The following is a 72,089-nucleotide window of genomic DNA, read 5'->3' as shown; positions in this document are numbered from 1 at the left end:
TCTTTTAATTAGATTCCTAATAAGTTCTAAGATGGAATATAAGTTCTTTAGTGTTCGCTCAATGGACGAATGCATACCATAGTTTGTTCGATGTAAAGGCATATAAAACGAATCGACATGTCTGAGACTTCTGGAAAATTGTACTTGCTCGGAAAAAAGGGGAAATAAAACACACTACTACACACATTATTTGTAAAAATATGCGTACTACTACACACAAGACTTGATTTAACCAACAGAGGTCAGAGCTAAATAGAAACTGACTGATGACTGATCAACTAGCGATATAAACTATTCGATTGGAGAAGTTCAGCACAACAAATTAAACCATTTATTAGTTTAAACAGAAATACTAAATCATAGTTATTTCGTCGAGTTTTTAACCCTTTCAGTATATTTGTCCCTTCCAAGGGACAAACAATTTGTGTGTCACGAAGTACCACTCGATAATTACTGCAAAAAAAATTAAACCAGGTTTTAATTTACATCATTTACCTTATTTGTGTCATATTTAGTGACCAACAGTTCCATATTGTCAATATTTTGGATGTTGGACAATGTCCTTTTCTAAGGACAAAATTACTTAGAAACATAAAGTTAAGAAAAACAAACTGAAATTATTTATTAGAAAAACGTAATATTTAGTGAAATACAAATAAATACTTACTAAGATTTGGAATGGAATTTAACAAAACAATTTCTACCGTTAATTATGCATAAATGTACATTACATTTTGAACAATAAATATTAGTCTTATATTTGCACATTTCAAGCTTGCATCTCGTATTCTTCTTTTTCTCATAGACAAGTGGCATGTGGTCATGACCATCATACCTCATCTCGTTATATGGAATAGATTCATAACGTGCCCTTTTCGATGGCACATCATCATTTTGATCGAGCTGCTTTGTTTAGAGCTGCTCTTTTGGGAGCAGCTCTAAACAAGATGAGATGTTCCGCGATACTCTCGGAACCCAAGCAAATCCAAAATCTTCTTTGTTGGCATACCCAAGGCTTCGGCTTGCTCTTTATATTCTAACCAAGAATTGACTTAAGCCATATCAATAGCATGGCATATCATTCGTACTGTCCACTTTTTGGAACGAATGTATGAGCGATATATGCTAAGCAAAAAATCTATTTTATCGACTCCGCCCATGTTTTTATTATACAATCTTACAGTGGCGGATATAGGAAAATATTTTGGGGGGGCCAATAACCGGGGAATCCGGGGGGGGGGGTATGGAATAAGCAGAGGGGGGTTCGGGTATACTCCCACGAAAAAAAATTTAAAGAATTGGTATATTTTTATTTTAATTTAATATTTTAAGTTTACAACTTTATTACAACTTTTATATTTTAAGTTTACAACACAAAATCAAGGTTTCTTGGTACACTCGCAAACTTGTCAAGAACTTCTTCATTGCTTATTGCAAAGTCTCTGTGGATTGAAAGCAACGCTATCCCATTAAGCCTATTTTCCGAAGTGCTATTTCTCAAGTATGTTTTTAGCCTTCTTAAACTTGAGAACGATCTTTCCACGGTTGCCACAGAAACAGGCAGAACTGCTAGCAGTTTTAATAGAACATAAATGTTTGGGAAGAAATCTTGGTCACATTTTTCAAGAGAGCTTACGGCTGACTTGGGAAGATTTTCATACTTCTCTTGGCTCCACCTTTCTTTCCACAGCATGAACTCGCTTTCCACAACCTCTTTATGGGACAAATCCTCTTCATAGGAATTGAAAGCAGGTTCCAATGCACAGAAATCAGTTTTGATACAAAATTCTGGAAGGATGTTTTGTAAGGATGCAACTGTTTCCTTGTGAGACTCAAAGCGTTCTTTCAGCGAATTGCAAAAATCGTCTAGGTAAGGTAAATAAACAGCTCGGCGATAGTACTCTTCTTGGGTACTGTATGGAACGTTGTTGCGGGCTGTTTGAAGGCGGCAAATTCTAGGAACCTCCTCTTTAATCTTAAGTTTGTCAGCCCGCTCCTGTATTTGACTATACAGGACTTTAAAGTTGTTATCGGCATTTTCCCTTTCTTTTGAAAGCAGATCTAAGACATTCGAAACATTTTTCACAGCCTGTGTGAGATCTAAGTTCTTTTTTTGAAGATTCTCAGATAAGTTATGTGTTTTAGACAGCATATGGCTCAAAACAAAAGTATTTACAAGAAATTGAAATTGAGTGATAGAACTACCTAGAGCGTGTGCCTTAGGCACTGAGTCACTTGATTCTTCTTCAATTTTCAAAAGGGAAAGACTGACGGGTTCCAATAGTTCCTTAAATAAAAGCACCGAGTCATGCCTCTCCACCCATCTTGTTTCACATAAAAAAATAAGTTTCTTTTTCTTTTGTTCAGGACAACATTCAGTAATGGTTAATTTTAATACTTCAGTTCTTTTGGCTGACTTATGGAAGAATGCGCAGACTTCTTTAATAACGCCCATGCAATTTTTTATAGAAGGTATGTTACTTGCATCTGATAAACATAAGTTTAGGGTATGTGAAGAACAGTGTGTGTACAACGCTAGAGGCAGTTTCTGTTTGATGCACGCTTGCACCCCTCTGAAGGGCCCTCTCATCGTGGAAGCACCATCGTACCCTTGGCCTCTCAATTTGTTCAGGTCAAGCCCTAAGCTTGACAAGGTATCCAAAACTGTGTTAGCTAATGCTGCCCCAGTAACGTCATACACTGGAACAAAAGTCAGGAAATCTTCTCTGATTTTATATGATGAGTCGTCGACATACCGTACACAAAGAGAAAACTGTTCAACTTGACTAATGTCAGTTGTTTCGTCTGCCAAAACAGAGTAAAAAATAGATTTTCTGACATTTGTGACAATCTGACTTTGAATCAAATGACCAAACGTGCTAATCAGTTCATTTTGAATAAAAGAACTTGTGTACATACTCTTACCACCACTGCTCAATAATTGAAGTTTTAGATCATTGTCTCCACTGTTAGCCCTGTATCTGAGCAAAGATCGGAAATTTCCATCATTTTTTTCTGGCTCTTCTAAGCCTATTCGTCCACTGTCACGATGGCCTCTTAGTGCTATTTGTTGCCTCCCGCAAAATCTTATACTTTCTATTATAGGAATAAGCTTTTTCCTGTTTTCTTTAATATCTATTATTCTTTGAGCATTTAGTTGATTGATAACACTCTCCGATTTTTTAGTTACAACAGATTTTGTATTTTGAGGTACCAAAATTGATCGTTTGTGATATGTACATTTTTCGTGTTTACCAAATACTTCTTTTGCCTTTTTCAAATTAGTGAAAGCCTTATTTACCAATGCCCCTGACATTTGGTGGTCTCCTTTTCCTACAGTTTCGGAGTGAGAAAATATTACGCAGTATTTACAAAATGACCCAGATTTTTCCTCGGAATATGCTAACCACTTAAATTCTTCTAGCCATTTCATTTGAAAAGATCTAGCATGGTTTGAACTAGAAATAGTAGGAAATTTATATCCAATCGGAGGTTTCCAAACATTTTCTAACAGTGAATTTTTTTCTTCATGTGTTAAGCTTTGAGTAGAGTTGATTTGACAATAGTGTCCAATATCATATTTGTTTGCTCTTACTTGTAATAAGCCTAACTGGTTACGGTCCTCTGCTACTGGAAATGGATCGGTGCTCGTAGTAGCAACAACAGAAGACGCAGCATCATTGCTAACGGCACAGATAACTTCACTAGGTTCACTTACGTTTAGCCTTTTCGTAAAAAGGTTTCAATTGAAGCTTGTCTCTTCATAACGAAATGAGCTGAACTATATAACAACGGATAACAACAAACGAATAACAAATAAAGCAAACTCAACACCACTTAATTGCAGTTTGTAACTGACGCTTCTCTGAAAACAATCAACACAGCATGCGCCGAGAACGTTCCGCACAGCGTTGCCATATCGCTAAAATTAAAGCGGTAGTAAGTAAAATGTACTGGCTCCGTTAAGAACGACTCTGAGCAAAGTTGCCGTTTAGGGAGATCCCAAAAAAGGAAGGGGAGAATAATGCACGGACGTAAGTGAGGGGTTACCATAATTAGCACCTACTTCCGAGTCCGAGCTTTTTCCCCTTTTTCTTGTTTAATGTCTTAACAATTTTTCTATTACATATTTTTCAAAAATTTTGGAATTCATTTGACAATGATAATCTCCACTATAAAATAGTAGTGTAGGCTCTATAAACCAGTTATGCTCCTTGGATAAATCCTTCCGAACAGCCAGCATGCACAACAAACAGTATATATCAATCTCCATAAAATCAATCAATCTCCATCCACTTCAATATTTTGTGTTAACTTGTATTTTTTAACTTCATCAACCATTTTTCATTTATTTATTTTTATTTCGGGAGGGGCCCGGGCCCCCTCGCCCCCCCCCCCCCTTATATTCGCCCTTGCAATCTTATGGATTCGGGTCTTGAGACTTGTATATGAGTTTTCGTAGCTCTGTTCCATCTGGTACATTGATCCTCTTGTCCAATTCCGACGAAATTTGAGCCCGTAATAGCAGCCTTATTGTCATGCCATTTGGTAAGTATAATACCATCCTTACTAAGGGAGATAGCAGAAGATCCTCGACCTATCTTTTTTAGATCCTTATCACTTGGCAACGCTGGATGGAAAAAACGGTTTACTCTAATTGTTCCGATTCAAATATTGATTTCGATGACAAAAATTGGAAAAGATTGTAGGAACTGAAATAGTTGTCAAAAAAAAGCCCATGATTTGCTTCACTAATTCTTTCGGATAGCTGCATAATTATCCCATAATTTTTGCTGTCCCAATACGATGAAATTACTCCAGTGTTTCCTAGACTATGTTCAATGTAAACATAATAAGGTCCATTATCAGTTGCAGTATACAAGTTTTTGTTTGAGTTCTTAATTACCTGACTGTTATTTACGGTCGGAGTGGTATTTACCACACCTAACTGACTGTTAAAATTGTAATTGTAAAATTAAATCTTTTTGATATTACTGTATTTTAATTAAAAGTATTATTTTGACTTACCGAAGCCTCTGAATATTTATTATTATCATGGTTTTCCGTTACCTGCGTATTATTCTGAATACTACCTAATCCGGGTATTTCCAATTCTGTCTCCATCTCTCCTCGTTGTTGAATTTTAAATTTTTTCCTGGATCTGGTGGTTCAGGAGGTATATCATTATATCCATATTATTATTGTCCATTAATGACTATAAAAACCTGTGTAATTTCACTTTCACTCGATACACGACCGACTCGTTTGAAATTTTAACACGAACTCAATATATTTTTTAAAGGAGTTTTTATTTATTTGTTGCAATTTTGGTTTTAACCTCCTTAAAATGTTGCGCGGTTCATTAGTAATAACAACATGTTCTAGCGTCTGTAGTTCTCGTGTTTGATTATTTTTTCTAAGAGCGGTTTTTGATGGCAAATATGGTTGATTGACTTGTTGAGTTGTAGTCCAGAGAAATAAGATTTTTCTCGTGACACATCCCCCTCCCGGCCAAAACCAAATTTTTTGAGTAGTGTGGACATCTATAATAATAACCTATATGTTTCCTGCAGCCGATTTTGATGATATACATAGTTATAAACAAATGAAGATCAAAAAACGCTAAATTTTCGCTTTTTTCGGCTATTACTAAGAAGCGAAGTATTTTAAACAAATTTGAGAGCAAGAATATTATAAACCATATAAAAAACTTTAATATGGCGTTCGCCGAATATGTCTGTCCTTATTTGTTGCTTAGAAAATTGCAAAAAGTCATAAATTTTGAGTTTTTATAAATGTTCATAACTTATGTAAAAATTAAGTTACAATCTTCGTATTACACGGAACGCTGAGACTTCTAGTGCTTAAATTACATTCTAAATATCAAAGTAATTGGCCAAATAGTTTAAAAGTTATTTAATTTGTTTATACCAAATTAACTTTTTTTGCCACCCTATAAGTCAGGAAATGATGAGGTTACAGTGATACTTCGGACAGTTTATGAAAGAAGAAGATTTATACTATTAACTTAATTAAAAAAAAAACAAAAAATAATTTTAAATAGTGTAAAATTATTTTGCAATAACATGTCGATTTTTTGCTTATAAACAATTAGAATAACTTTTTAACCGTTACCCGTAGAATAATTATTTTTTCATATTCAGAAATAATGAATTTTTATACAAATTTAGAAAGAAAAATGGTTGTCCTAGGACAATTAGGGACGAAGTTGCCCCTCCCCCCTTTTTTTTGTTCACAGAAGGTTTGTTTATAACAATTAAGAAATAAAATTAGCCGCATTTAAAGGAACATGCTTTAAAGTTTTAATGTACTTAATATAAAAAAGATTTCCTTTCAAGGAAATTGTCCACAAAGCTTAAAAATGAGGCTCATAAAATCGGCAGGCCTTGAAATGTGGAATAACGATGAGAAGGGGGAAGGAGCTGTTAACTCTCTGCTTCTCGTTTATTTATTTCCACTTTTCTTTTTTTAATTTGTATGTACTTTTTGCGTACATTACGAATATGCCTTATTTAAATATAGTAATTGTTATATACACCATTAAATTTGTTTAAACAAGTATTTTTTAATTTTTTAAATAATATTTTATGTCACTTTTATCGTAAAACGTACAAATTATTTATGATTAATATATACTTATCCTATTCAATTATTCCTAAAGCTAACATTGGTTTATAATATTGAATTGAAAATATAAAATCTCAAATAAACTAGGTTTTATTTCTTGATAAACATTCTACTAGATAAATGAAAAATGAAATGTACCAAAATTAGAGAGAGGACAAAAAGAACGGTTATTTGCAGAACATTTTTCGACATATTGTTCTTTTCTATTGTATAAATTTTTGTAAATTTATTAGAAAATAACATACTATCAGGAAATATAATGTGTTTACAATTATTTTTAATAAATTTTGCTCACATAATTTACAAAAATTTTACATTATATGTATATATTATATCGTCGGTATACTGCGAAAACCAGGTAAATGCTGAAATACCGAAACCGAGAAAAAACGTTTTTAAAGTTTAGTGTTTTATTTTGAATTAAGAGGACAACTTGTGTTTGGTATTCGGTATTCCAGTGAAAGATGCATATATCAGAAATGATATTCTATCATTAGTTTGAAAAAGTTAAGACACCTAGCTGATTAAACCTAAATTTAAGATGGAGATGCGGTCACTTACCTGGTTTTACCTGTAAATCTAAATTAATCAGTTACTCTTAAAATAACACATTTATAACAAATATAATAAACCAAATGTAATATTTTGTAGTTTTGTGATCGGAATATGAGGCTTTAACAGTTAATAGCAATGGTTTTAAGGGATTAGTCGATAATTATAACATTTAACTGGTTTTCCCTGAACATTTTATTCAGAGCTGTTTGTAGTTACAGTAGAACCCCGGTCAACCGAAATCGGGTTAACCGGAACCCGGGTCAACCGGAACGTAAATATTTAAAAGTGTTTGTAATACTCCTACTGACGTCCTTCTAATTAAAAGATGGCGGAACATTGCCGCTCGAAAACGATGTGAAGGACTTACGAAAAAACAAACAAAAATTACTGACTTCTGTATTAAGTAATGTACAGTACAATGCTGTAGTAACTTAAGTTGTTCAGTTTATACAGTACATACTCTAGTAGCCTACTATATGCATTCACCAATCCATTATTGTATTTTAAATATTTTGTATAGCTGTAATAAAATACTGTATTACTGTACTGTACATACTACAGTATATATAGACATTGTTTGTAAATTCATTTTCCCTATACGCCATGTTATTAGTCTATTTTTAGCATATGACGGCTAAACCGAAAAATTGGTTACAGTAGAACCCCGGTCAACCGAAATCGGGTTAACCGGAACCCGGGTCAACCGGAACGTAAATATTTAAAAGTGTTTGTAATACTCCTACTGACGTCCTTCTAATAAAAAGATGGCGGAACATTGCCGCACGAAAACGATGTGAAGGACTTGCGAAAAAACAAACAAAAATTACTGACTTCTGTATTAAGTAATGTACAGTACAATGCTGTAGTAACTTAAGTTGTTCAGTTTATACAGTACATACTCTACTAGCCTACTATATATGTATTCACCAATCCATTATTGTATTTTAAATATTTTGTATAGCTGTAATAAAATACTGTATTACTGTACTGTACATACTACAGTATATATAGACATTGTTTGTAAATTCATTTTCTATATACGCCATGTTATTAGTCTATTTTTAGCATATGACGGCTAAACCGAAAAATTGGTTACAGTAGAACCCCGGTCAACCGAAATCGGGTTAACCGGAACCCGGGTCAACCGGAACGTAAATATTTAAAAGTGTTTGTAATACTCCTACTGACGTCCTTCTAATTAAAAGATGGCGGAACATTGCCGCACGAAAACGATGTGAAGGACTTACGAAAAAACAAACAAAAATTACTGACTTCTGTATTAAGTAATGTACAGTACAATGCTGTAGTAACTTAAGTTGTTCAGTTTATACAGTACATACTCTACTAGCCTACTATATATGTATTCACCAATCCATTATTGTATTTTAAATATTTTGTATAGCTGTAATAAAATACTGTATTACTGTACTGTACATACTACAGTATATATAGACATTGTTTGTAAATTCATTTTCCCTATACGCCATGTTATTAGTCTATTTTTAGCATATGACGGCTAAACCGAAAAATTGGTTACAGTAGAACCCCGGTCAACCGAAATCGGGTTAACCGGAACCCGGGTCAACCGGAACGTAAATATTTAAAAGTGTTTGTAATACTCCTACTGACGTCCTTCTAATTAAAAGATGGCGGAACATTGCCGCTCGAAAACGATGTGAAGGACTTACGAAAAAACAAACAAAAATTACTGACTTCTGTATTAAGTAATGTACAGTACAATGCTGTAGTAACTTAAGTTGTTCAGTTTATACAGTACATACTCTAGTAGCCTACTATATGCATTCACCAATCCATTATTGTATTTTAAATATTTTGTATAGCTGTAATAAAATACTGTATTACTGTACTGTACATACTACAGTATATATAGACATTGTTTGTAAATTCATTTTCCCTATATGCCGTGTTATTAGGCTATTTTTAGCATATGACGGCTAAACCGAAAAATTGGTTATCCGAAACGGCTCTCCCCCCTTTATTTCGGTTAACCGGGGTTCTACTGTATATGGATATTATTTACATAAATGATAGGCAGTTTTATAGAAAAAACAAATTTATTTTGAACGTGTTATAGATACAAGAAAATAATATTACTATGCGTATTACTCGTCAGATTAGTCACGGAAAGCAGGATCTGACAAGATGCCATTGGCATCGTAAAATACGATACCACCTGTTATATTCCTCCGGTATCACTTCCTTATCAAATAGCTGTAACAAATCTCTGTTTTTTGCTATGCTAGTTGGCGAAGTTCTATCATAAAGTTGCTTAAGTATTTATCGACTAACATAAGCATGCTTATGTTAGTTGATAATCCAGCTTGCTTTTTTCTTGTTGACTGACGTGCAGTATCAATAAGGAAATGTTTGTACCTTCTTTCACGAATCTCATCTTTTTATCTTTAACCACATTATTTTTTCGCCGTTTTGGTCTTTTGTTCGGTTTTTAATTAGAGTGTGTGACAATTTTTTGTCGTAGTACCTATTTAAAATCTTTACTCTTTTATGGTTCTATACATACTTTTTTATCACTGACCTTGACATTTTTAGTTTCCCTTGCATTTTGAGAAAACAGACAAGTAATCTGGCATACCATAGAGAGACCTGATTTCTAGCGGTTTAGATGCTGCTATGTATAGAGTCAACTTCCATACAAGAATGTCCCGACTCTAAAAATTTATAAAAATTTATTTTACGATACTGTCCTCCGCAGTTGTAAGAAAATACACTTATTTCACTTGCTTACATATTCTGGGACACATTTTGATAAGTAGTCGAGTATAATGCTTTCTATTTCAGAACTTCCTCGTCTACCGTTAATTCCTGACCAGGCAAAACGGTAAGCTACATTAATTTGGTAATGCGGCTTCATTTTCACACAAATTGTAGACCCATCATTTTCGGGGAGAATATAGGAATTGTCCAGTTAATCTGGAATCTGTAGTATAGCCTGTAGATCGAAGATGATTGAAACAAAATTCCGTTGTTGTTTAAAGCTTTTCTTATCATTTCGTTTTTCGAGATTCCATACTTCTTTTTTTCTGATGTTGTCTGTAACTGTTTTCTAAATCCGGTTTCTTAGTTGGATTAGCCATAACATAATATGATAGGGCTAATAAATATTATTTATTACAAACTAAACATTGATCTTATTAGGACAAAAAAGCTTAAATTATAGTCGTTAGAAAATATTCTTCGGTATGTAATTTCGCCAATACCTTCCGGTTTCTTCAGCTGACAATCATTTATATAAAGAAAGTTGATACATTTTCCTTATAGTCAAATGTTTGTCCAAATATTTACGCTTCGAACTTTGGCGAATATAATGTGGGACCATGGTTGGAAAAGACTCAATATGAGCCTTCACAATTTTTCGGTTTTCATTGCTTGTTTTATTTTACAGTATATGCTTGCCTCTTTTGCCCGTATCTGAATAACAACATAGAATATCAATTTTTCTTACAACATCTTGCATTAACGACGCTGATATACAAAGTGTCTTACAAGAAAACTTCTCACATACCTGTACCTCTTGAACATTCAAAGAAACATAGTCGATACTATCGATTTTACCAGTCGATATGAATGAAAAATTTTAATAAAATATACATGTAAAATGTATTAAAGACATTTATCACCTTTTTACTGAATATGGTATACAGCCGTAGAAATATATTGTTGTCCGGCAAAATAATATATGTGCGCTTACTTGGTTTTACATGCAACAGACCTTTAATTTTGTGGAAGTAAGTAGCGATATATTGTTTTACTTGAAAATGAAAAGTTGGTTATGTGTAACTTATTTGTTTATCACACAAATTATCTGCTGAATGGTAAGTCGTATCATTTACTGGGTTTTACTTGTATGTAGAGTGTAAAAAGCTGAGAATTTTGGTATACTTAACTCAATATTTTAAAATTTGTCATTTACCTGGTTTTCGCAGTATACCGACGATATATTCATGTATTTTTATAATGATTTGTGTTGGCAAACATAGTAATGGATTATTTACACTGTTTTACAATAACTAATAAATAATTAACAACTGTCATGTTTTATGTTAAAATATATGCTATCCTATATATTGTAGTTATTAATAAAAGCATTATTGTCACATATATTTTTATTTATTTATTCAGAAAAAGTACAAATAACACAATTTTTTTATATTAAATGTGCCAAATGTGATAAATATTTATATTTGTAAGTAAAAAATATAGACAATAATAAAATAATCATAACATGTTAAGCCCAATCTACGAAAATACAATTTTATTATTATTATGAGCCAATCAAAATTTAAAAATTAATTAAGGCGCACTTTTTTGTAGGAACTTCATCATCAATATTATTTTCTACACATTCATCCTGTATCGGTTCAACTTCTAAATCATCAATTTCATCCCAATTCTCACACGTCTCTTGAGTGCATTCTATACATAAAGTGCTACAATGCAAGCCAAGTTTCTTGCACCCACACGTTAACTTTTTGCAGCCTGTTTTGCAAGAACATGTTATTTGCTTTAATAAAAAGTCTGGGACAAGAGGGTCCGTTGAACGTATTGGTACTAATTGGGCCCTTACTTAATTTCCAACCCCAATCAACTGGATTTAACGCAGTGTCAGTTTGGGATTTGAATGTTATATTAAAATGATGTAGCCACAATTGAATTTGTAAATAGGTTCTATATGCATGCTGTCTCAATGCTCCTTCTGTTGGAGGTAAATTTTCTAATTTACATTTCGATTTCATTGACAGTCTGGTAAACTGAACATAACGTAAGTCATGAAGTTGTAACTGTGTACTCATTTTTTTGATTTGTTTTTTGTCATTTGCGGTGCTATACATATTTGCCACTATTTGAAAAGAATTTTTAGCTAAAATATCTTTATCTACTTTTGATTGATAAAAAGGATGGATACACGTTTTAAGTTCCACAGCAGGCAAAGCCTTGAAAATTTTACTTTTACCTTGAAAATGAAACGCTGAATTGGTATCACAACCGGTAAATATATGGCAAAATTTAACTAAATCATTCAAATTTTTGTATTTAAAACTATCTGAGTTAAATATTTCGGAATTATGTCGTCCTGCAACATCGACTGTTTCTTTTTAAAAAAAAAATCACCTATTTTATGGTTCGGTTTATATTGTTTATATAAAGCAACGTACTGAGTGAGAATTATTAGTAAATCAATGTCCTGGCCAACGATATACGTATCGACTGTTGAGTTCATGACGGCATGTTGAAGAGCGGTACTTACAATTAAAGTATCTGCATCTTCTTCGGCTATTTTAACCAAAAATTGAGAATTTTCTAAAGCTGTTTTTAATAAAGTGATCAATTGTTTTTTATTTGTATCACTTTGCATAAAATCTTTTTTTGAAATACTTATTTTTGTACTTTTGCTAGAAATGTCAATAGTAATCCCTGTACTTATTGATTTTCTGCGAGAACGCTCTATTGATTTTGTTGATGTCGACATATCATCCAGATAACCGTCAAATACAAAGATACTATTTTTAACATAGTATTTTTTAGCACTAAATACGTATTTTGCAATTATGTCTTCTACAGTTTCTAACTTGTTCCATACAACGCGATGTAAGAAATACCCTCCATCAACAACGTGAATTTTTTTTGCTGAAATAGGCTCTTGACCAATAGCTTCAAATTCATTATATAAAGCGGCTTTGTTTGTTTTTCTTAAACCACCTTCGGTAAAAAGAGAAAGAGGGAAAGGTGCGAGCTCAAATTGTAGGAATTTTTTTAAATCATTGGCTTCAAAAATATTTAACGATATCCGTTGAAAAATCAATAGCGGATCGATTGGCACCTCTTCATTTTTACTGTTTTTTACAGAAGAAGACATCACGCGGATTTATTTGACTTTGTTAACTTTTTTAAATGTATAAGTTCCCACCATTTGATTACTTAGTGTTAATTGCAAAGCAATTCCGATCTCATGTGCTTTGTAACAATTTATGGTAGAATCTCCTACTACACCTGAATAAATAGATCTTAGACCTTCAGTGATAGGAAAGGGAGAAAATTGCTTAAAAAATTCACAAATTTTTTGAAAATCGCTGGTATCTCTCGAGATTCGGGAGACTCGAGAATCAACATGTTGTTCTGATGTAAAAAAAACAAGCATCACAAAAAGCTTCTATATTGTTGCAAACTTCCATCATTGCTACTGAGCATGCTATCCACTTTGCAATGACGGATTCTGTTAAACCCCTACCATGAGTTAAACCCCCTACACACTTCATTGAACGCATTAATACTTGTTCAATTGTCATATCCGACCATACACCTACCCAAAATTTTTCTGATCTTCTTATTGTAAAATATCCCTTCGATGTTAGTTTGTGAAATTCACTTGGATCCATAGTATTCTTCAATTTTTGCATATAAATTATGTCCTGACGCATGAAAAAATGGCAACATTAATTCCAAACAATCAAGAGTAGATTCCCAGTTACCACAACGTTGGGCATTGATATAATGCAGCATAATCGTGACCATTCTAAAATACTGAACCCACAGCTTGCTTGTTGGGCCACGTGCTTCTATATTTGCTAGAGCCAATTCAAATTTATTAGTAATATTATTCCAAGTATTATTATTTAAATTATCCAATGGAATCACACCTAGATTTTTTCGGGTTTCTTCTAAAGTTTTATTCTCAGTTTCATTAAATTCAACTTCTTCAAAAATTATGTTTGCTAAAGCAAGATATAGAAGAATGTGAGCTCGTACTGCTCTTGCATATGCATGACCACCTAATAGTTTTTCAGCTGAACTTTCAGTATATATTGTCGAAATAACTTCTTTTATCCCACTGCCTTCCATAATAAAACCGATATTCCTAAATAGGACATCAAAGCATGAAAACCACCTAGAATAAGAATAATTGATTTTAAATTATACGGATCATTGTTTGTAATAGAAGCAAGAATATCACGAGCTTTCCGGTACAATGGTTGGTCAAAAGTTACACAAACATGTTTTTGATTATATGCTTTTGCTCTCGTTGCTGCTTCAACTAAAACTGTAAAAATTGTACTGTAATCGCTCGGAGCAGCATTTACAAAAGGCAGGGGAATTACTTTAGAAGTCGTATAAGTATCTTTAAACATATGGTATTTTTCCATGAACCCAAACCAACCAGCAGTATCTGTATCAGTTCTTTTACTGTAACACCATAGCATATCAATAGATTCAATTTGTAATTTTATAAGAGCTTTTTTTCGAAATTCGTCTATTCTTTTTGACATTTTTTCGTCCAATTCTTTTTTTGTCTTAATCTCAGAAACAATCTCAATGTCAAGTCTTGTATTTACTTCAATATCTATGTTTCATTGTTTATTTCCTTTTCTTTGTCCTCAGAATCATCTTCAGTATCTTTTTCAGTAATAGAAAAATCGTCTTCATTTATATCTTCATTAACTGTGAGATCGCTATATATTATTTTATCTACCCCATTACTTTTATTTATATACCACTCTTTTACAGGAATAAAACCAAATTTACCACCTGCAACATTAAATGCATTCTTTTTTATTTTTGTTATTTTATTTTCTGATGTTACTGCCTCTGCTGGAGTAATACACATAATGTCACCCATTGCATGGAATGTGTCCCGACCATCAATAGTTGCAGTGTTGTGATCAGCGTTATCGAAAACAAATTGCAAATATGCGTCGCATGCTATACTAAAATTTTCAGGGTCATTAAGTACTGAATTTTCGAATACTTCTATTTCTTTATAGGATGAATATAAACCAATATTATTTAGAATATCAATGAGTTCTTTAACGCCATATTTACGATGAATTAGTGCTGACAAACCCAATTTTGTACTTGATTTAAAACAATTTGGTCTCGCAGCAGAAGCAAGTAAATGTGCAAAAGTTAACACTTGATTATCTAACTTGAGCTGTTCTTTTGCCTTTTTATGGGTTTTTACAATTATATCAAGCATTATCTTCAAAGTTTTTGGAATATCTTTAATATCTTTTAAAAAACTGCTAGGTGGATTATATTTATCAATATCAAGTTGCCGATGCGTTCTAATATCTTGTAATATTATATTCCCAGCCATATCTACAACTCTTTCACGATCTTTTTATATATCTTTTTCACGCGCTGCATACCATGAATCTTCCAAAACTTTACCCAAAGTGTCTCTATAACAAATAAAGTAGTCTTGCGATTTTTCAGCTTTATGTACAAGAATTTCGTCCCCAAAATGAATTTCCAATTGACTAACAATTCGATCTAACCTAGGTTGTTTAAAATTAGCCATATCTGTCTCAGCCATAAACTTATTAACAATGTCTTTTAGCGAAAATTCCGAAATAGATTCATTTTCAATAATATAATTAATAGCGAATTTGAGAATTGCAGTCATGCCATCGCTCAAATTACTATCAACCATATTAACAGGCTTGAAATAGTAAAATTTATTTTGGCAAGATTTATGATAAACTACATTATTTTATGTGAAGTAGTTATTGTTTCTGCTACACAAATGACGAAGACGCGCCTTTATTATATGACTACCCTCATTTACACGTTTTTGGTTTTTAATTTTATCAAAAATAGTGTCAATTGTACTTTTACTTTTAACTATTCTATATGTAGGAAAGTTACTTCTTCTAACCATCTCACCACAGTAGAAACAGCACTCCGAAAAGTTAAATTTTCTTCCCGAAGCAATTTCTTTTCTTCGCTTGATATAACTATATGAATAATTTTTAGCAACTACTTTAATGTTGCTTGCTCGTACATACGAACTTTGACAAGTTTTATGAACCCGAACTTCTTCCAGATTTTCAAATATAACATGTTTCTTGTCCTTCCTCGCTCGACTTGCTTTTATGAATGATTCGATGGCTCTTTTTTTGCGACTACCGTAGTTGCATATGTAGTAGGCTTATCACAAATCGAACATAAGGATTCTTCTTGATCCGATTCGTATAAACTATAAAATAAATATTTCACAATTATGTCTCACATAATTTTTTTAATTTTATATTGAATTTTTTTTCAAATAATTACTTTTTGCATCTTACAATATAATCTTTTTTTCAATTTCAAGTTTCTTTTAAATTTTATTTAATAAAATAGTTTTATTAAAATTTTTCATAACTATAATTTAATATCGAATGCACCTAAAAAGGTTTTTATCTTTCAAAATTAAGTTAAAGATATACCTAGTAATATTTAAAAAAAAATTCAAATTATTATGAATGTACCTTTGTTCCCCTTCTCTTTCCGGTTCTCTTTCTCCTTTTCTTTCTGATTCCATCTGGTATTTATATTGTCGTAATACATACTGCAAATAATAATAATAATAATTTCTATTATTCTCCCTATTTATTGACACCAGAACTCAATCCTTTTGATACCGTAGGTATTATCTGTGATGAATGAATTTTCTATTTAGAGGGAAAGAAATCCGCATAGCTAAATTTGGGGAATAATAATAACTAAATCAAACATAATACAGCTTATTGAATAGAAACAGCATAACGAAGATACCAACATATATCAACAATTGAACCCACACAACAAATAGAACAAGAACAAATACACATAAAAAGAAGACGAAGATTCCAAGGAAAGTCGCTCAGTGCATTATAGTTCTGCGTGTTTCACTTTCACAAACAATAAACAACACAAAACAAGTAAGTATAAGCAATAAGACTTAGTAGAATAGCACTGCATACCGATCACCACATCAAACTCATATTACGTACATAATATAGTAGATATCCACATGGAAAATTTGGAGTAGACAAAAAATGTCAAATTATTAAAAGGAAAAAAAGCAAATAGAACCATAAAAAATATATATTTTAGAATAATTTAGATATTTCTATAATACATTTAATAGCTCAGCTCTTAGGTAAATACATAAAACACATAAAATATTTAAATACAAGAATATAAGAACTTTGTGCAAAACTTACCAAAATATTCAATACAAACGTCAACAATTATTTTAAATTATCTGTTAAGTGACAGCAAAATCAAAGCATGCGCAGATTTGATGTACCTTGATACAGTCGGAAAAATGACAGATAGGGCTTTTCATCGATCACATGTCACTTGTTTCGAGCTTCTGTCATGTGTCACATAATATTAATATATCTACGCCATACGTCTTTGGTTTGTATCATTTGTATATACCAATAACGTATGACGTAGATATATTAATATTATGTGACACATGACAGAAGCTCGAAACAAATGACTGTGAATGAAAAGCCCTATTACCCATGAACGATCACATCAATCACTTATTTTGTATTTGCTCTCTTTTTCTATACGCTATGAGCTCGTAGGTAGAGGGGATAACTAAAAATTCGTGACGCCAGTAGCACCCAGTAGTGACAAGTCTGTAAGCTTTTACTGGAAATTTGACATAAATGTCAAAGTGATTAATTTAAAACATTGAAATTAAAAACGTTAATAGGAACTAATATTAGTTGGTCAAAGCTGTGGTGTATATTTTTACCTTAAACGTTACCTTACGTTTTACATATTGAATTTAAGTTTTTTTAATAACTCCTAATATATAATTATAAATTAATCTAAGCGCCATCTACACGATAATTGTGAAAGTATCCGAAGTAAGAAATTCATATTTCATTAATAGAACGTTAAAATGATTAGCAAAAGCTTTAAAAAAGCGATTACAATTTAATTACTTTTTTGCTTTGTAAATATTAAGCGATAGCAATTAAATATTAAATTTAAAAATTACCTGTGAAAGTTGCATTAGTAATGCGCTAGGAGCGACACCAGCGAAGCTCAGAGCGTATAACAAACGTTTAACAAACAATTTTGATTGGTGTGATCGTTCATGGATAATCTTTCATTTTTCCGACTGTACTTGATCTATGTTTATTTTACTACTCCTTAATACCTGTTTTGTATTGTATGTATGTATTATGTATGTACAATTATTATTATAGTGTTGCAGAATGCAGAAAATAAATTCCAAAAATCATAATTTTTAAATATTTTGAAATAAGGCCACATTTTGAAGCTTTGTGGACGATTTATTTGAAAGTATATATTTTTTATAATTGGTACATTAAAACTTTGAAGTATGTTCTTTCAAATGTGACCGATTTAATTTCGTAATTGTTATAAAGAAATCTGCTGTGAGTTAAAAAAAGAGGGGGGCCAACTTCGTTTCTAATTGTCATATGAGAATTTTTTTCTTCTTTTTTAATTTGTATAAAAATTCAGGCTTTCTAAATATAAAAAAATAATTTTTCTACGGGTTATGGTTACAAAGTTATTCTAATTGTTTATAAGCAAAAAATCGACATGCTTTTGCAAAATAATTTTGCAACATTTAAAAGTACTTCTTGTCATTTTTTTTAAATAAATTAATAGTATGAATCTTCTTCTTTCATAATATATCAAAAATGTTACTGTAACTTTATCATTTTCTGACTTATAGTGTTGCAAAAAAAATAGTTTGGGATAAACTGTCCTCAAGCGCTAGTCAGTCGCGGACCAATCAGCGCGCGGAGAGCATCTCTGACCAAAATCGCGCAACGCGATTGGTTCAACCGCTTGGGAAAATCCATCTCCTACGTCATAATCCCTAAAACAAAGGGAATATTGGATATAAAAGGAGGTGGATTTTCTATATTTCTTCAGTCAGAGATTGCTCTCGTAGTATCAAAGACTCTTGGGCTCGGGGTAGTATTATACCTTGAATCTGCCTTTTATTTCTTTCCTTGCTATAATTAATGTGAGAAAACTGAATATTGTTGATATTTTATTATTTGCTTATTTGTTGTGTCATTCCAGCGGTATCTCTGCTTGCAGACCAAGCGCTGAGAAGGCACATATTTTATGCCATTTTATTGTTACATCTTATTTTCAGATTTACTGTTTGAAAATATCTTAGAGTGAAATTCCTTTCGTGGGTCACACACTTGAAATATTTTCCCAATTCATATTGTTTGATATATGTTTATATTTTGTTTACTAAGTTAATTCCTTCCGTAAGTCAAGGAAAAACTTAGAATTCTTGCCATTTTATAGTGCATTTTATTTCTGATTTATTATTTGAAAATATCTTCGAGTGGAATTCCTTTCGTGGGTCACGCACTTGAAATATTTTCCCATTTCATATTATTTGATATATGTTTTATATTTTTTTACTAAGTTAATTCCTTCCGTAAGTCAAGGAAAACACTTAGAATTATTTGCCATTTTATTGTCGCATTTTTCCTAAGTCGTCTACATCCGTAAACACTTAGATATTTCTATGACATATTATTTCTTTATCTTACTAAGGTTCCTTCCGTAAGTTAAGGAAACACTTAGACATTTTTCTGTGTCTTTTATTTATTTTGAAGACACTAACACTGTGGAACTCCTCTTCGAAGGTTAAGCACTTGTAGTGTCTTATTCATGCCATTTTATAGTGCAAATATATAAATATTATTTTATTTCTGTTTCTCTGAGGTCAGAGTGATATTTCTACACACGTAGACTAAACACTTAGACCTCACACATATACGGGAACCAGTGATATTTTCTTCTTGCCTTTACTAGAGCAAGAAATCACACACTGACCCCTTTCTCTTCTTGTGTAAGATTACCAATACTCTTCACACACGAGAAATAAATTTTGATAAAATGGTTGACACACGTAACACTTCTCGATCATCTTCACAGGAGAGAAAAGAGTCCCAGGAGCCCAGTACAGCCTCTTCAGGACCTATGGGACCTCCTAGGGAACAAAACAAATTAAATAACTTTTAAACTAGTTGACCAATTGCTTTAAAATTTAGGATATAATTTACGCACCACAAGTGTCAGCACTCCGTGTAATAAGAAGTTTCTAATCTAATTTTTACATAAGTTATGAATATTTATATAAACTCAAAATTTATGACTTATTTTGCAATTTTCTAAGCCAACCAAATTTGCCGTGATGGTTGCAGGGGCGGATCCAGAGATTTCTTGAGGGGGGGGGGGGCGTAACCTTGTCAACATGGGCCCAATACCGGGGGGTTTGGGGGGTATGGAATACCCTTTTTTGAGTTTTGAAAATTGACGTTTTAAAACACATTTTTTTACTCTGTTCACACTGCGTTTACAAAAAAATAACCTTGAAATTGACAAATAAACTCAGCTATTTTCAACTCTCTACTCTAGCAGATAGAAATGATTTAGGATGATACGTGTAGTGACTGGTAGTAGACACTGTAGTCCTGTGGTACATTTAGACTGGAAACTCATCCTACTTAAATACTTTAAGAGTGGCTTATAGTCATTCCATTTGAACTATTAAAAAATGTAACAAGCAAAAAACACTTTTTTTATGTTTCATTATTTAAAAATATTTTTCAAATATCAAGATTACGTTTTTATAAGACACAAGGTATTAATATACTGTATAAAAGAAGGTTGCAAAATGATTAACTAACATTATGTTTAGTATGATTTAATTACTGACATTAGAAGTAAATTATAAAACAAAACAAAAATACTTTGGCTTAACAAAAACTACGTTGTTTTCCCTTAAATTACAAAATCCAGTTTTCTATTCTTCTTGCTGGAATACCGATCGATAATTTTATTGATGTCCACTTCTATATCCCTGTGAACATTCATGAGAGCCAGTCCGGTCAGGCGGTCTTCGGTCATTCTGGTCCTCATCCAGCTTTTCAATCGCCTCAGCGTAGAAAATGATCTCTCTGCTGTTGCTAAAATAGAAACCCTTTTTAAGAAACATTGTAGTTATGATATTGCAATGCAGTTAAAAGTACAGTATAACCATTCCAAGTAATATGGTAAACTTACCTTTCCATCAAATCCAAAAATTGTTGCTTTTTGTTACATGTTTCGGTGGATGCCCATCATCGTCAGACACAGTATATAACACTCATTAAAGTTAAAATTAAAAACACAAACATTGAAAACATTTAAAAAACGGACGATTAAAATATTTATAATGTAGGCCTACAATAATGATTAACGAACCGTACCGCGGCAAGACTGGCAGACGACTCCCAGTCTTGCCGCTTGAGTCGTCTGCCAGTCTTGCCGCGGTACGGTACGTTAATCATTGTAGGCCTACATTTACATTATAAATATTTTAATCGTCCGTTTTTTAAATGTTTTCAATGTTTTGTGTTTTTAATTTTAACTTTAATGAGTGTTATATACTGTGTCCTGACGATGATCGGCATCCATCGAAACATGTAACAACAAAAAGCAACAATTTTTGGATGTTGACGGAAAGGTAAGTTTACCATATTACTTGTCATATAAATCCAAAGGGGCAAACAGGATGAATATTGATAACCATTCCAATGTTATTTTGTCTAAAATTTAAATATTTTATGGTAATTGTTTAAATATTATTTGTGACACAATTGGTCAGCTAGTTTTATAATTTTTATAGGTTGCGCCTCTGCTGGTTTGGGGATAAGTCATCATCGATTAATTTTAGTAAACAAAAATTGTTAACCTTGTGATTTTAACTCTAGAAATTTTACTAAACATATGACGTAATAAAAGCCAAAAGCCTGTGATGATGAAGTAATAATTAATACTTCGAAATGTATACATAGCACAAATGTAAACTGAAGAACTGTATCGACGATTAAGGTAAATATAACCTATATATCTCTAATTTATTTATCATGCCAATGTTTTACTCACCTATTGATATTGGTAAAGTAAGCAGGATCTGCACCAAAGACTTCAAAATAGGGTAGTTGTGCTCATCAAGATTTTGAAAACACGTCATAGGGGTACTGATTTCTTTGAAGACGTTGTAGTTAACCATGTTCTTTAGGGAGCAAATCTCATTCAAAATCTTCATTAGCATTGTTTCCTTTTTAATTGACAATACAGAAGAGTATTTATCACAAATACTTTCAAAGCTGGATTTCACATTTGACACGGAATCTAACGTTGATGGAACTAAAATGTTTAGCTTGTAGCAATCCAAAGACTCGTCTGAAAATCTGCTTGTCAAATCAGTTATGAGATTGTCTAGAATCGGTATGTAAACAGCAGTTTCCCAATACTTTGAAACTTGTGATCGTTGGTTGTCACCTGTTAATAGTGTGTAGTTGGGCCTATTAACTTGCTTCCGTACAATTCTGGGGACACGCATTTGTACATCCATCGCGTCCATGGTTTTTTCAGCACTACTGAAAATTAAAAGGAAGAATTCGTTGGTCTTGTCTCTTTTATTCTGAATGGTTTTCATCATATTGTCAATTTTACTTTTGGCTGAGCATACATCTATAGCTTCTGTTTGTAGATATTTACTAAGACCACATGTAACATCTGCTGTGTCACTCAGGCAATGCATTGTGATGATAAAATCACAAGTTGAAATTGAGCACAACAGAGCGCGGGCTTTACTTGACGTTGTGCTGTCCCTCCACTGTGATATGCATTTGAGAGCTTCCGCAATTTTAGGCATGTCTTCTGTGAATTCTAAAACAGCCTCGTGACGCTCTACCCAACGCGTCTCACAATAGCCTCTCATCTGATGTCCCAACACCTTTTTCAAAACTGAATTTCTTTTTCCTGATGAGTTGAAAAAGCTTGTTACTTCTTTGATGGTTCCTAGAGCATTTCTTACGTGTTGGACCTTATTACATTTGGATATGCTTAAGTTCAATGCATGGTTTTTACACCCACACATAATGCTATTGGTCGCCACCTTTTGTATCTCTGTAACCGCACCCCGCATTTCAGACATGTTGACGGAACAGCCATCACAACTTATTCCAACACAATTATTCGTGTTTATCCCCAAAAATATCATAAAATTCACCACCGTCTGACCTAGGATTTCCCCTGTTATAACAGGTTCCACTTCGGGATCAACATCAACATGAGAGTAGTTGGCTTTATGAAGATCAATAAAGCCAACAAAATCTTCTCTTATGACATCTTTATATACATAACGCAGAGAGAGGCTTAGCTGGGAAGTATGAGATGCATCAGTCGTTTCGTCAAACAAAATTGAATAAAACTTTACCTTTGAAACTCGTTGTTTTATTTCATCTAAAATTTCCTCGCCACAAAGTTAATCAAATCATTGGCCGTAGTTTTGCTTATGTACGTAGCATTGGCACCACTGGATTTCAAGTGTTCTGCAAGTTGAGTGTCACCACTGTCAATTCTGAACCGTAAAGGCTGATTCACATTATAGCTCAAGTCACGCTCCGCTCACGGTCAGCTCAAGCCACGATCAAAATATTCTCTCGGAGAAACCACGCGGTCCAAAAAAAGGGACGGAACTTGACCGTCGTGTTTAGTGCGGATAGCATGATTAAAATGCGTGTAAGAATAGTTGACCGAACCTTGAGCTGAGCGTGAGCGTACCGTGACCTGAGCTATAATGTGAATCAGCCTTAACAGTGTTCTAAAATTACCATCATTCTCCACGGGATTGTCTGCACTTTCCATCAAATTTCCATCATCACGATGTCCCCTCAGTGGAATGTTTTGCTTGCCATGTAACAATATAGTTTTGATTATCGGCACCAGTCTTAAACGGTTTTGTGCCACCTGTTCTTTTCTGTTTTGATCCAACCTATTTACTATTTTAAGGTCAGGATTTTCGAAGATTTTTATATAGTTTTTCGAATCAAGTTCAGCTTTCTTGTGATACTCATTAGAGTTATGAGACTCAATGTCGCCATCTTTTCCAGAAAGTTTTGCGTATTTATTCAATGGTTCGGATACTAACTTTCTCAAAGGCACTGTATTTTGACCGCCAGCTTTCTTTCCGTGGCAAAAAACGGCACAATATTTACAAAATAGCCCTTGTTTGAATTCGGAAAATACCAACCAGGGGTATTTTTCGAAGTGCCCATGATTCACTCGCCTTAGCTCCTCACGTCCTCTTTTGATGTGAGAAGACGTAGGGAATTGGTAGTTTTTTTCGGGTGTCCAGTGTTGAGTTAAAATAATATACTTTGAGTGATCATTTGAACTTGAAATGTTTTTGTAAATAATAACCAATGTCGTGAGAAGAACTATTTACATTATCAACCGATGTCGAGGTCGATTGTTGATCCTCTGCAGGTTCATCAACTGGCATTAGGTTATGAGACGGAGACAAACCAGACTGTTCCTCAACATCTTGTTCCTCTTGATAACTTATTCTTCTCTTTTTAACTAAGAAACGATCCATTTTCCAACACCAACGGTATACCAAATATCACAAACAACTCACACTTAACAAAAATATCGCAACTATGCAATTAGCTGAAACACTTTGGTATGATACAAGCTGCGATCACGCATTAGCTACTGTGCTCATGACGGACCGGGACACAAACACTAGGAACACTAGGAACTACTAATAAACTAGGCAGACAGCTTCTAGGCTACTCTCTGCTTCCAGCTTAGTACTCAAGCGCCCCGCAGGCACCAGCACCGCAGCCGCGCTGCGATCGTCCCGCCAGTAGAGATGGGCGTTATATATCGTATTAGGATAAGTCACCCTATTACCACCAGGTATTCGTGACAAAGGTAATACGTTACGGCAATATCCCTAATATTTCTGTAACCGTCTCCGTCTGCCGTCGTCGAATATCGCGGTGAGGTATTAGGACGCTGTCTCGCTGTCACCCTTTTCTGTCACCGTATTCATGGGTATTTGTCATAGTAGTTGTAATATTGATCTATACTATTATTAAGATGAAGTGGTTTCTTCCTGTCTGTCTTTACGGCCAATCACGCTAAACTACCTAACTATTTTTAAGAGTATAGAGACTATAAAAGGATACTTTTTACTGAAAAATAAAACTATATTGATTAAAAAATATCAATTTTACCGGCCACAATTTATGGTTAGAATAAGGTATTAAATTAGTTTACCTATTAAAAGCTGATTGAAAGCAGATTGAAAATTACATTTTTATTAATGATAAAATATCAAATGTATTTATTATTATTTTAGTATTTGTATAAATAATGCTGAAATACTCAGACAGGACCCATAATACCGAAGGGCTGGGGAGGGGATAGCAGTCTCCTGCTGTCAGGTAATAGGTGACAAAAATAATATAATACCGTCACCTATTACAGCTGAGTCACGGAACGCCGTCACCTAATACCAGAAAAGTAGCGGTATTTTCCATCTCTACCCGCCAGTCGTCACCGTCAGCGTCCAGACGGCTGGTTAACTCCCGTTTACACCGCTGCATCGCTCATCACATGACTATCCGTTACCTCTTACCGCGAGAAATATACATCATTGGTGGTTTTTAAAATCATCATACTATCAAAACATTATTAAACTTGTGTTGTTAACGACTTTTCTAAATCAAATTTTTCGTTTAAACTTAAAAATATGGTATAGGCTATAACATTCTTTAACTGAGGGGGGGGGGGGGGCGCGCGCCCCCCGCGCCCCCCTCTGGATCCGCCACTGGGATGGTTGCCAACCTTCTTAGAGGAGATGGTACATGAAGAAGAAGAAGCAACCAATAAGGACAGACCTATTCAGCTAACGCCATATTGAAGTTTTTAATATGATTTATAAGTTTATTACTGTCAAATTTGTTTAAAATGCTTTACTTTGTGGTAATAGACGAAAATAGCGAAAATTTAGCGTTTTTTTATCTTCATTTGTTTATAACTATATATATATATATATATATATATATATATATATATATATATATATATATATATATATATATATATATATATATATATATATATATATATATATATATATAATATATATATATATCATCAAAATCGGCTGCAGGAAACATATAGGTTATTATATAGATGGCCATACTACTCAAAAAATTTGGTTGGGCCTGGAGGGGATGTGTCACCAACATGATATTTTTTTGCCTTATTTCTCTGAACTATTGTTGTTATGGTCTTTTGTATAATTTGTTTTTTTTTTGGCATTTTCTTTTAAATTATTTACAGCAGTTGTTACAGCTATTGCACTTGACTGCGGCGCGTGGTTATGTTCCCCGACTTTTTTAAGATGATGATTTTGATTTATTAATTTGGTGGTTGCTCTTCGTGTACAATTTTCAGATTTATTTTTATCACAACACCAATAAAACATGTCTTCACCGTTCGCGTCTTTCACCACTAATTAACGTCGAATAGTAATTGTAACACCACTTTTCTGGGGTAAAGTATAATTTCAAAAATCTATTTCATACTAGGTACTAAAGGGTGCTTCATTTAGGGGTAATGAATTTTATTTGAAAATTTTATTATCATACACCCTTCTTTATAATTACTTTTTGAAGACAATTTCTTTCAAATGTTGATCGTGACTCCGGTTAAGATGGTCCATTCTGAAGTTCCAATTCTCGATGACGCGTTCGAGCATTTCGATTGGTTTTTGAGCAATGACTCAAGTAATATTGGCATCCAATGCCTCAATCGTAGCCGGTTTATTCATGCGGTTATCCAACGAGTATTTATTTTGAAATTTGTATGCTATAAATCCTGCTATATATTTCAGTGATTTCTGAGAATCACTTTTTCTTTCACCTTTAAACCAGTGGTTTTAGCTGCTCTATTTCGTTATCGATAAATTTTTCTTGCGAATAATCTGGTTCTACAAAAGAAATTGTCATAATTTCTCTTGCCGCATATTCTTTTGTTTCGAGCGGCTCGTCAATTTTTGCAAGGTTGTACAACAAATTCTGCTTCACTCAAACTTCTTTTGATTCTAGATCAGATGCTACGCCCTAGGAGTCCTTGAGAATATCCAACAATCACTCCTCATTAGAATCTGTTGTATTTCAATTTTTTGTGAAACTGTTGACGAATTTTTGCCTAGAATGTACCATCGAAGTCTGTACCGAAAGTCGAGAGGACAGGGGTGATCATTACTGGCACGTAATGTGGTACATTTGAGACAGTGATCTACTTGTAAGTAAAATTCCTTTTTGAAAGGGAATCATTTTCTTGTGCTTGCCTACTCTCATACTCTCAACAGTTTTACGATATCAGAGGCTTCTTACCAAAAGCATTTTTCGGCATAAGGCCACTCTCTCCACAATATTTTATGGCTTTTGCCAATGAATTGGATAGAACTTGCACTGCTGGACGTACCCGTTGTCGCATGGATGCCCTTGCATTCAAATGTTGGGTCAATTTATGGGCATAGGTTAATTCTGAGTTAGATATGTTAAGGAGCGTTTCAAAATAATCAATGTTTTTATTTTATCATGAATTATGAATCCATTGTCCTTGAACACTTTGACCGCCGCGCCGTGTGTATAAAAAAGTATACACACGCGAGGGTCAAAATAGCTGCGTGTATACTTTTAGATACACATGTAAAGTTTTGGTTTGAGCCATGTGTGTATTCAAAGAGCGCAATACCGTTGTATTTCATATGGGTAGGTAATTGACGTAGCCGGAGGCTGCATAAAAATATACTTAGCAGTAGGAAATTAAAAAATTTTATTAGCTATACCGTTTTTCTACTATTTATCACATATAGTAACACGGCAACCTTGATTATTCAAATTTCAAATAATCAGTAACAATAATCTTTGTATGACAAAACTGATCCAAATAATGGCATACCCAGACATCCAAAGTGAAAGTTATCCTCCAACACCAAATTGTTCTATATGGTCCACATAATGTTCAGAAAAAAGTCACACCATTTTGAGCGTCGGGTTTGGGGGGGAGAGGGGGGAAAAATCGGTTAATTCGTAGTTTTTTAAGTTTTTCGTCAATATTTCTAAAACTATGCGGTTTAGCATGAACAACCTTCTATACAAAAATATTCTACATTAAATTTGAAATAAAAAAGGGCCTATGCATAATCCATCTAAAATAAACGGTTCCAATGTTACGGAGGTAGTATAGTGTAATTGGTCCAAAAAAACGCCTAACCCAGACATCCAAAGTAAAATTGTTCTATATGGTCTACATATTGTTCAGTAAAAGGTTACATCATTTTGAGCGTCTGGTTTGGGGGAGGGGAGATTTGGAGAGAAGTCGGTAAATTAGTTAGTAGTTTTTTTACGTTTTTCGTCAATAGTTCTAAAACTATGCTTTAGCGTAAACAATGTTCTATAGAAAAATGTTCTACATAAAATTTAAAACAAAAAAGGTCCTATACATAATTGTTATAAAATCAACGGTTCCAGAGTTACGGAGGGTGAAAAGTGGGGGTTTTCGATACTTTTTATATTATTTGGACAATTGATGATGATTTTGGGTGGTGAGGTTGACGTTTCTTCAAGGGCTTATCACTAACATAACATTGGCCACTGAAATAGCAAATTTTATTTACAAAAAAATTTCTTTCATCAGTAATAATATTATAAATTGCCCAAAAAATATAAAAAGTATCGAAAACCTCCTATTTTCATCCTCCGCAACTCTGGAACCGTTGATTTAATAACAATTATGTATTGAACCTTTTTTGTTTTAAATTTTATGTAGAAAATTTGAGTATAGAACATAATTTACGCTAAAGCATAGTTTTAGAAATATTGACGAAAAACGTAAAACAACTACTAATTTACCGACTTCTCCCCCATCTCCCCCCCCCCCACCGGACGCTCGAATTGATGTAACTTTTTAATTTGGATATCTGGGTTAGGCCTTTTTTGGACCAATTATAATATACTATCTCCGTAACTTTGGAACCGTTCATTTTAGGATTATGCATAGGACCTTTTTTATTTCAAATTTTATATATAATATTTTTGTATAGAAGGTTGTTCATGCTAAACTGCATAGTTTTAGAAATATTGACGGAAAACGTAAAAAACTACGAATTTACCGATTTATCTCCCCTCTCCCCCCCCCCCAAACCCGACGCTCAAAATGGTGTGACTTTTTTCTGAACATTATGTGGACCATATAGAAGAATTTGGTGTTGGAGGATAACTTTCACTTTGGATGTCTGGGTTTGGGTCTAGTTATACCATACTATCTATTTTTTAAAAAACCTTTATAAATAAGTAAAAAAATTTTAACAAAAAATTGTATGTAATAAAAGAAAGAAAAAAAATTCTATTACAAATAGGATTGTCAAAAAAGCATTCCAGCACAAAAATGTTCCTCTCACAAGTTTCACATTTGCTTTTAACGTGCACTAGCACCCTTATATTTTTTTATAGCGTATAGCACAACGTACTTTTTTTCATTTCTGTGTTTTAGTCGACGTTGCAGTTGAAAGTCTAAAGGATTTTCCTTTGTTTTCAAAAGCAACCATTTTAAAACATAAAGCTACTCGGAATTCTGTTCTTTGTTTTTGATCTATTTGTTATTGTTTTTATTGGATAAATAACGAGCATTTACGACAGAAGTTCCAGTAAGCAATTCTACTACAACTTTACGGTATCATTTTAAGACTTCGTCTTACTGTAACATTCCGTTAACTTCTAATCATATTTATAGTTATTTTATTTAAATTTTAATAACGGTTTGTCATTAAGTTATACTTAAAAACAATAAGATCTAAGTAATATGATTCTTTGACTGACGTCATAGTAACTATTAGTTGGTACAAGTTCTTCAGTTGGTAGTAGAGACCATACGCTGTCATGTAAGTCTCGTTCCGTGAGGCTCCTCGTTGACGTTGAATGACGAGAGATTTTTGGCACTTGGCTGGGTCAACTTGAACGGTACGGCAGATGGTTGATCGAGAATAACGGGAATTTTAATACGGAGTTTCAAGCTCCTGTTTAAGGTTACTGTTCATATAAATGGTTAATTTGACTTTTATAATACTAAAAAAATAAAGTTCGTAATTAAGTTATGTTTTTTATTGTTTTGAGTTCTTACATACTCTAAGTTTTATGATTTTATGAAAGCAGAGCTTAATTAGTAATAGATATTTTTTAATCGTTCTTTTTGGTGTGAAACAGCAAAAAAATAGTCATTTCGGTAACACACTATAAATAGGACTAAATACATTTTTAAATTTTATATTTTTTAAAAACTAACCTAAAATGATAGTATTTTACTACAAGTCATCTTAGGTGGTAGCTAAAGTTTAAAACTGTTTTTCTTATGTTGCAATAATTTTTTTTTAAATGCACAATATATTTGACTTTATTTTATTCTAAATTGCTCTAATGAAATTAATGGTAGTGTTTTTTCAACTTGTTAGCTTATACTTTATTTATAATTAACAACTATAATGTTTTTTCTGGTTTTAGTTAAAAAATGTATGTTAAAAAAATTATTTTGCAGGCGTTAACGAAATGACTCAACGTTTCCGAAATGATAACCCTTATACTATTTTAAAGAAAACGCACATTTATAACTATGTATTTATTGCGATAAAAACGAACAACAAAACAAGGAACGCAAACGTAAATGGGGAATTAGATAACTATTGTGTTTAATTTTATTTTCTAAAACATGTAGGGCAAAGAAATATTTCACTATTTTTGTTAAAGTGATGTTTAACAATGCATTTAAGATGATAAGTTCTGCTACAGTCTAAACATTTGCGTCCTTCATTTTGGATGTTTAAACTAAAAGTACAATCGTAGCAAAGACCTTTTGTCTCTTTAACATTCCTTTCAAAAGTCTGTAATAAAATATTTGAAATTATCTTAATTTTAGGTATTGTATTTTTTTCATCTTCATCTAAAGAAAACGACGACACATCTGTTTCAACACAATGTTAAGGAAAGTGTATTCATATTAGTTATGCAAAAATGTATTATTAAATAAACTTTCATTACATAAATAATTAAAGACAAATTATTAAGGATATAATTTTGCACACTGCTACGCAGTAAAAATATAACTTATTAAAAAAGGATACTGGAGACATTAGAGAGTTCCATGTCAGAACAATTTTTTGAAGCCAAAGTCAGATTGGGACTAATATATTGTTCTTGTTTGGAGGTTCCACCAACAGATTGTAATTTCTGTTTCTTAAAATCTGGTAAATAGTGATTAAGAAAAAGAAGAACTACTTTTGCAAATAACATTTCAATATTTTATAAAAAGGATATTTTTGGTTTTTGCAGCAATTAGTACCACTGATGGCTTCAAACTGTAATGAATGCAGGGCTCATCAAATTTGCATGCAAAACAGCTAAGTTTTCTTAAAAATAGTTTGTCTGCAAATTTTTTGCTCCATGTCACTTGGTGCATAGACATAATATTTGGAACTTGACTAATATTATTTGGGATTTCAAGTTTTGCGTCTTTTATCTCTTCTTCCAAAACTTCCCAAATTTTAACCGAACTTTCTTTAAGCTTATGTACAAAGTCACCTGCACATATTATGTCTTGTCCTTGCAACACCAATCTATCAGCTTTTCGTTTGAGTGATCCTCCTACACCATCCATGGGTCCCTTGCCATGGCCACTTTCACTATAATTCCAGGAAATTGACTCAATATTTTTAAAATACTGGGGAATTTTCTTGCACATCAAGAAACAGTTATTTCTATTTTTATACTGAGATGTAGGACCATCAGATAAAAAATGTACTTGTGTAATATTGGGAAACCTGTTAGGCAACTCCAATAAAATGGTATGTAAGTGGGCCCATATTGCGTGTGATTGATGATCTAGATTGTCACTGACTGAACAAAAGCTCTGAGATTTTACAAGAGCATCACTTTCTGTTCTGTAATAGTAAACACCAGTGTGTAGTGAAATCTGCTTTTTTGAAGCACCAAAGTGCATTGACTGGATTTCGCTTTCATATTTTGCAACATAGTCCAGAAAGCCATTGCGCATCCGCTAGGAAAAATATTCTAATTCGGTTTTTTTGCACAATCTTACTCAAAAAGGACTCCTTTTAACAAATTTGCATGTTGCCAGGACCAAAAGGTGGTCAAAAATTTTTTAAACGTTTTTTTTTGTTTTTTTCCTAAAATTATTTTTTTGCATGAAAAAAAGTTTTTTTAGGTTTTTTGGATCATTCCAAACAGAAAAGGTCTTTAGTGAATTTTCTCTAAAAATGATAGTTTTTGACATATAAGCGATTAAAAATTGAAAAATTGCGAAATCGGCCATTTTTAACCCTCAAAAACTATGTGAAAAACTGAAAATTTGAATGTTGCCAAGGTAGGTAGATGTTCTTTAAACATCGATTGATGAAATCCCGAAGAGTTTTTCGCAATACAATATTCAAAACTCCTTTTTTTTTTTAATTGCTAATCAAGCGTGCGCGACACTATTTTCCACCGACAGTATGGTGCAAATGAAAGGAATAAATTCGTTATTTCGTAAACTGGCGACTTTAAGGAAAAATCCCGAAACAGGTCGATTTTTATTTTTAAGTTATGATATTATGGCATATATGGTATACTAGTGACGTCATCCATCTGGATGTGATGACGTAATCGATGATTTTTTTAAATGAGAATAGGGGTCGTGTGCTAGCTCATTTGAAAGGTTCTTCAATTCTCTATTCAGTAATATAAACATTTACATAATTATTTATACAGGGTGTCCTTCTACTTCTTTTTTTGTTAAATAATTTAATTTAATAAAAATTTTTTGGACACCCTGTATAAATAATTATGTAAATGTTTATACTACTGAATAGAGAATTGAAGAACCTTTCAAATGAGCTAGCACACGACCCCTATTCTCATTTAAAAAATCATCGATTACGTCATCACATCCAAATGGATGACGTCACTAGTATACCATATATGTCATAATATCATAACTTAAAAATAAAAATCGACCTGTTTCGGGATTTTTCCTTAAAGTCCCCGGTTTACGAAATAACGAATTTATTCCTTTCATTTGCACCATACTGTCGGTGGAAAATAGTGTCGCGCACGCTTGATTAGCAATTAAAAAACAAAGGAGTTTTGAATATTGTATTGCAAAAAACTCTTCGGGATTTCATCAATCGATGTTTAAAGAATATATACCTACCTTGGCAACATACAAATTTTCAGTTTTTCACATAGTTTTTGAGGGTTAAAAATGGCCGATTTTGCAATCAATTTTTAATCGCTTATATGTCAAAAACTATCATTTTTAGAAAAAAGTCACTGAAGACCTTTTCTGTTTGAAATGATCCAAAAAACCTAAAAAAACCTTTTTCCGTTAAAAAAAAATAATTTTAGGAAAAAAAACAAAAAAAAACGTTTACAAAATTTTTGACCACCTTTTGGCCCTGGCAACATGCAAATTTGTTAAAAGTAGTCCTTTTTGAGTAAGATTGTGCAAAAAATCCGAATTAGAATATTTTTCCTAGCGGATGCGCAGTGGCTGTCTGGACTAACATAATTTTCTGAAAAATCAATTTGTAGTAAAAGTTCATTTGGTTGCAAGAACTGTTTTAGTCTTTGCAATTCTTTCTGCTGGTGTCGCATAAAAAAAAACATGCTTCATGTACGGCGTAAATTGAACCTGTAAAATCTTCAAAATGTTTTTAACAATATCATTTTTTTGAATTTTTACTGTTTTGCGAACATCATTAAACTCTCCTTTGATTTCCCTTTTTTCGGCTTTTGATTCCCACACTGCGTATGTTATGATTTTGTTTAAATTTTCATTTACTTCGCTTTTTACAGGAATTGTTCTTTCTTTGCATCTAGGACAATTGCGCAGCATGCAATCTATTATCTTTTTCATCACAAACCATAGCTTTCAAAATTTCGTCCGGTTTCTTAGTTGGTATAGTTTTAGCATTATACAGTGATGCACATATCATTTCTACATTTGAATGCTTTGAGCAAGCGCAAGTTTCTCTATCACTTTGCTTTGGAGCGACTACCCAAAAAGGTCTAAATCTACAAAAAGTTGTTCTGGAAACTTGAAATGCGAATTCAGTTGCTAAATATTTTTTGTGTAAGTTGCAAAGAGAATCCAACATAATACGTTTTTGTTTTTTAACTTTATTTTTAGTTATATAATCCTTTTTTCCTGGACACATTTTTGAGTTTTCATCCCTTTCTAAAAAAAGTTGAACTGATTTTGATAACTTTTGGATAACTGCATGGTTACGTTTTTTTCTTTCGCATTGGGAATTATTAATGAATTTGCGATGCATTCTGTACGAAAGTATTTTTGAAGTCTCGCCCCTTAAACGATATTTATTTATTATGCTTCCAGACACAGTCGATAACGTATTCTTAGCTTTGTGATTTTTTAACATTTTGGCGTTTTCTTCTAATTGATCTTTAATAACTTCCCCAAAAACTAACTTTCTTTTGATTTTATCTGGAACTTCCTATCAGCTATCAATTTAGTCACCCTTGTTTCAGGAGATTCTTTTTCTTTTTTTTTTGTTTTAAAAATTGTTTAAATTTAGATTTCTCCCTTTGTAACCTTTTTCGATCTCTTGCTCACTGTTTGGTTAGGTCTCTAATTTTTAATTCTGCCTTTTTTAATTTTCTATAACATGAAGATTTTTCTTTTTTCACTATTTGTCGGCTAACATTTTTTTGCCTTGAAGGTGTGTTTTTCTTTTTGACAACATCCATAACATCTAAATTTTCCGCAAGATCCTCATGAAATGGGTCGTCCTGATTTTCAATTGTAACTTCATCTTCACTTGTTGCGAGTGAATTATCTCTAGCAAATCTTTCGGTTTCACCTTTCATTTTTTCCTTCTCTCTATATCTTTTGCTGTTTTTACTCCATTCCTTTCTTTTTATTCTTTGATGTCGTGGTGTCAAGTCTTTTATAAACTTAACTTGTCCTTCTTTCCTTTTTTTTGTATCGCTCTCGATCTTTTCTTCTTTTTTCTTCAAGTTGCTGCTCTGTTAATTTCATTCTATGTTTCTGAACTCTTTTTCTTACTTCTTCTTTCATCTTTTCGTTACATTTCCTCTTTTTAATTTTTATTTTCGTTGGTGTTCTATCATTCTGCAAGTACTCTTTTTTATCTTTGCTTGCGCTGTTTTATCATTATTATTGTCGTGGATATTATTTACTTTTTTTTTTCAGTTCAAGTTTCAATGTTTTTTTCGGCTCGACATTACGTTTATTCTGTTCGAACTTGAAATTGACTCGAATTTTAGGCTTGGAGATGCTAGTTTGGGCCGAAGAATATCCATTTGAAGTTGAAGGCTTAGTCATCCTATCTTCTTCAAAAAGTTCGGACTTTTTAGGATTTAAAACAGTTTTATTTTTATTTTTTTTCTTCTTCTTTTCTTTTCTTCTTTATTTTTTAAATTTAATTCGTAGGAATTTTTTCTATCTTGTGTTAATTTTTCTTTTAAACATTTTAATTTTTCGCTGTCCATCATCTATAAATAAAAAGAAACTAATCATTTCTGTAACAAAATATCATTTCGGTAACACAATATTACTTTTAAAAATGTTGCCGAAATGACGAAATCTTACATTTCGTAATTTAGCTCCCTCTAGGAGTAACTTAGATTATTAAAATTTTTGAGGTTATTAAACATGTCCTATTTTTTAAAAAGAAAAATACATTATATTGCTTATCTGAGGCAAAAACTTCGATGAAAAAGTAGTTACCGAAATGGTCAATAATAAGTATACGCCGAAAAAATCAGTCATTCATTAATTTATTAAAAAAAACTTACCATATTACTTAAAAACCACTGCCACTAACTCACACATACGCTACGCGCGAACATGGAACTCGAAAGATATAAACAACAAGTTAAGTCGGTATTGTAGATTTCTTCGCATAAAAGTTGTGTTACCGAAATGATGCGAGAGGTCTGGGACATAACTTTCTAATCTACAATATTTTTATTGGTAAGAACTAATTTTTTTATATTTAACTAAAAAGTTAAATATTTATTTTCTATAAAAATGACTCTAAAAGGTATATACGTCAAAAAGTGTTACATATATTTGGGTTTAAACTACAAATTGTGACTGTAGGACAGTTACCGAAGTGACGATTTTAAGGTTTGACGATAAATAAAAAATATTTAAATAATGAATGTGTTGCATGTGTGAGTCCATACTAGTGTAGTAAAGAAAAGAGAGACGTTCTCACAAACAATTTATTTTACTACTGACGACCGGTTTCGCTGTTAACAATTTATACAGCATCATCAGGTCCGGTTAAAGTAAAATCAAATGCTACAAAACAAAAAACCAGAGTTAGTTAAGTGGTCTGGTTTGAATAAATTTTTAATGATACAGCCAATATCAAAGTACATCTGTCAAAGCATGCACATGAATACCCCCATGTACGCGCGCATGGTGTACAATCCTCATACTCACAAACATGCACGCATCCATGTGCAGCGGCAAACTATAGTATGTCAAGTATAAGATATATACTTACTTTCCGGTATAAGGGAAAAAGTAGTAGTATTCAATATCATACTTTTCATGCACCTTGCTAGAGGGATGGTTGGTGAAGGGAAAGATTTCAATGTAATATATTAACTAGACATCGATGGGGTCTTGAAGGGTTTAGTAGGAAAATACGACATTAAACCGATAATCCAATTTGTTAGTTATATATAGTAATGTTATTTTAATTATATCTATGGTGATGTTATCTTATTTATAAATGTAGCTTTTATTATTTGATAGTTAGATGTTGTGTTGGGTGTGCGACTTTAAGAAAAATTGTTCGTTTGTGTAATAAATATGATCTGTTTGTGAATATTTATTTTCTCTGTTTAAAAAATTGTAGTTGAATATAAAATTGAACAGTAGTAATTTGTTAAAACTTTTTTATATTTAAAAAAAATATTAAAATTGTCAAAATTAGTCAAAATTTAAAATCATTCATAACTGACTCAGAGTTGAAGCTGTGTTAAGGTAATGCAGTAAGTAAATTAAATTAAATTAAATTAAACCAATTGTAATGTGAAGTTATAATTATCTATATTATAATGAAAAACTATGGAATATCACTAAGAAGTTTAAAAAAGTGAAAATGTAGAAAAAAATTTTAATAATAAATGAATGATGAAAAAAGCTATGTAAAAACTTTTTTCCTATTGTATAGAAATATTTGTTTAGTTTAATGAATAGTTGTGTATATCAAAATTTACTTTAATTTAAAAAAATTTATGGTGAAACATTACCTTTATTGTTGCATTGATGGTTTCTTTATTGGTAAAAAAGGTTTCTTTTGTTTTTTTAACTTTGATAAACAACACATAACAAAACTTTTGAACAAACACATAGGATAGACAAACAGGAGTTTGGAATTTTGAAAAGGAAAGTGATTGTTAAGCACTACATCTTATTATATTTCTTTTTGATTTTAAATTATCAAAAAATTCCTCTGAGTTCTTTATGAGGTGCCAATGTCACTGCATGTCACTGTCATTGAGAGTGACTTTAAGTCAATGTCATAATTCTACTTCTCCTAAGATGTAGTGAGAGTTGCCTGCTTAGCTATTATAAAATGAAGTGATTTTCGAAAATATTTCTATGAAATATGGAAATATAAAAATATTGATAATATGATATTGGCCGGATCTAATACAATTTTGTACTACAATGATGAACTACAATTCAAATCTTATTAAAAATTTTTACATTAACGAAACTTAACTACGATTAAGGCAGAAATTACAAATGTTTAGCAGTAATGAGGTTGATATTCAAATGAGGAACAAGTTGTGGAAATAATGTTATGGTTGAAATATTCAAAAAATCAGATTGGTTTATTTGAATATGAATTGCTAATGTATAACTAAAAACTAAAAGTTACTCGAAATAAATTTAAATTTCTTCCGGAAACTCCAACACACAACTGTGGTTGGTATCCTATATCTGTCAAATTATTTTATGTTATATGATAAAGTTGGCAAAATTTGTAACACCTGTATTGAAGCGGAAATGAAGGGGGGGGGCAATAGTGGGGAACAAAAGTTATCTAAAAATCGGTTTCAAAAGGGGGTTGTTCCTCATTTGATAAACCCTGGCAATTGAGTTCATATTACAAGCAAAATGGTAAGTTGAAATATTAGCAAAATTGTAGTAGATTTTAGAAAATTTTTGAATTTTGATTAAACACGTGTTTAGCGATTAAGTTATAAATTGTGTTCATACAGCCTGAATGAGGGTATTTTATGCTTAAAAAGAAATTCCCGTAACCTATTTGGTTTTCATTTCATCTAATTATGTCTTAAATATAAGTCTGGTCAAGCTCTGCCTCAAATTTTTTGTTAATTCAACCATCTGGCTCGCAACAAGGTCATTACAGATTAAGCTACCATACAAAGGCTTTTGGTCTAATTTAATAATAGTTTGTAGATATCTATGGATAATTGAGTTAAATGTCCAATGCTCAGCATGTGTGTCTCATCCGGTTGATGTTAAGAAATTATTGGATGTACAAACTTAAAGAAATTTAGAAGCTACAGATCGATCTAATTTGGTTGGCCACGTGGTCATTTGTATAATGCATAGAGTACCATTTCACTTACCAAGTTTGGTTCAAGTATTAAATTTATGCTATTTGGTGGAATAAGAAATGCAATATTGGGTAAGTAAATTTTTTTTTGTTGATAGGAAATTGATTAAATTAAAGTGTAATATACAAATATTTTTGGTTCAACTAATCTCAGTTCTAAAAATTTTGGTAACAAGACAACATAAACTTTAAAGAAAATATTTTTAAAAATTATTTTCAAAAATTATATTTTTGAACAGCGTTTAAGTAATATAGTCAATAGCTATTGTGAAAGTTTATGTCTGAACCGGGTATGCTTAGATGTAATGTAATTACAGCTTGGTTATATTTAAAGTTTATTCTGAGGACTATTATTTGATGCTAAATCTCTAATTGTTCATAAAGTTTATAGTAGAACCGAGTATGCTGGAATGTAATCTAATTCCAACTGTGCATTTAAAGTTTGTACTTGGGGGTTATTTTTTGATCTTAAAATTTCCAAATGTTCTAGATTGTTCAATAAGAAGCCTTTATTGCAAGTATGAAGAATGGAGAGACCTGTCTGTGGATCGAATGTATGGTTAGAGCGAAGGATATGCTGGGAAAAATGTGATTGGCCGGATGAAGGGCGATCTATGTAACGAAGGTGTTCCTTTAATCTGATGTTAAATGACCTAAACGTTCTACCTACGTAGGATGCGGTGCAGGTATGGCAGTTTAATCTGTAAATTCCGCTATATTCGAGTCTATCACGATTGTCCTTGTTATTCAGGAAAGCCAACCCTAAGTTCATTTTTGTTCTAAATGAGATGTTGCAGTAGTTTTTAAAAAGATTAGCTAATTTATATGAAAAACCACCTACGTATGTGAGAGATCTATATGGTTTCTCTTCAATTTGTTGATCTGTCGATTGCATATAGACTTGGTGCTCTAATAGCCTATTTGTTTTTTTATGTAAGATTTTATTAATCAAATCAATGGGATACCCATTATTTACTGCAATTTGTTGTATTATTTTAAGTTCTTTATTAAAAGAAGTTGGTGTTAGTGGGATTGAAATCAGGCGGTTGATATAGCTGTAAAAGGCAGCTAGCTTATGTTGCACCGGATGATGTGAATCAGCTGGGATGACAGTACCGGTATGAGTTGGCTTTCTGTAAATCTCAAAGTCAATCGTGTTATTTTTAATGGTTAAAGTCAAATCTAAAAAATTAAGCCTTTTTGAACAATCGTGAATCTCCAATGTGAATTTAATTGAGTGATGGAGAGTGTTAAGATACTCTAAAAAGTCATGTAGCATATCAGTTGTTCCACTCCAAATTATTAAAGTATCATCTACGTATCTTGTATAGAATTTAATATAATCCGTAAATTGGTTATTCTTCATTATTTTATCAGATTCAAGATCATTCAAGAAAATGTCGGCTAATATTGGTGATAATGGGGAACCCATTGCGAGTCCATCTGGTTGAACATATGTAATGTTGTTAAAATTAAAAAAGTTTTGACTCAGGCAGATACTCAAAAGCTCCGTGTATTCAATAATTTGGCCTGGAGTGTAGCCGTCATTCCAGAGGTCTAGGGCTATGATATTAATAAGTTCTTGTATGGGGATATTAGTAAGCAGATTAGTTATATCTAATGAAATTAGTATGTCTCCAGTATTGAGGGTTACTGTTGATATTGTTTTAGATAAATTTAAGTTGTTTGACAACACGTAATTGAGCTTGTTAGTGTATACTGATTTTAAAAAATTATTTAAATGACTAGCTAAAGCATATGTTGGTGAATCAGAGAAAGAGACTACTGGTCTGATCGGTATATTCTCAAAAATATCTGTTTTGTGTATTTTTAGGAGACCGTAGAGTCTAGGAATGATGTTTTTGGTCGGTAACAGTTTTTTCTTAGTTTTACTGTCGAAAATTTCAGTTACTTTGTTGATAGAAGTTTTTACTTTGGTAGTAAATGAATTGATATTAATGGATTTTGTTAGAAAATTGTTGTCATTAATAAATTTAGTCACTTTCTGAATATAGTCTGTGGTCTCCAGTATTACTACTGTGTTACCTTTATCAGCTTTGGTGACTGTTAAGTTGTTCTCATTTATTTTCTGTTCTATTGATTTAATCGTATCCTTAAAATTTATATGGTGTCTGTAATTACTATCAAATCTGTGATTGAGGTTAAGTTTTCTTTTTTCTTTTTTAAGACCTGAACGTCATTCCTAATCTCTTCGGTATTATCCAAGGGAAGTGATTGTAATAAACTTTCACATTCTACTCCTAGTAGCTCTAGGTTTTTAAGATTTTGTTTTCTAGAATTTAAAGGGGGATTAAATTTTAATCCCTTTTGGAGTAAAGAAATTTCAGTATTGGAGAAAACTGTAGTTGAATAATTAATGAAAGGGTTATAAAAAATATGTTGGGTGGAGCTATTGAGGATCTCGTCTGGGTCATTAGAGAAAGATGAGTTAGTGCTATGAGCTTGATCAGACGTTTCATTCAGACTGTTAGTTGGGTAACTATCTAAGTGTTGTTCATTAATATACAAAACTGAATTTGTAATGCTATTAGAAGAAATATTACTTATTTCTGAATCAGTTACATTGTTACTAGATAAAAGTGAAACACTATGGGTTAATGTGTTTAAAAGTATGTTATCGTTGTCCCTATGTGTATTAAATCTTAAATTACTGATTTTATTGTTAAGCTTACGATACTGTCTGGTTTTGAGAAATTCTGTAGTACCATGAAGTTCGCACATCCAATCGTCAAACTCCCATGTTGTTAGTTTCTTGTGAAGGTTGTCGTACATTGTTTTCAACTGTATGTCGATAGTGTATATTTGTTGGTATAATTTCCTTATCTCTTCCCTCATGATGGACCTCCCCAGGATTCGTATATGTTTAGTTTTTGCAGTGTTAAGATTGATGTCCCTTAATCTTCCTCTAGCATAGCTTGGTAGTAGGTTGAGCCTTAGACAGTGGTTATTAAAGTAGATTTTGGATTTTTGTAACATTTTCTTGATGTTCAGTACCTTATACCGGTGTAGCAAAGTTGCTAGACTTGCATTATTCACATAATGAATGTGTTGCATGTGTGAGTCCATACTAGTGTAGTAAAGAAAAGAGAGACGTTCTCACAAACAATTTATTTTACTACTGACTACCGGTTTCGCTGTTTACAATTTATACAGCATCATCAGGTCCGGTTAAAGTAAAATCAAATGCTACAAAACAAAAAACCAGAGTTAGTTAAGTGGTCTGGTTTGAATAAATTTTTAATGATACAGCCAATATCAAAGTACATCTGTCAAAGCATGCACATGAATACCCCCATGTACGCGCGCATGGTGTACAATCCTCATACTCACAAACATGCACGCATCCATGTGCAGCGGCAAACTATAGTATGTCAAGTATAAGATATATACTTACTTTCCGGTATAAGGGAAAAAAGTAGTAGTATTCAATATCATACTTTTCATGCACCTTGCTAGAGGGATGGTTGGTGAAGGGAAAGATTTCAATGTAATATATTAACTAAACATCGATGGGGTCTTGAAGGGTTTAGTAGGAAAATACGACATTAAACCGATAATCCAATTTGTTAGTTATATATAGTAATGTTATTTTAATTATATCTATGGTGATGTTATCTTATTTATAAATGTAGCTTTTATTATTTGATAGTATAAACTGCCATACCTGCACCGCATCCTACGTAGGTAGAACGTTTAGGTCATTTAACATCAGATTAAAGGAACACCTTCGTTACATAGATCGCCCTTCATCTGGCCAATCACATTTTTCCCAGCATATCCTTCGCTCTAACCATACATTAGATCCACAGACAGGTCTCTCCATTCTTCATACTTGCAATAAAGGCTTCTTATTGAACAATCTAGAACATTTGGAAATTTTAAGATCAAAAAATAACCCCCAAGTACAAACTTTAAATGCACAGTTGGAATTAGATTACATTCCAGCATACTCGGTTCTACTATAAACTTTATGAACAATTAGAGATTTAGCATCAAATAATAGTCCTCAGAATAAACTTTAAATATAACCAAGCTGTAATTACATTACATCTAAGCATACCCGGTTCAGACATAAACTTTCACAATAGCTATTGACTATATTACTTAAACGCTGTTCAAAAATATAATTTTTGAAAATAATTTTTAATAATTTTTAAAAATATTTTCTTTAAAGTTTATGTTGTCTTGTTACCAAAATTTTTAGAACTGAGATTAGTTGAACCAAAAATATTTGTATATTACACTTTAATTTAATCAATTTCCTATCAACAAAAAAAAATTTTACTTACCCAATATTGCATTTCTTATTCCACCAAATAGCATAAATTTAATACTTGAACCAAACTTGGTAAGTGAAATGGTACTCTATGCATTATACAAATGACCACGTGGCCAACCAAATTAGATCGATCTGTAGCTTCTAAATTCCTTTGAAGTTTGTGCATCCAATAATTTCTTAACATCAACCGGATGAGACACACATGCTGAGCATTGGACATTTAACTCAATTATCCATAGATATCTACAAACTATTATTAAATTAGACCAAAAGCCTTTGTATGGTAGCTTAATCTGTAATGACCTTGTTGCGAGCCAGATGGTTGAATTAACAAAAAATTTGAGGTAGAGCTTGACCAGACTTATATTTAAGACATAATTAGATGAAATGAAAACCAAATAGGTTACGGGAATTTCTTTTTAAGCATAAAATACCCTCATTCAGGCTGTATGAACACAATTTATAACTTAATCGCTAAACACGTGTTTAATCAAAATTCAAAAATTTTCTAAAATCTACTACAATTTTGCTAATTTAAATACTGTTGATATTTCAACTTACCATTTTGCTTGTAATATGAACTCAATTGCCAGGGTTTATCAAATGAGGAACAACCCCCTTTTGAAACCGATTTTTAAATAACTTTTGTTCCCCACTATTGCCCCCCCCCTTCATTTCCGCTTCAATACAGGTGTTACAAATTTTGCCAACTTTATCATATAACATAAAATCATTTGACAGATATAGGATACCAACCACAGTTGTGTGTTGGAGTTTCCGGAAGAAATTTAAATTTATTTCGAGTAACTTTTAGTTTTTAGTTATACATTAGCAATTCATATTCAAATAAACCAATCTGATTTTTTGAATATTTCAACCATAACATTATTTCGACAACTTGTTCCTCATTTGAATATCAACCTCATTACTGCTAAACATTTGTAATTTCTGCCTTAATCGTAGTTAAGTTTCGTTAATGTAAAAATTTTTAATAAGATTTGAATTGTAGTTCATCATTGTAGTACAAAATTGTATTAGATCCGGCCAATATCATATTATCAATATTTTTATATTTCCATATTTCATAGAAATATTTTCGAAAATCACTTCATTTTATAATAGCTAAGCAGGCAACTCTCACTACATCTTAGGAGAAGTAGAATTATGACATTGACTTAAAGTCACTCTCAATGACAGTGACATGCAGTGACATTGGCACCTCATAAAGAACTCAGAGGAATTTTTTGATAATTTAAAATCAAAAAGAAATATAATAAGATGTAGTGCTTAACAATCACTTTCCTTTTCAAAATTCCAAACTCCTGTTTGTCTATCCTATGTGTTTGTTCAAAAGTTTTGTTATGTGTTGTTTATCAAAGTTAAAAAAACAAAAGAAACCTTTTTTACCAATAAAGAAACCATCAATGCAACAATAAAGGTAATGTTTCACCATAATTTTTTTTAAATTAAAGTAAATTTTGATCTACACAACTATTCATTAAACTAAACAAATATTTCTATACAATAGGAAAAAAGTTTTTACATAGCTTTTTTCATCATTCATTTATTATTAAAATTTTTTTCTACATTTTCACTTTTTTAAACTTCTTAGTGATATTCCATAGTTTTTCATTATAATATAGATAATTATAACTTCACATTACAATTGGTTTAATTTAATTTAATTTAATTTACTTACTGCATTACCTTAACACAGCTTCAACTCTGATTCAGTTATGAATGATTTTAAATTTTGACTAATTTTGACAATTTTAATATTTTTTTAAATATAAAAAAGTTTTAACAAATTACTACTGTTCAATTTTATATTCAACTACAATTTCTTAAACAGAGAAAGTAAATATTCACAAACAGATCATATTTATTACACAAACGAACAATTTTTCTTAAAGTCGCACACATTTATAAATTTACATTTATAAATAAGATAACATCACCATAGATATAATTAAAATAACATTACTATATATAACTAACAAATTGGATTATCGGTTTAATGTCGTATTTTCCTACTAAACCCTTCAAGACCCCATCGATGTTTAGTTAATATATTACATTGAAATCTTTCCCTTCACCAACCATCCCTCTAGCAAGGTGCATGAAAAGTATGATATTGAATACTACTACTTTTTTCCCTTATACCGGAAAGTAAGTATATATCTTATACTTGACATACTATAGTTTGCCGCTGCACATGGATGCGTGCATGTTTGTGAGTATGAGGATTGTACACCATGCGCGCGTACATGGGGGTATTCATGTGCATGATTTGACAGATGTACTTTGATATTGGCTGTATCATTAAAAATTTATTCAAACCAGACCACTTAACTAACTCTGGTTTCTTGTTTTGTAGCATTTGATTTTACTTTAACCGGACCTGATGATGCTGTATAAATTGTAAACAGCGAAACCGGTCGTCAGTAGAAAAATAAATTGTTTGTGAGAACGTCTCTCTTTTCTTTACTACACTAAAAAATATTTGTAACACTTTTGCAGCCAAACCAAAAAAATGCTTCTCGAAACAACTCCGTTCTTTTCAATAGTTTTCTATTTACAAAAATATCTAAAACAGAATTTGAAATAAAATAAAAAACCGCATATAGTACATTTATATGAACAATACCCATAAGTATTATTTAGTGGCAAAATTAATAGTGTTGTTGTTTGGAAGAGCTAGGAGACAAAGTTTTGGAAGATCCCGTAGGAATTGAAGTCATGCCATCTGGTAAATTTTTATTTACTTTTAAAAAGTTTGAGAAAAAAGAACGAATATGGCCGCCATCATGTCATATTAAATTCCTATTGAATTTATTTCTGTAAATTTATGAATCAAATATCTATCTTTTAATTCTATCCATGGTTCGAAAATATACACTCAGATGAAGATTATCTTGTCACATATCCTGTATTTATTTAATTTTTGGGGTTATGCTAACCCCATAATGATCTTCTTTTTGTTGTGCATTCTAAAAAAAGATATCTCATTTCTTTTTCCTTTTTTTCTTTTTACCTTTCCTTAGATTTTACATTGAAAGTAAAACGGGAAATGTTTGTTTCAGCCACTTGGGTGAAATCATAAACTAACCAGTCCATCAGCTCCCCTAACAACCGGGAGCAACCGTTCTACGCCAAGCCAGGTCATTTGGAGACCAGCCTGGAGAACCTCCTCCAACGTAGCTTTGAATTCTGCACTTTGCGCCCCGAAGGGCACCTTTAACAGGTTGACTGCCAGGGCGGGCGTATACGCCCGCTACCTAATTTTCCCGATATGCCCCGGCGGGCGTATACGCCCGCTATGCACTCGACAAAATTGTATGTCTATATTTGCCAGCGGTCTTATTTAGAATGGTTTTAGATACAGTATACGACCGCTGTGGCATACAAGGCTCGCATATAAATGCGAGTTATAGAATTGCTAGACAAATATTGAAGAAAACTACAATTTTTATTTATTTTTATTTTTTAATAAAAAATTAAAGTAAATCTACTACACACAAGAAAAAAGGCTACATTATACTATGAACAAATTAATATAACTACTTTGAATGTATATTATAACAATCCAAACAAAAGTGAGGCTTGTCCTCGCAAATATCGCAATAGGTCACAACTTTTTTTACACGATTTTTGGATATTTCTCCACGAAGTTTTTTTGCATAACAGCCTCTACAATATCTTCTGGCTTTATTAAAAGGCCCTTCTTTTTTAAGTAGCTTATGAATTTGTGCTGATTTCGTTGACGTCGATTGTGTTGTTTCACTTTCATCATCATTTATCTCATCATAAGTTAGCAGGGATCTCACTAATTCTTCCCGAAACTCTGTAATTTTTACTTTTTTGTTAGCAAGTTGGTTGTATATTATGTGAGAATTTACAACCGCTGTCCCCAGAATGAATTCTATCGCTAGTTTTCGATACCACTTTAGTGATTTTCTTAACGATGAATTATAAGAGGTCATTTGATCAGATTGGTCAATAGATGACTTTCCTTTATTATATTCAATTATTGCCTTCGGTTGAACCACACCACTGCGTCGCTGTATGGCTACGGTTTCTGTAGTGTGCTTAGTAGTGAGAAGAAGAACATCCCTCTTATCTTTCCACTTCAAGACGCATACACCTTTTTCGTTTTCCTGTCCAAATACTTCCCCTCTTTTTAACTTTTTGAGTATGACATCTTTCGGATTTCCACGCCGGTTAGCTCTCAATGTACCAATATAATGTGTTTTATTTTCCAACAAAATATTTGTTAGTTCAAGACTTGTATAATAGTTATCAGCAATAATAGTTCGTCCTGAATTTAGTAGGTCCTTTGAGAGATTAATGACAATGTTAGTTGGTACAGAAGCGTTGCCCTCCCTTGTTTCCTTTCCAGCATATATGCGTAGATTCCATGTATATCCATTGCCACCGCATAATTTAAAAAGTTTTACTCCGTATTTGTGCGTTTTCTGGGGAATATATTGTTTGAATATCAATCTTCCTTGAAATGGAACGATAGACTCATCTACACAAAATGTTCGACCTGGAGTATAAACTTTTTGAAAATTTTTGATAAGTTTTTCTAGTAATGGCTGCACCTTGAATAAACGATCTCCTTCTGGACATCTTTCATTATCCGAAAAGTGCCACATTCTAAGAAGCAGCTGAAATCTATTTCGGGACATAGTTTTTGGTATAATAACATTTTTATATAGGTCGTCGTTGCTCCAATACTTTTCCAAAGAAGGCATTTTTACCAGACCCATGTAAGCAACTATACCAAGAAATCTAATCATTTCTTTTTTATCGGTCGGAACCCATCTCTGTAGTCTTGAATCATTGGTAATATCGTTGGAATCACACAATATTTGAGTAGCATATAAGTTTGATTTACAATCTCGTCAATTATTTCATCATCAACGAAAGTACGAAAACACTTATAAGGCGATAAATCATTTATAAGGATTGCAGCGTAATTGCCACATAATCCATCTTCCGCAGAGTATTCAAATTCGTGATGATTTCCAATTGGCTGCGTCCACGTATGTTCTAGAACATTTTGATTTGCTCCAACCTCATTTTCCTGGATATCGTCAGTATCTGCTAATTGAGTTTGAGCTAAAGTTTCAACATCAAAAAATTCTTCCAATTGTTCAGATGAAATATTGTTCTGTTCCCTTTCCAAATTTTTAGATAACATATTGTCGTCTGTTGCTGTAAATGGAATTGTGGCTGTAGCATCAGCAACTTCTTCTTCCTCCTCAGAGGCATCATCGGGCAAAAGTGATGTAGAACAGCTTGGTTGTTCCAAAACATTCCTCGTACACAATTTCTTTGAAGTGATTTTGGATGATTGCAATTTGCGTTTAATATTTGACTTGGGTTTGGACAATGTTATTTTCTGACAAAACATGTCTGAAGATGCTTCTATGTCTGAGAAATCTGAACTGGATAATATTTCTTCATCACTGGTTGGCAAAAACATGGGATCAAGATCGGAATCAAGTGAACTAAAGGGGTCAGATTCGTCACCTGAAATAATAAAAAATACGAAATATAGTAACTATGCTTTTTCTCATGAGCATTTTTCAGTGCGACACAGTTTTTCGGTAACTTTCTAACGCATTAAGTTGTATATGACAGAAAAAAAGGCACGTCGGTGATTACTTTGGTAATTATTCTAGTTCTGTGATTATTCTAGTTGTCGATAGATGACGCTATAATCGAAAACAATTTATTTACTAATTATATAATATATCTACGAATATAATCTGTACAATTTATATTTATAAGAATATACAAATCAAAGAAAATACCATATTATAAATGCAATAAAGACAATTGATTTGTTTTTATGCCCAATTGCAAATAAAATTTGACAACTGTCAGATTTAACTAAAATGGCATGTCACTAAAATATATATTATCACGGACTTACCTTTTTTTCTATCGTTAGTGGCGCACTGAAAAATCCTCATAAAAAGAACCATAACAAAAAAATTAAAAATCCGTGGATTTCAAAAAAATAATATCTATTTCAAAAATGAATATCGTTATTACCTGACATTTCAGCATCTCTCAAAGCAAGTTCAACAATTTTTCTGCTTCGTTTACTCATTGTTACACAACACATACATCAAACAACAGTCAAAGATATACTGAGTAGTCTGGTCTGGCACTGTGGCACTTCTCTGTTTGACAAGTTCAGACTCGAATATAAGCGACCGCCAGTACGACGCCCGCTGGCACCACGGGCATAAATATGCCGCCTGTGCCCGGGCGGGCGCATACGCCCGCTAACGGTTTTTTTGAAAAATTTTCATTATTCTGAATTTTTTTTTATTTAAATAAAGAGTAATTATTTCAGAAAGGCATGTTTAATATTAATATGTGCTTGGCATATGGGGCAATTTTTTTTATTTATACATGGGCAGTCAACCTGTTAATAATTGGTACAAGCTAGCACCATCCCTGTGCTAATTCTACTACCATTGATTTTGGAATCCATAACAAGGACACTTTTGGGAACCATATAGGGTTTGTTTTGGGGACACTTGGTATTTGCAAGTGATTATTACTTCTACCATCACAACACGTTAATATTTTTGTGTAATAATCAGGACTTTTAGTTCAAACATTAAGTTTTATAGTTTAATCACACATATTTTTGTTTCAAGATTTAGATTGCATTTTTTTTTCATATTATTATATGTATAATATTTGATAGTGTTTCCCAAACCGGTAAACTCTCTGGTCAAAGAGGTTTGAGCTCAGATCATCCTTTCCCCCATGAGATTCTCTTTACCTTTATATATTATCAGAAATTTACTTGTACCATTTATTTACTTAATTAACTTTATATTTTTTATTACTAACCTTGCTAGTCTCCACTTATCAATTCAAATTTATATATTTTTACTCTTGATTTGCTAATTTATTAACTTATTCATATAACTTTTAACGTACTTTAGTCAATCATTATAATTAATTTAACTTATTTGCTTAACTTTTTACTTAAAATCATTTATTCAACTTTTAATTATATCCCTGGACGCTATTCCCTTTTAATAGCTATCCATTTTACTTGTTATATTTTTTTAGTGACTACGTGTCGAAGCAACTGATTTTTATATATCAAGTAGACCGTAGGTTCACCTTAATGAGGCTGGTGCCTATTTAACTCTTTGAGAGTCACAGAGATTATTCATTGTGAATAATCATCCCTTAATTATATTCTTGTTCATTCGTTTGTAGTATTTAGCGTTGCTGTACGTATTATAACCGTACTATTATTTGGTGAAGGTTGTTGTTTAACCTAGATGTAAGTTGGGGGTATGCTTCCTAGGAAAGCTACTCCAATACTAATTTAATAGGTAATTATATTTATACTTAGATAGGTAATTATTTCCAATTGTCATTTTATAGTGACATAGTTGTCATTTATCTTAACTCAGAGGTTGTAAAAAGAAATCTAAGTAGTTATATTTAATAAATATTTATTTATTTTTGTATATCAATAATATCAATAATTTTTTTCCCATTTTTGAATTTAATTTAATATATTTAATATTTAACAGCAGTGTAAGATACCTGGGAGTTTGGTCCATCCCAACTTCTGGCGCCCATAATTCAGTCTATTGTATTTATCTCCTATATTCTTCTATTTTTATTATATTATTATATTTATTTAAGGTTGGTAAGGGGTCTTGGAGGCAAAGGAGGTTGTCGATAATCCTTTTGCAATAAAACTCTGAGAAATGCCCACTGATTCCCGACTTTAGTTGGGGGTTCTAGGAATAGAACTCAGCTCTGCCAACAAATCCTACTCTCACGTCCACGAAGACATTTATGTCGCGTAACCACTGGGTGCATGGCGTACAAAGGGTGTACGGTATGTAGCAGACGAGAGAGGGTGATAGGCGAGTTTCTGGCGCCATAAAACTGGAACATATCGGCTAAGGGTAGAAGGCCCCTACAGAAATCTTCCGGGTCCTCCTAGAATGGGGGTTGGAGCGATGGGTTTGCTCCTCATTCTCCGGAAAAATTATAGTTGCAAAAAATTCGAACAAGCCTCGGATATGGACTGAAACAAACTTACAACGAACACGGCAAAGAAAAAGGTACATGAATTTAGGTTGTTGGAACGTACAAGGAATTCGAACAAAGGATACTGAAGTTTTTAAAGAACTATCAACATACAACATGGATATCGTAGTCCTCAGTGAAACAAAGAAGAAAGGAGAAGGTAACGAAATAAAAGGAGATTATGTACATTTCTACAGCGGAGTCAAAAAAGAAAAACGAGCAAAAGCGGGCGTTTCCATAGCAATCAAGAAACGATATTTGAAAAATATTAAGAACTGGTCTGCCATCAACGAAAGAATAATCACAATGGAATTAAAACTACGAGGACAAGACCTAATAATAGTAGGTATATACGCTCCAAACGATGACGCAACTGCTGACGCGAAAGAAAATTTCTTTGAAGAATTAAGTGAATTAATAAGCAGTTTTGGAAATCGGAAAGACATATTCCTACTAGGGGACTTTAATGGACGAGTTGGAAGGAAACAACATAGTGCAGTGATAGGAGACTACGGAGAAGATATACTAAATGACAATGGCACACGTATTATAGAACTATGTCAGCAACATTCATTAAAAATACAAAATGGATATTTTAGACATAAAGACATCCACAAATTCACGTGGGAACAAAGAACAAGGTGGTTAAAATCTATCATTGACTACTGTATAACCAAACAACAATCACAAACAAAAATAATTGACGTCATTGTGAAACGAGGCAGTCTGTGGATCAGACCACCACTTACTCAAAACCGTAACCTTCATAAAATACAAACATTTAACGCAAAAAGAGGAAAAATCAAGACCTGAGTTTCCATCTAGACAACCTATATATAACCTAGATAGTTTTTACAATGACTCCACAGTCTTCTTGTATAGAATAAGACTAGCCGAAAAGATGAAAAACGAACCTACAGGATCGCCTGAAGAAATGTATAACACTCTTAAAACGTATCTACACGAAGCGGCAAATGAGGCTGTAGGAGAAAAATCATTAGAACAAACACGGAAAAACTACTGGTGGAACGAGGAACTACAGGATCTTATAAAACAAAAGAAAGAACTTTATAATAAATGGCTAACCTCACAAGATCTAGAAGACCGACAAATGTACAAAAGGTACTGCTATATGGTCAAGAAGCAAGTAGCGAAAACAAAAAACGAATTCTGGGACAGAAAATGCCATGAGATCGACAGATTATTAGGGAGCTCAAAATCTAGAAAAGCCTGGAAAACTGTAAGAACCCTCAAAACTAATAGAAACGAAAAAGTAACGATAGACCCAATTGGACAAGAAACGTGGAAAAACTATTATGCAGACTTACTAACTGAGAAAAGAGAGAAATTTAAGAATGTTAATTACGACTTCCAAATGACTCAGAATAACTGTGATCCATTTACACTAAAGGAAATCCAACAAGCATTATCGAAAATGAAAAACAATAAAGCTCCTGGGCCCGGAGGTATACCTGTGGAACTCTTTAAATTTTCCCCGGATGTAGTATTGGAAAACTTAACGAAAATATTTAATAAATGCCTGAATGGAGAAAAGATACCATCCGAATGGAAAACTGCAAGCATAAGCTCCATACACAAGAAAGGGAATAAACATGACTGCACAAACTACAGAGGACTCAGTGTTATAGCTTCCGCAGGTAGACTGTACGGCAGAATACTACGAGATAGAATAGAAAGTCAATATGAGGACTGGGAGGAGCAGAGTGGTTTTAGAGCAGGAAGATCGTGTATTGATAACCTCTTTTGTATAAAAGAATTAATTGAAAAATCACTAGCATATGGGAGTCAGCTACATCTAGTATTTATAGATTTGAGGAAAGCCTATGACAGTGTACCGGTAAATAGACTTTGGGAATCTCTTATAGAGAACAATGTACATCCACAGTACATTAAGGCGGTGAAAAGTTTTTACCAAGGAAACAGTAGTTATATAAAAACGAGAGATGGACACTCAGAATACTTTCAGGTTAACAAGGGTCTAAGACAGCGATGCTGCCTGTCCCCTACCCTCTTCAAAATTTATATAAACACGGCTCTGAAGAAATGGTTCAGAAAATGTAAGAAAATGGGAGTACAAATAGAAGAGGGTAATCTGACTACTTTGTTATTTGCTGACGATCAGGTGGTTCTAGCGGAGGATACAGAGGACGCTGCTTATATGGTTCGAAAACTGATAGAGGAGTATGAAGATTGGGGTCTGGAAATAAATACAAACAAAACAGAATATATGACAATAGGCTGCACAGGCGAAGACCTAGACTTAGAAGGAAAAATAATAAAAAACACTAAAGAATATAGATACCTGGGAGTTACATTGACGGAAGATGGAAACGACGAAACAGACATACAACAAAAATTAGGTAGAGGAAGAGCCATCACAAGTCAGATAAACTCATTACTATGGAGTAAAGATATACGAGAAAGTACAAAAAAACAACTATATAAAACATTTATTGAAAGTACAGTTACATATGGCTCAGAAATCTGGACAATAAATAAGAAAATGCAGAACCGAATAAACGCAGTAGAGAACAATTTTTGGCGAAGATGCTGTAGATTAACATTACACGATCATGTTAGAACCGATAGAATAAAAGAAATGATGAAGGTGGAAACAACATTAACGGATACGATAGAGAGAAAACAACTATCCTGGTACGGACACATGAGAAGAATGAATGATGAGAGATTACCAATTAAAACCTGGAGGTGGATCCCAAAAAGAAGAAGGAAAAAAGGAAGACCAAAAAAGTCTTGGGAAAAAGGGATCAATATAGCCATGAACAGAAGAAATTTAGAAATAGATTCATGGCAGAACAGAAAACAATGGCGTTCGAATTGCGATAAACGGCCTATGATGCTGTAAAACAGTCGCTATATATATATATATATATATATATATATATATATATATATATATATATATATATATATATATAACAAAGGAGCACTCGTAAGTGTAGGGTTTTATCGGTCAAGTGGGTGAAAAAAGAGACAAAGAATTCAGCTACTTCATCTATTTATTGAAGACGTTTCGTCTACTGCTCAGTAGACATCATCAGTTCATCTACAAAAAGAGTGGTATAAGAAACAACATCCAAAAGAGAGGTAAAAAAGCACTAGCGTTACCTTAAAAAGACATGTAGCAAAAGATAAGATGTACATAGTAAAAAAACCTTATCCATGAACCAACGTAATGTAAAAGTATATAACATTTAAGTGTATAGTTAATATTTAAAAAACTTTAGTACAGCCAAAGACAAGACCATGTGGTAACAGTCACATATAAAAAACAAGTGTAAAAAAGCCGGCTTGCTTTTTTAAAGTCAAGAATGAACCAAGAAAAAACCAGATTCACACTTCCAAAAACTTAGTAGTATTTAAACATACTTCATTTTAACTTTAGGTAACATCATTAAATAAGTAGAATGCTAATATGCAACTTTGAAAATTTAAAGTTAAATAGTTACCAGCAGGTCATCCGAGCCCAACTGACACACAAAAGAAAATGGAGTTTGAATTATCAGGTGTAAACTGACATCTCGCCAAGAGGCAGGCAACCTTTAAAAAATTTTATAACAAAGAGTGACTGACAACTGCAGTGCAGCGCGGTAAAATTTAAATTGATGTAATTAAAACAGTTATATAAGTGTTTAAAAAGTGAAAGTAATATCAAGAAGTAATCAAGGGATGTACCTTATACCTCGTAGACAAGAATCACAGTTTAATTTAAACAAGTGAGGGCACTTCACACAATTATATGGAAAAGTGCCTACGTTAGTACTGGTAATCCAGTTAACTAACTAATATATTAGATAGTGCAACAGTATAACTCCCATATATCGCAGCTCAAAAAGCAAGAAAAAATATGCAATAATTTAAGAAAATTTATAAATCAGTTTAGCAAAATGTAATTTAAAATTAATATCAATAATGCAAAATTTTATCATATGGAAAATTTTAAATTGTTCAATCTAATTAAGTAAACTGTTATTATCAAAAAAAGTGGGAAAAGCTTGAAAAAACCACCAGAAACTTTTTTACAATAAAATAATTTAAGAGTAATAACGTCGACTGATTCCGCAAGATCAATATTAAAGAAGTGGGAAAAGCCTGAAAACCACAAAACTTTTTTTACAATATAATAATTTGAGTGTAATAATACCAACTAATTCTGCAAAATCAATGCATGGTATATTTGACTCAAGTTACTGATGTCAGTTCTCTTGTTAAGTACATTAGAGGTTTTTAATATGAAACACATCTCTAAGAACTGTCTTTTCGACAGGTTGCGTTCATTGCAAAGGATCTTGGCTTCATCAAAGTCCACCTTATGTTTTGTATCTATTGCATGTTGGGCTAAGGCACAAGTTGGTTTTTTCAAATTGATATCACTACGGTGTGAAATTAAACGTGATTTTAAAGCTCGCTTTGTCTGCCCTACATAACATGCGTCACATTCAGCACAAGGTATGTGGTAGACCACATTCACTTGTTCCAAAGGGGACAAGGGTGTTTTAGTCTTAGAGAACAAATTTCTGACTGTTCTTGCGTTCTTAATTGCAATCTTAACAGGAATATTATTATTTTTATATAGTTTAATAAGTTTATCAGTAACCTGAGGAAAATAAGGAAGTGAAGAAAACTGGGAAACAGGAGTCCCAAGATTAGTAGTAGGCAGAATTGTGATGTTAACAGTATTATTCGATATTGATCTAAGTTGGTCACCATTGGGTATGTCGTTCAGAGAAGAACCGTAGCTTTGGGAAAAAAGAAATTTATTGATCAGGGAGGAAGGGTAGGAATTATCTACCAATATACTTCTGAGTAGCAGAAGGGATTCCCTTCGATTAACCGGATGTGTCAACCTATGTAGCCTACAGCTTAAAGCTTTAATAAGATTTATTTTATATTTAAAAGGATGACAAGAATGGTAGTTGAGAAACCTATTGGAGGCCATTGGTTTCCTATACCAACTTGTACAAAGTGTGTTATCTCCACTTCTAGTGACACGCATGTCCAAGAAGGGGATACTATGGTTGTTAGGGTCCTCGAGTTCACATGTGAACTGCAAATGAGGATCAAACCCATTAAAGATGGACAAGGTGGCCTGAGTCTTGTCTGGTGGTAAGGCTAGTAATAGGTCGTCCACATAACGTTTAACAAAAGGAACTTGAAAATCTAAATAACCCAGACGGTCAGAAACTAAATCATCCAAAACATAATTCACTAGGATGGGTGAAATCGAGGAACCCATTGGTGTCCCAAAAATTTGTAAATAAAATTTGTCGTTGAAGACCAAAAAATTAGTGTCAAACACTAATTGGAGCAATTCTGCAAACACTTCCCAGGAAACTGGAGAATTAGGTTGGATAATATTCCAATGATTTCTTAGTGAAGTAAGGACACTAGCCAAGGGAAGGTTAGTAAAAAGTGATACTACATCAAAACTCACCAAAATATAACCATGTGGTAGCTTAAAGTCATTAATAAATTCACTAAATTGAAAAGAGTCAACAATGTTGTAATCATTATTGTAATTATAAGATTTTGACAAGATATCAGTCAAAAATTTTGCAATATGTATGTTAGGTGAATTAATTGAGGAAACAATAGGCCTCATGCTCAATGTGGGCTTGTGAATTTTGGGCAGACAATAAAATCTTGGAGCATAACCATCATAATTATGTAATGACTTAGCTAAAGTTTGATCTATGATCTTAATATTTTTTAAGTGAGTAATGAATTTATTAATTTTGTTAGAAAATTTTGAACAGGGGTTTGAAGTAAGAGGTTGGTAGTACCTAACGTCATCTAACAATGATTGACTGAGGCTGATATATTGATCTTTATCCATAAGAACAGTGGCATTGCCTTTGTCACTGGTGAGAACGAGAAGATTAGGGTGGGTTTTTAAAAACGATACCGTTTCCCTATAAATCTTATCAATTTCAGATATGGATTGACTAGGGCGGTTGGTATAATTCAACAGAATGTTATTAGAAGATGACCTTAGGGAAAGAAGATCAGCATTGTCTGCATGAGACAATATATTTTCTACATCTGCAAGGGTCCTACTGATTGAATAATCTTTGAAGGTAGGTTCCAGACCAAATTTAGGGCCCAATGATAATAGCTTTAGAATATTTTGAGGAACATCCACATTAGAAAGATTCTTTATCCAATTAGGATTAAACGGAATTTTGTGGAAGTCTGGTGCACCCAATTTATCAAGCTTACTCTGTAGATGTAAAATAGTTTTTTTATAAACGAAGTTAAATTTCTTGTGTAAAGAGGTCTCAAACCTATCTAACAAAGATGCAGGTAAAGTGTGATCTAAGAAATCAGTGACATTATTTATTTGACCAAAAATGAATTTAATATCTGAATGAACCTTCGATATATGGAAATTAAGTAATCGTGCCCTCACCTGTCTATTAAGAGCCTGGCTCCTGCGTTGGAGTGTGTGATCGTGGGTTCCTGTGGTAGTAGTAAGTATGTTAGAAGTGGTGTCTGTGATAAATCTTGGAATTTTCTTGGTTCTCCTGCACTCTAGAAGGAAAGTTCTTCTTGCTTCAGCTGTAGCCAGTTTTTCGGTCAGATTGGTCCATCTCTTAAGCTTTTTCACTGGTAGTTCCCCATGGATGCGCCTGGTATTAGCGTTTATCGGTCAAGTGGGTGAAAAAAGAGACAAAGAATTCAGCTACTTCATCTATTTATTGAAGACGTTTCGTCTACTGCTCAGTAGACATCATCAGTTCATCTACAAAAAGAGTGGTATAAGAAACAACATCCAAAAGAGAGGTAAAAAAGCACTAGCGTTACCTTAAAAAGACATGTAGCAAAAGATAAGATGTACATAGTAAAAAAACCTTATCCATGAACCAACGTAATGTAAAAGTATATAACATTTAAGTGTATAGTTAATATTTAAAAAACTTTAGTACAGCCAAAGACAAGACCATGTGGTAACAGTCACATATAAAAAACAAGTGTAAAAAAGCCGGCTTGCTTTTTTAAAGTCAAGAAAGAACCAAGAAAAAACCAGATTCACACTTCCAAAAACTTAGTAGTATTTAAACATACTTCATTTTAACTTTAGGTAACATCATTAAATAAGTAGAATGCTAATATGCAACTTTGAAAATTTAAAGTTAAAAAGTTACCAGCAGGTCATCCGAGCCCAACTGACACACAAAAGAAAATGGAGTTTGAATTATCAGGTGTAAACTGACATCTCGCCAAGAGGCAGGCAACCTTTAAAAAATTTTATAACAAAGAGTGACTGACAACTGCAGTGCAGCGCGGTAAAATTTAAATTGATGTAATTAAAACAGTTATATAAGTGTTTAAAAAGTGAAAGTAATATCAAGAAGTAATCAAGGGATGTACCTTATACCTCGTAGACAAGAATCACAGTTTAATTTAAACAAGTGAGGGCACTTCACACAATTATATGGAAAAGTGCCTACGTTAGTACTGGTAATCCAGTTAACTAACTAATATATTAGATAGTGCAACAGTATAACTCCCATATATCGCAGCTCAAAAAGCAAGAAAAAATATGCAATAATTTAAGAAAATTTATAAATCAGTTTAGCAAAATGTAATTTAAAATTAATATCAATAATGCAAAATTTTATCATATGGAAAATTTTAAATTGTTCAATCTAATTAAGTAAACTGTTATTATCAAAAAAAGTGGGAAAAGCTTGAAAAAACCACCAGAAACTTTTTTACAATAAAATAATTTAAGAGTAATAACGTCGACTGATTCCGCAAGATCAATATTAAAGAAGTGGGAAAAGCCTGAAAACCACAAAACTTTTTTTACAATATAATAATTTGAGTGTAATAATACCAACTAATTCTGCAAAATCAATGCATGGTATATTTGACTCAAGTTACTGATGTCAGTTCTCTTGTTAAGTACATTAGAGGTTTTTAATATGAAACACATCTCTAAGAACTGTCTTTTCGACAGGTTGCGTTCATTGCAAAGGATCTTGGCTTCATCAAAGTCCACCTTATGTTTTGTATCTATTGCATGTTGGGCTAAGGCACAAGTTGGTTTTTTCAAATTGATATCACTACGGTGTGAAATTAAACGTGATTTTAAAGCTCGCTTTGTCTGCCCTACATAACATGCGTCACATTCAGCACAAGGTATGTGGTAGACCACATTCACTTGTTCCAAAGGGGACAAGGGTGTTTTAGTCTTAGAGAACAAATTTCTGACTGTTCTTGCGTTCTTAATTGCAATCTTAACAGGAATATTATTATTTTTATATAGTTTAATAAGTTTATCAGTAACCTGAGGAAAATAAGGAAGTGAAGAAAACTGGGAAACAGGAGTCCCAAGATTAGTAGTAGGCAGAATTGTGATGTTAACAGTATTATTCGATATTGATCTAAGTTGGTCACCATTGGGTATGTCGTTCAGAGAAGAACCGTAGCTTTGGGAAAAAAGAAATTTATTGATCAGGGAGGAAGGGTAGGAATTATCTACCAATATACTTCTGAGTAGCAGAAGGGATTCCCTTCGATTAACCGGATGTGTCAACCTATGTAGCCTACAGCTTAAAGCTTTAATAAGATTTATTTTATATTTAAAAGGATGACAAGAATGGTAGTTGAGAAACCTATTGGAGGCCATTGGTTTCCTATACCAACTTGTACAAAGTGTGTTATCTCCACTTCTAGTGACACGCATGTCCAAGAAGGGGATACTATGGTTGTTAGGGTCCTCGAGTTCACATGTGAACTGCAAATGAGGATCAAACCCATTAAAGATGGACAAGGTGGCCTGAGTCTTGTCTGGTGGTAAGGCTAGTAATAGGTCGTCCACATAACGTTTAACAAAAGGAACTTGAAAATCTAAATAACCCAGACGGTCAGAAACTAAATCATCCAAAACATAATTCACTAGGATGGGTGAAATCGAGGAACCCATTGGTGTCCCAAAAATTTGTAAATAAAATTTGTCGTTGAAGACCAAAAAATTAGTGTCAAACACTAATTGGAGCAATTCTGCAAACACTTCCCAGGAAACTGGAGAATTAGGTTGGATAATATTCCAATGATTTCTTAGTGAAGTAAGGACACTAGCCAAGGGAAGGTTAGTAAAAAGTGATACTACATCAAAACTCACCAAAATATAACCATGTGGTAGCTTAAAGTCATTAATAAATTCACTAAATTGAAAAGAGTCAACAATGTTGTAATCATTATTGTAATTATAAGATTTTGACAAGATATCAGTCAAAAATTTTGCAATATGTATGTTAGGTGAATTAATTGAGGAAACAATAGGCCTCATGCTCAATGTGGGCTTGTGAATTTTGGGCAGACAATAAAATCTTGGAGCATAACCATCATAATTATGTAATGACTTAGCTAAAGTTTGATCTATGATCTTAATATTTTTTAAGTGAGTAATGAATTTATTAATTTTGTTAGAAAATTTTGAACAGGGGTTTGAAGTAAGAGGTTGGTAGTACCTAACGTCATCTAACAATGATTGACTGAGGCTGATATATTGATCTTTATCCATAAGAACAGTGGCATTGCCTTTGTCACTGGTGAGAACGAGAAGATTAGGGTGGGTTTTTAAAAACGATACCGTTTCCCTATAAATCTTATCAATTTCAGATATGGATTGCCTAGGGCGGTTGGTATAATTCAACAGAATGTTATTAGAAGATGACCTTAGGGAAAGAAGATCAGCATTGTCTGCATGAGACAATATATTTTCTACATCTGCAAGGGTCCTACTGATTGAATAATCTTTGAAGGTAGGTTCCAGACCAAATTTAGGGCCCAATGATAATAGCTTTAGAATATTTTGAGGAACATCCACATTAGAAAGATTCTTTATCCAATTAGGATTAAACGGAATTTTGTGGAAGTCTGGTGCACCCAATTTATCAAGCTTACTCTGTAGATGTAAAATAGTTTTTTTATAAACGAAGTTAAATTTCTTGTGTAAAGAGGTCTCAAACCTATCTAACAAAGATGCAGGTAAAGTGTGATCTAAGAAATCAGTGACATTATTTATTTGACCAAAAATGAATTTAATATCTGAATGAACCTTCGATATATGGAAATTAAGTAATCGTGCCCTCACCTGTCTATTAAGAGCCTGGCTCCTGCGTTGGAGTGTGTGATCGTGGGTTCCTGTGGTAGTAGTAAGTATGTTAGAAGTGGTGTCTGTGATAAATCTTGGAATTTTCTTGGTTCTCCTGCACTCTAGAAGGAAAGTTCTTCTTGCTTCAGCTGTAGCCAGTTTTTCGGTCAGATTGGTCCATCTCTTAAGCTTTTTCACTGGTAGTTCCCCATGGATGCGCCTGGTATTAGCGTTTATCGGTCAAGTGGGTGAAAAAAGAGACAAAGAATTCAGCTACTTCATCTATTTATTGAAGACGTTTCGTCTACTGCTCAGTAGACATCATCAGTTCATCTACAAAAAGAGTGGTATAAGAAACAACATCCAAAAGAGAGGTAAAAAAGCACTAGCGTTACCTTAAAAAGACATGTAGCAAAAGATAAGATGTACATAGTAAAAAAAACCTTATCCATGAACCAACGTAATGTAAAAGTATATAACATTTAAGTGTATAGTTAATATTTAAAAAACTTTAGTACAGCCAAAGACAAGACCATGTGGTAACAGTCACATATAAAAAACAAGTGTAAAAAAGCCGGCTTGCTTTTTTAAAGTCAAGAATGAACCAAGAAAAAACCAGATTCACACTTCCAAAAACTTAGTAGTATTTAAACATACTTCATTTTAACTTTAGGTAACATCATTAAATAAGTAGAATGCTAATATGCAACTTTGAAAATTTAAAGTTAAATGGTTACCAGCAGGTCATCCGAGCCCAACTGACACACAAAAGAAAATGGAGTTTGAATTATCAGGTGTAAACTGACATCTCGCCAAGAGGCAGGCAACCTTTAAAAAATTTTATAACAAAGAGTGACTGACAACTGCAGTGCAGCGCGGTAAAATTTAAATTGATGTAATTAAAACAGTTATATAAGTGTTTAAAAAGTGAAAGTAATATCAAGAAGTAATCAAGGGATGTACCTTATACCTCGTAGACAAGAATCACAGTTTAATTTAAACAAGTGAGGGCACTTCACACAATTATATGGAAAAGTGCCTACGTTAGTACTGGTAATCCAGTTAACTAACTAATATATTAGATAGTGCAACAGTATAACTCCCATATATCGCAGCTCAAAAAGCAAGAAAAAATATGCAATAATTTAAGAAAATTTATAAATCAGTTTAGCAAAATGTAATTTAAAATTAATATCAATAATGCAAAATTTTATCATATGGAAAATTTTAAATTGTTCAATCTAATTAAGTAAACTGTTATTATCAAAAAAAGTGGGAAAAGCTTGAAAAAACCACCAGAAACTTTTTTACAATAAAATAATTTAAGAGTAATAACGTCGACTGATTCCGCAAGATCAATATTAAAGAAGTGGGAAAAGCCTGAAAACCACAAAACTTTTTTTACAATATAATAATTTGAGTGTAATAATACCAACTAATTCTGCAAAATCAATGCATGGTATATTTGACTCAAGTTACTGATGTCAGTTCTCTTGTTAAGTACATTAGAGGTTTTTAATATGAAACACATCTCTAAGAACTGTCTTTTCGACAGGTTGCGTTCATTGCAAAGGATCTTGGCTTCATCAAAGTCCACCTTATGTTTTGTATCTATTGCATGTTGGGCTAAGGCACAAGTTGGTTTTTTCAAATTGATATCACTACGGTGTGAAATTAAACGTGATTTTAAAGCTCGCTTTGTCTGCCCTACATAACATGCGTCACATTCAGCACAAGGTATGTGGTAGACCACATTCACTTGTTCCAAAGGGGACAAGGGTGTTTTAGTCTTAGAGAACAAATTTCTGACTGTTCTTGCGTTCTTAATTGCAATCTTAACAGGAATATTATTATTTTTATATAGTTTAATAAGTTTATCAGTAACCTGAGGAAAATAAGGAAGTGAAGAAAACTGGGAAACAGGAGTCCCAAGATTAGTAGTAGGCAGAATTGTGATGTTAACAGTATTATTCGATATTGATCTAAGTTGGTCACCATTGGGTATGTCGTTCAGAGAAGAACCGTAGCTTTGGGAAAAAAAAAATACCGTATATATATATATATATATATATATATATATATATATATATATATATATATATATATATATATATATATATATTTATTTCATCTATTTTCTGAGCATATATTCTTATTTTAATATTTCCCTTCTTAGTTATCATCACTATCTACTTTGATCTACTGTTCTTCGACAGGCATGCAAACGAGCCGTATCCATCCTTGAGTGTCAAGTTGTCATTATGTTGCATCCCTTGCTAGCCAACTCTATTCCGTTTGCCTCTGTATTCATACTGTTATCATCAGTTCATCCCACTTACTCATTTCACCTTATCATTTTCGTTCTACAAATACTACTGCAAAGTAGTATTTTTGGTTTGTTATAATCAACAACTGCGTTGGTTTTAAATTTATTTATTCTGCCTGAAACTTCAACTAGCGTTTCATCATATTTTGTTGTGAGCATCACCACGTCTCTTTTATTTGTTATAATATATATTTGTTATAATATATATTTGTTGTATATATATTTATTATAATCAACAACTGCGTTGGTTTTAAATTTATTTATTCTGCCTGAAACTTCATCTAGCGTTTCATTATATTTTGTTGTGAGCATCACCACGTCTCTTTTATCTTTCTATTTGAATAGAACTATGCCGTCTTTCTCTCTGCCTATAATTTCGCCTTTTGTCAAGTTTGTTCAAAAAATTTCTTTTGGAATTCCTTTCCTATTTTTTATGAGTGTGCCGGCAAGATGGGTTTTTCTTGCAAGGTGGTAACTCGGTGTTGGTATACCAGTTATCGGAATACAGAGTCATGCCTTTATCAAGACACCCACCCATAACTTTAAAAACAATCCTAGTGGCTACCAGCATGTCATTTGATTTTTCTGTTCCGCAATATATTTTAGAATGGTAAGTATACCCTCCAGAGGGACATAGTGTGAAAAGTTTAATTCCGAATTTATGCCATTTTCCTTTGACAGATTGTCGAAAAAATAAACGCCCTCAGAATGGTACCATTGTTTCGTCTTTACAGAAATTTTGTCAGGAAGGATAACTTGCTCGAACATCTTATTTAGGTAGTCAACCAGGAATCGAATTTTGGTCTCCCTCTTCGCATTGTTCATTGTTAGCCAAATGCCACATTCTTACAATATTTTCAAAGCGGTTTCGAGACATTCGATTTGCCGCTTCAGACCAACAAATTTCAGAATTTTTCCAATATTCCAATAATAACAATACATTTCTTCGCGAGTCACGTTGGTCCATTTACTTAGTCTAGAGGACGGCATGAGGGTCTGTTTCAAAATGGCTCTTATTATGGTTTGTTCCGCGTAGAAATTGGTTTCGGTTACTAAAGTATTTTTTAGTTCCTCATTAAGAAATAATTTATAGTAAGCAAATATATCTTCACCTCTCATATCTGGTACTTCTTTAACCAAACCAATGTCCCCATGAAAATTAAAGCCTTTGGGATCTCCAACAACTACGCCCCAATGTACAACATCTTGCTCTTCAATATTTGACGAACCATTTGTTTCAGAATCCTCAGATTCTGAAACAAAAAATCATGGTTAGGAAAGTTTTACGCTAGTTCATATTCCTTGTTAATTTCCTGCGACAATTATGGCATAAGTTTCTCAGTTTTCGACTAGCCATTGTCTTCGACTTAATAACAAGTCGGTTGGTATAGTGTTTGGTTCAGCAGCGCAGAGAGAAATCTTTGTGAGACTTTGCTCACATGATTACCATCGATAATTTCTAAATAGAGTTTAAGGAAACGGTGAAAAACTTAGGTTTACATATTAGATCAAAACCTAAGACTTGGTGGTCATGTGGCCAAGTGTTTGCAGAAAAGTTATTTGAACCTGAAGTTTTTATTCCAAGCTCGTCATATATTTACTAAAACATTAAAAAAAATTGCTCTGTGATACCTTGGTAACATGTCTGGACTTTTATCTGTGGGGAAGATTGAAGGACTTAGTGTACCAAACTCGACCAACCACGCGAGACGACATGAAACAGCGCATTATAAACGCAATAAATAGTATATCAACAGCTGAGATTGAAGCAGCTGTTATGTCTACGCGCGGAAGATTACATCTTTGTGTGGACAACGATGGGAAACAATTTGAACATTTAATTGGACATTAAGTTTTAATGATCGAGGTATTTGTATGATCTTTCTTTCACATATTTAATTTTAAGTTATATTAAAGGGTGAGTCAATACGATACTTACTTATGTTTATGCGTTTTTATTCATATCTCGAGTTCGACAAAAGCTATCAACATGCGGTTTGCGCCATTTTGTTACGAATTTAATACTGTTCCATTATAATTTACAATAAATAGATGTTTCCATTAAACATTTTTAAGAAAAACAAATTTTAATTTTTTCTATTCGAAAGTACCCTCTACCCATGACAATTAAAACTAAATGCAATTGTTTTATAGTAGATGTAAATTAAATCATCCACATTATTTCTAATGATACTAATTTCGTTAAAATCGGTTGATCTAAATCAAAGTTATAGGTATTTATCCACAAATACTTTTCCACTCTCCCCCATCCTTTATTTGAAAAAATAAAAAAAGTACTTGAACAACTTTGTGCAGAATAAACTCTTTCTAGTTTACTTATTTAACACTTGGTATAATTGGGCATATCTCACCAAAAACTGGTTTTCAAATTTTTCTTCACAGGTTACGCCCTCTAACGGTTAACCCAGAAGCTTGAAAGTTATTTCCAGCGATTTCTCTTGGCCACTTTTACTAAGGAATTTTTTCTCCTAAAGTTATAACAGGAATAGTTTCTGATATATTATATAGCCGAGAGATCGGCTTATTGGACCACCCGGTTTTCAGATACTTTCAGAGAGTTAATGCTGGATGGATTTTGGTTAAAAAATTGAGTAGTCCTTCGATATCCTCTGTATACGTTTTAGCAATGCTGTGAGGATCAGCAGAGCCGTCTGCGTTTTCGAAGAAATCAATTAATTCTTCCTGGGTTAAATATCTGTTGTCAGAATTATCTTGCAAAAAAGAACTAGTGCATTTAATAAGATCTTCTGCTAAATTCTTATTATCTTCAGGAACAGTTTTTGCTTTCTTAGATTTACGGAGAGATTCTTTAAATAGGTTCTGGTCTACTGATGTTGGAGGAGACGTTATTTCTGATACCGTTTGTTTAGACGATAGAGTGTCAGAGGATGTAGGAGGTTGATTTTGGCTGTGACTATTAATTTCAACGTTATCTGGCTGGATAGGTGTTTGAATGGGATTTGAATCTAATAGAGAAGTATTGGTTGTTTCTTTTGATTGTGAACTGGTAGATTGTTGCGAAGATTGTGAAGGATGGATAGTTGGCTGAGCATCCGTTATGTTGGGGTTGCAATTTTGGATATAATTTGGTTGAGAAGTAGGTGATGAATTTTCAATAGATGTTTGAGTATTTGTATTTTTTGTGCACTGAGAGGCTAGATGACCTTGTTGTTTGCAAATGTAGCATGGCTGTTTTCAAGAGAAAAATAAATTCGATAATTGATTTGTTCAAATGTAATACCACGAGTCCTCTAAATTTTATCGATAAATTTTTTGTTTTCACGAAAACTTCTTTATTTGGTAAAATTACGAAAACAAACCGAATGATAAAATCACCAGTCCGAAGGACGAGTGATTGTTTGAGTGATTTTACCCTAAATAAAGAAGTTTAAGTATGAAAACGAAAAAATTTATCAAGCAAAATTTAGAGGATGAGTGGTATTTGAAAAGATTATTTTGTGAACCAATATGTATTATTAGTAAATACGGGCATTTGTGAAATATTTTTAAGACAACTAGGATCAATGACTTAAGTAGGTTATAGATAAATTATTTTATGATTTAAAAATGAACCAATTTATTTATTATATTGTTAATACATAAAAAACTGTTTAAATCGAAAATGAACAATTATTAAAAACACAATTTTTATAACTAATATGAGATTCTCCAATGTCGTTCGTAACGTCTAATCTGTCGTCACTTTCAGTATCATTAATTACAGTCGCAGTTGATGTACTGGCAATGCACTCAGTTGTAGTAGTTGTTCTAAGTTTATTAATATTTTTTTTATGATGTTCTTCATTAACTTGTAAATAAGGTTTTAACGAAGAAGCTGTGGAATGTCCAGTTATTTTTATTGCCTCCTGTTCTTGAATTCCTGCCTTAACAAGATGAGATACTACACTGGATCGGCTTGAATGATAGATATATAGATATTTATTTATTTATCATAATAGATAATACACAAAACAAAAACATTGCACTCCACACCTGTACAAATTACATAAGAATTGTCAAGACAAGGAGCGCTGTATAATTATCATAAAGTATTACAAAAATTAAAAACATGAGACTAAACAAATCAAGAAATAAGCATTGTCAAATTAAATTAATCAGAAACATTCAATATATAAACAAAAAAAAAAAGAAAAAATAAAATAAAAATAAAAACACTGGAAGAACAACAAACATTGCCAATTGGTTTCTAGGTCTTAGTTTTAATATAATGGATTAATAATCTCTTAAAGATAGTTGCATTATGGCTATTTTTAATGTGATAAGGTATATTATTGAACTGTACAATTCCTTTATGAAACAAGCTTTTCATTGAACTGGACTTGTTGGTTGTTCTAACATAAAAATTTATTGAATTTGCAGCTCTAGTGCTATGCTCATGAACATTTGCTATCGGGACCAACTGACTGTTCAAATACTCAGGCAATAAATGGTTTACCATCTTAAATAAGAATGTCATAGATTGGACATACATAAAATGTTCAACTTTTAACCAATTTAAAGTTTTCAGCATATCTTGAATTCGAGTATATCGATTGCATCTCAATATTACTCGCATAGCCTTATTTTGGAGAATTTGAAGCCTGTCATAATTAGAACATCCTGTATAAATCAATGAACAACAATATAAAAAGTGAGGTAATATTAACGAATTATAAATTGTTAATTTAGTTTGAAATGTCAAAAATGGTGATACTCTTCGAAAAAAACCTATTTTCTTCCCTATCTTTCTGCAAATGTAATCAACATGTTTACTAAAAGTTAGTTCCCTATCCAATATGAATCCCAAATACTTTATTTCCTGAACCATTTCAATTTTTTCATTATTTAATTTAATGTGAACATCCGCACTTAAGAATTTCCCGAAAAGAGTATTATTACCAATAAACATGTATTTGGATTTTAACTCATTGACTTTCAATTTGTTTAACTTAAATCTTTCAGTTAATAAATGCAATTCACGATTCATCGTGTCCACTACATCAACAAAATCTTCCCCATAAAAATATATTAATGTGTTATCAGCAAAAAGATGAATTTTACATTTGCTTAATACGTTTCCCAAATCATTAATGTATAATATGAAAAGTAGAGGTCCAAGTACACTGCCTTGCGGCACACCAATATCATTTAACTGTGGATTTGATATTTCACTATTTAATTTAGTCCTTTGGTACCTATTTGACAGATAATTTTCCAGCCAATTAAAAACTGTCCCGTTAAAACCATATTTCTTTAATTTCAAAAGAAGTATATGACGATCTATTGTTTCAAATGCTCTTTTGAGATCTATAAAAACTGCGCATATACCGACCCCTGTCGTATCTAAAATACTTTTCATATCTGAGACAACTAACTGTAATGCGGTCTCACATGAATGAGAAGTTCTAAATCCAGACTGGTAATTATACAGGATATTATTTGAAGTAATAAATTTAATCAGCTGATTGTACACCACAATTTCTAAAACTTTTTCACAAAATGGGAGCATATTTATTGGACGTAATTGATCAAGTTTATTAGTATTAGGAACTTTTGGAACAGGAACTATAGTTGATATTTTAAATTGCTTGGGCACCAGGCCCTTCTCTAAACTCATATTAATTAAATTTAATAAAGGATAACCTAACACATGAAATAGATTTTTGATAATATCAAGACCTACTTCATCCGTACTATTTTTTTTTATATTGTACTTTGATTATATCATATAGTTGGTTTAGTGATATGCTCTCAAAAGTTTCAAAATTTACATCAGATGAAACAACTGTCACAAATGAAATTGTGATATAGTTTTATTAGTTCCTACTAACTGTTTGAGATGTTTCCACATTTGTTTAGAATTACCCCTATTCCTATCAATATTTGACTCATAAAATCTAATTTTAACTTGTTTTAAAATTCTAACACAGTTATTTCTTTCAATTTTATAGTTATTCCAATCTACGCAATCGTTTGTAAACAAAAATCTTTTATAAGCAAGATTTTTATTCTTAACTGCCAATTTACAAGTGTTGTCAAACCATTTATTACCAAAGTTCTTAACTTCCACAGTTTTAACTGGGGACACTCTGTCCAAAACATCTACGATATTACTGATGAAAGTATCAGTAACCTCATCGATGTTTACCGAAGAATATGCCCAATCTTTTTCAATCAACATGTTTACCATATTATCATATATTATGTTAGACCGAATTTGTTTTGTTTCAATGACTTCATTTTTAGTTACTTTATTATTGAGCACATGGACAATACAGTGATCAGATATTATGTAATTTTTTTCTACATGAGCAATTAACGTATAGTCATTACTTATGACAAGATCAATCATAGATTTTGAATCTTTAAAAATTCTTGTATATTCATCTACAAGTTGCTGCATTCCATTATTTTCTATATATTCTTTCAATTTACTTTTACCCTGACAATTTTTATCATAATGTATGTTGAAATCTCCAGCAATGACTATACTACAACTACTATGTGATTCATAATAATCATCCATCCACTTGAAAAATACATCAATGAATTCACTTATACTACCACTTGGCGATCTATAAATACCCACTATTCCATAATATGATCCATTAATTACAACATCCAAAGACAAAACCCACAAACTTGTAGCGTTTGAAAAAACTCCAACATTAATTTAATATCCAATCCCCAAAAAGAATGTCCATTTTTTTTTAATTTATTTTGTGAAATTGAATATCCCAAGCTGACCCTGTACACAGCCATGAAGTATTGCATAACATTTCAATGTGTTACAATTTGTAAGAAGTGAGATGCGTAGATGAACTTTCTAGAAGAAATGTTGAACTGAAAGTTGAGTTTTTGTCATGTAAGCATCCCTAAGGATCAAAATCGCTCGGTACTTCCGTCGTACTTTTCCTATTTGTGGCTTCAGAGCGAAGCGCAAATTAGTTCGGTTTTAGATTTCGAAGCGGTATGATCCCGCTGGCCGACTCACTTGAAAAAGGGCGTAGCCCCTTTTGTTCCTCGCCGGTAATAAGCATAGAATGGTCGTTTTAGAAGTTAAGAAGATCTAGGTGTGAGTGCACGACGATTTTTCTACCCCATAAGGGATTTGTATGGTGGAATTTTGTGCTCTCATACTCTGGTTGAGTTGTGACGCAGTTCTATAAGCCGGCATTGTGTAGAAGTCTTTGTTTGTTCCTGTCCCTATGCAAGTTCCAGTTGATTGCCCTGAAAAGTTCCAATTTCCCAGAAGAGCCCCCTTTGTGATTTGTGTATGGAATGTCTACCCCACACCCCACCCTCCAGTGATTGCCCTGAAATTGAAGAAAGAAGCCATGTCGTCCCCCTGCCCCCTGCCTCAGTTCGATGACCCTGTTTGTTGATGAACTCCTCCCCTGTAGTTTGTGACTGTGACGAAGAGTTTTTTTTGTTTTTAAGGTATGATACGTTTTTTTAATTTTACTAAATTTCAAGTGGATAAATTGCTGGTAAATAATTGTATAAAGAAATGTGCTTTCATGATGCAATTTGAAAATATGACATTTGACAGCTACGTCAAATCTTGTGTTGAAAGAAATAGGTCAAATTTTATTTGACATATACTGCCCAACAAGTTTAATTGTAATTGTTTTGTTTGTAATCATTGTTTTTGTAGTAAAATTTTGAATAAACCTGGTAAGAGTTTAAAGTTTTGAATAAACGTTTTGTAAGTGTATCTACCATTTTATTCCCGTAACCTTCTTTTGGAAAAATTTTAACTAAATTCTAATGCAACTGTGTGTAAGTTTTAGAGTAGAAGAAAAGGAATATGGCATAGAAGCCAGTATTGAGATAAAGTAGCCCAGTGTAACCCCAAAGAGGAATCAAAGATGATTGTCCCCCCATTTGGTACCCCGAGAGTGAGAGAAATGTCCAGTAAGTACTCGTATATGAACCAGAGGATTTGTTTCGAATGGCGTCCTGATTTTTAAATAGTAGAAAGATCCTCTAGTCAGAGTAAGTACCCTTTGTATTTGGTTATGGTAGTTTAGTCATCTTAACACCCCTCCCCTTCCTTAACGAATCTACGACCTAGCTCCCGCACAACAAATGAGCTGCCGTCTTGCAACGAGGCTTTATGTGTCTGCTTCTTCTTCTTTAGCCCCATTCTGACCCCCCAGTATTTCTATAGTTAGTTCTTTCCTTGTCCCCATATGAGCAGACATGTAAAAACGCATCAAATGGCGCCCAACGTGTCGAGCCTGTACTTTTTTTGGCCTCCCCCAGACCCCATTAGCATGTTCCCACTACCATATCCCTTTAGCCTCCTTTCGGTCTCATTTGTACTACAACCGTTAGGCAATGCCCGTCTTGGGCAGCCGATCTCGGTTTGTGGTGCAAGTGTTTCCGATAACATGGAAGCTCGACTCGTGTCATGTTTTGTATGCCCACTGTTACAAGTCTAGCTTGTAGACATGTTCAACTAGTAGTTAGCCTATCTACTAGTCCCCAATGTCTTTAGCCACCCCCCCCCACTTAGTGTTACACTTGTAACGTACACCCTGAAGTTTGACCCGAGTAAATATCGCCCCAGTCTTTCCATGTAGTTTAGCCCAGATTCCTCTTGTCTTGCCCCCAGAAACTGTTTCATGTCTTC

At 32.8% G+C, this 72,089-nt stretch overlaps 4 protein-coding genes across 4 annotated transcripts; all 4 read right to left on the bottom strand.

The window, feature by feature from the left end:
* Positions 1–1,366: 1,366 nt before the first annotated feature.
* LOC114335401 (52 kDa repressor of the inhibitor of the protein kinase-like) lies at positions 1,367–2,455 on the bottom strand. Its single transcript, XM_028285635.2, has one exon. It carries the CDS (start codon positions 2,453–2,455, stop codon positions 1,367–1,369), a length of 1,089 nt encoding a protein of 362 aa, XP_028141436.2.
* Positions 2,456–20,700: 18,245 nt separating this feature from the next.
* LOC126892070 (52 kDa repressor of the inhibitor of the protein kinase-like) lies at positions 20,701–23,038 on the bottom strand. Its single transcript, XM_050661503.1, has 2 exons — positions 21,940–23,038; positions 20,701–20,978 (listed from the first exon to the last, which is right to left on the bottom strand). The coding sequence occupies exons 1-2, from the start codon at positions 22,994–22,996 to the stop codon at positions 20,794–20,796; spliced, it is 1,242 nt and encodes a 413-aa protein (XP_050517460.1). The 5' UTR covers positions 22,997–23,038; the 3' UTR covers positions 20,701–20,793.
* Positions 23,039–30,719: 7,681 nt separating this feature from the next.
* Positions 30,720–31,925, bottom strand: LOC126892073 (uncharacterized). Its single transcript, XM_050661505.1, has 2 exons — positions 31,043–31,925; positions 30,720–30,882 (listed from the first exon to the last, which is right to left on the bottom strand). The coding sequence occupies exon 1, from the start codon at positions 31,915–31,917 to the stop codon at positions 31,213–31,215; it is 705 nt and encodes a 234-aa protein (XP_050517462.1). The 5' UTR covers positions 31,918–31,925; the 3' UTR covers positions 30,720–30,882; positions 31,043–31,212.
* Positions 31,926–47,664: 15,739 nt separating this feature from the next.
* On the bottom strand, positions 47,665–49,008 carry LOC126891513 (uncharacterized). The gene is made up of 2 exons (XM_050660689.1): positions 48,933–49,008; positions 47,665–48,404 (listed from the first exon to the last, which is right to left on the bottom strand). The coding sequence occupies exons 1-2, from the start codon at positions 49,003–49,005 to the stop codon at positions 47,665–47,667; spliced, it is 813 nt and encodes a 270-aa protein (XP_050516646.1). The 5' UTR covers positions 49,006–49,008.
* Positions 49,009–72,089: the final 23,081 nt, after the last annotated feature.

This window comes from Diabrotica virgifera, chromosome 9, assembly GCF_917563875.1.
Source record: "Diabrotica virgifera virgifera chromosome 9, PGI_DIABVI_V3a".
NCBI lineage: Eukaryota > Metazoa > Arthropoda > Insecta > Coleoptera > Chrysomelidae > Diabrotica > Diabrotica virgifera.
The sequence above is the reverse complement of the archived record's forward strand: the minus strand, read 5'-3'. Positions and strand labels throughout refer to the sequence as shown.

What these genes read in the sequence shown, in the direction of transcription:
- LOC126892070 (XM_050661503.1), bottom strand. Translation starts at nt 22,996, where the DNA reads ATGTCTGAAATGCGGGGTGCGGTTACAGAGATACAAAAGGTGGCGACC. An exon ending in TACTTTACCAATATCAATAG is followed by an intron (nt 20,979 to 21,939) that starts GTGAGTAAAACA and finishes TTTCTATTTTAG; the next exon opens with CAACAGCAGAGAGATCATTT.
- LOC114335401 (XM_028285635.2), bottom strand. Translation starts at nt 2,455, where the DNA reads ATGGGCGTTATTAAAGAAGTCTGCGCATTCTTCCATAAGTCAGCCAAA.
- LOC126891513 (XM_050660689.1), bottom strand. Translation starts at nt 49,005, where the DNA reads ATGTGTTGTGTAACAATGAGTAAACGAAGCAGAAAAATTGTTGAACTT. An exon ending in GAGAGATGCTGAAATGTCAG is followed by an intron (nt 48,405 to 48,932) that starts GTAATAACGATA and finishes TTATTATTTCAG; the next exon opens with GTGACGAATCTGACCCCTTT.
- LOC126892073 (XM_050661505.1), bottom strand. Translation starts at nt 31,917, where the DNA reads ATGCACTTTGGTGCTTCAAAAAAGCAGATTTCACTACACACTGGTGTT.